The sequence below is a fragment of the Oncorhynchus masou genome, chromosome 1 (assembly GCF_036934945.1).
Source record: "Oncorhynchus masou masou isolate Uvic2021 chromosome 1, UVic_Omas_1.1, whole genome shotgun sequence".
NCBI lineage: Eukaryota > Metazoa > Chordata > Actinopteri > Salmoniformes > Salmonidae > Oncorhynchus > Oncorhynchus masou.
This window is the reverse complement of record NC_088212.1, coordinates 31129805-31201893: the sequence shown is the minus strand read 5'-3', so window position 1 is coordinate 31201893 and position 72089 is coordinate 31129805. Positions and strand designations below refer to the sequence as shown.

At 42.7% G+C, this 72089-nt stretch overlaps 3 protein-coding genes, 1 long non-coding RNA gene and 1 pseudogene across 5 annotated transcripts in view; 2 read left to right on the top strand and 3 right to left on the bottom strand.

Annotated features, from left to right (window-relative positions):
• Positions 1-12069: 12069 nt before the first annotated feature.
• On the bottom strand, positions 12070-16075 carry gtf2h3 (general transcription factor IIH, polypeptide 3). Its single transcript, XM_064968266.1, has 13 exons — positions 16001-16075; positions 15581-15660; positions 15371-15477; positions 15101-15246; positions 14925-14987; positions 13818-13847; positions 13659-13687; positions 13494-13568; positions 13354-13407; positions 13202-13270; positions 12977-13112; positions 12859-12895; positions 12070-12737 (listed from the first exon to the last, which is right to left on the bottom strand). The coding sequence occupies exons 1-13, from the start codon at positions 16014-16016 to the stop codon at positions 12668-12670; spliced, it is 912 nt and encodes a 303-aa protein (XP_064824338.1). The 5' UTR covers positions 16017-16075; the 3' UTR covers positions 12070-12667.
• Positions 16076-16161: 86 nt separating this feature from the next.
• LOC135541838 (translation initiation factor eIF2B subunit alpha-like) lies at positions 16162-20284 on the top strand (annotated as a pseudogene).
• On the bottom strand, positions 20232-24874 carry LOC135541825 (transmembrane emp24 domain-containing protein 2-like). 2 transcript variants are annotated; one of them, XM_064968248.1, is made up of 5 exons: positions 24600-24874; positions 22719-22911; positions 21646-21753; positions 21299-21449; positions 20232-21177 (listed from the first exon to the last, which is right to left on the bottom strand). In XM_064968248.1, exons 1-4 carry the CDS (start codon positions 24777-24779, stop codon positions 21325-21327), a joined length of 606 nt encoding a protein of 201 aa, XP_064824320.1. In that variant the 5' UTR covers positions 24780-24874; the 3' UTR covers positions 20232-21177; positions 21299-21324. The 2 variants fall into 2 exon arrangements, with proteins under 2 accessions (XP_064824320.1, XP_064824310.1); XM_064968238.1 differs by having other exon boundaries at positions 20232-21449.
• A 2791-nt stretch (positions 24875-27665) lies between these two features.
• LOC135541813 (vacuolar protein sorting-associated protein 33A) lies at positions 27666-38648 on the bottom strand. Its single transcript, XM_064968218.1, has 13 exons — positions 38501-38648; positions 38187-38252; positions 37873-38000; positions 37548-37734; positions 37291-37407; positions 36995-37169; positions 36635-36831; positions 31704-31830; positions 31409-31476; positions 30027-30164; positions 29769-29906; positions 29298-29466; positions 27666-28304 (listed from the first exon to the last, which is right to left on the bottom strand). The coding sequence occupies exons 1-13, from the start codon at positions 38600-38602 to the stop codon at positions 28111-28113; spliced, it is 1806 nt and encodes a 601-aa protein (XP_064824290.1). The 5' UTR covers positions 38603-38648; the 3' UTR covers positions 27666-28110.
• An 11760-nt stretch (positions 38649-50408) lies between these two features.
• The window catches only part of LOC135541821 (uncharacterized), a 25779-nt gene continuing 4098 nt past the window's right edge, over positions 50409-72089 (top strand). The window contains exons 1-2 of the long non-coding RNA XR_010455998.1: positions 50409-50484; positions 61616-61781. This is a non-coding gene — a long non-coding RNA (uncharacterized LOC135541821). The remainder of the gene's footprint in view (positions 50485-61615; positions 61782-72089) is intronic.

Below are 72089 nucleotides of genomic sequence, written 5' to 3'. Positions count from 1 at the left end.
TTTAAATGACTAGGTTTTCATTGCAAGACAGAAGCCAAAGCTAAAATGGCTATAATATCAATATGCATTTGGAAGAAAATCATTTTTTTGTAAGGTTAAGCAATGCAACTTGGCTTTACAGCTCAACCTGATACTCAAGACAACCGGAAGAACTCTACAAAAATAAAATAATGTCCACTTTCCTTATATATTTTTTTTATATAATTAGATGTTCTGCTGTACATCCACTAATTTCTTCATCATCTTTGGAAACTTTATTTGAAACATGTAAACAGTGTACTCCACAACAGTGATTACATGGAATACAATCAGCTTTTATCCTTTACAAGAGCAGGTATATGCAAGGGATTATAACTGTACCTTTAACATAGTCTAAGTCTTATATTGGAAAGTAACACGTAAACCATAATCACAAACCATTGAATAAATGATTTTGCTTTGACCTCTTATTTACAGGGTTTATCAATGAAAGGTTTCACATTTTATTCACAATCTTCATTACTATTTTATCACATTGTTTGCATAGGCACTTAGAATACTAAGTGAAGATAAACCTAAGAAATAGGATAGCAAACAGATAAAAAGAAAATAGTACCACAATAACATAACAATAACGAGGGTATATAGAAGGAGAACCGATAGTCACTGTATGGCGGTACGAAGAAGTTGGTGCTGATATGTACATGTAGGTTTGGTGAGGTGATTGATTGAAGTACTATGTACATGTATTATTGCAGTAAAAGGTGTCTGACGTTTCTCATGACCATAACACTCCTTCAGGTTGCTGTAAATACTACAATAGGCTTGGATTTTTTTTTTTACATAGTATCTCATATAAATACTTTGATTATTCTATGTATGATAACTAGTTTAAAATATATCGCTAATTCTGTACCTTACCATAATTTTCACCCTAATTATTAATATACAGGACGTGACTCTTATTCTGAAGGATTCCAGAAATCCGTGACCCGGAAGTACTTGTTTCACAGAGGAGGTTTGATTTGCTTGGTTTTGGTGTTTTCAATCTATCCGGGAACTCGGGAAAAAACGAGGTCAATCCATGACGTCAGTGATCTGAAGGTTGGCAAATTGGCGCTCTTGAAAGATTAGTTTCTGACTTGGAATTCCGAGTTGAATGATCAATGTTTCGCAGTCATAGCTCGTTTTTGTTGTTGTCTTGAACGCACTGAAGTCAGAGATTTCCGAGTTATTTTGAATGCGGCATGTTGGTTTCCGCTAGTTACCACAGCCACAAAGTCAAAATTGGCAATATCGAAAAACATTAATTTGTTAGATCAGTCACAATTTACCTATCATATATCACGGTTTTGATGCTTTCGAAAAAGACCTCCGATAGAGCTATAAAGAACGGACGTGTTTTTACCATGTTATTTTTTACCTTTATTTAACTAGGCAAGTCAGATAAGAACAAATCATTTATTTACAATGACGGCCTAGGAACAGAGCCCCTTGTTCAGGGCTCTGAACGACCCTGTCAGCTTCGGGATTTCGGCTACTGGCCCAACGCTCTAAACACTAGGCTACCTGCAGCCCCTTATACAATGGTATAGTCTGAATCATGTAAATGTAACATGGTTTTAGCCTTGAAGTATGTTGGTACTATGGTACTGCCATGCACCTAAATAATACCATGGTATAGATGTGGATCATGAAAATACAATGGTTTTAACCTGCATTATACATTCTACCAGGATAACGCACAATTATGATAAATGGTACCCACAATTATAATATGGTATCATCTTTATTACTTGTGCGTTAACATAGTACAATGGCAGTATAATGCATTAAATAAACAAACCTCCCAAGGTCAAAAGAGGTTGGATGGTATTATATTGATGGATTTATATACCAGTATGGGTAAGATTCTGATGAAGTCAGAGGCATGCTACTATTGTTGGTCCAAGTTTGTCTGTAACATCTAAGAAAAAGGGAACTAGTTGCTGTGAAAAATTGGTAATACTGTCTGTGTTAATAGTACAGTTTTTTGCTCATGTTCGGGTTCCCTGTGTTTCCAAACTGAAATGTTGGACAATGTGAGATATATGGTCGCGTAATCTTTGGGATTTTGTGATCGGTCATTTACAGTATTTACAGTCATGGGGTGTTGTGCTTGTCCGCCCACAGAGGGAGCCGCTCGCTCTCGTGGTTGCTTCACGCACTCTCACTGAGTGGCTCTCGCGTTCAGTGTTGCCATGTTCGCAGTTTTCTTGCAAAATTGGAAAACGATGTCGCCGGTTTAAATGTATTGGTTGCGGGTATTTGGGCTATTTCTAAGTTGCACCGCGGCCGCCATGGAATTTCTCTTAAAAAAATATACACTGCTCAAAAAAATAAAGGGAACACTTAAACAACACAATGTAACTCCAAGTCAATCACACTTCTGTGAAACCAAACTGTCCACTTATTAAGCAACACTGATTGACAATACATTTTTCATGCTGTTGTGCAAATGGAATAGACAACAGGTGGAAATTATAGGCAATTAGCAAGACACCCCCAATAAAGGAGTGGTTCTGCAGGTGGTAACCACAGACCACTTCTCAGTTCCTATGCTTCCTGGCTGATGTTTTGGTCATTTTTGAATGCTGGTGGTGCTTTCACTCTAGTGGTAGCATGAGACGGAGTCTACAACCCACACAAGTGGCTCAGGTAGTGCAGCTCATCCAGGATGGCACAACAATGCGAGCTGTGGCAAGAAGGTTTGCTGTGTCTGTCAGCGTAGTGTCCAGAGCATGGAGGCGCTACCAGGAGACAGGCCAGTACATCAGGAGATGTGGAGGAGGCCGTAGGGGGGCAACAACCCAGCAGCAACCCAGCAGCAAGGAGGAGCAGGAGGAGCACTGCCAGAGCCCTGCAAAATGACCTCCAGCAGGCCACAAATGTGCATGTGTCTGCTCAAACGGTCAGAAACAGACTCCATGAGGGTGGTATGAGGGACTGACGTCCACAGGTGGGGGTTGCGCTTACAGCCCAACACCGTGCAGGACGTTTGGCATTTGCCAGAGAACACCAAGATGGGCAAATTCGCCACTGGCGCCCTGTGCTCTTCACAGATGAAAGCAGGTTCACACTGAGCACGTGACAGACGTGACAGAGTCTGGAGACGCCGTGGAGAACGTTCTGCTGCCTTCAACATCCTCCAGCATGACCAGTTTGGCGGTGGGTCAGTCATGGTGTGGGGTGGCATTTCTTTGGGGGGCCGCACAGCCTTCCATGTGCTCACCAGAGGTAGCCTGGCTGCCATTAGGTACCGAGATGAGATCCTCAGACCCCTTGTGAGACCATATGCTGGTGCGGTTGGCCCTGGGTTCCTCCTAATGCAAGACAATGCTAGACCTCGTATGGCTGGAGTGTGTCAGCAGTTCCTGCAAGAGGAAGGCATTGATGCTATATTGAGCACATCTGGGACATCATGTCTCGCTCTATCCACCAACGCCACGTTGCACCACAGACTGTCCAGGAGTTTGCACATGCTTTAGTCCAGGTCTGGGAGGAGATCCCTCAGGAGACCATCCGCCACCTCATCAGGAGCATGCCCAGGCGTTGTAGGGAGGTCATACAGGCACGTGGAGGCCACACACACTACTAAACCTCATTTTGACTTGTTTTAAGGACATTACATCAAAGTTGGATCAGCTTGAAGTGTGGTTTTCCACTTTAATTTGGAGTTTCACTCCAAATCCAGAACCTCCATGCGTTGATAAATTTGATTTCCATTGATAATTTTTGTGTGCTTTTGTTGTCAGCACATTCAACTATGTAAAGCAAAAAGTATTTAATGAGAATATTTCATTCATTCAGATCTAGGATGTGTTATTTTAGTGTTGTCATGTCTTGTTATGTCTGTTCCTGTCCTTTCTCTTCACTCTGTCTCTCTCTGCTGGTCTTTTTAGGTTACCTTCTCTGTCTCTCATTCTTCAGCTGTTCTACATCTCCCCTAACTAGCTCATTCACTCCTTCCCACCTGTTCTCTCTTCCCCCTCTGATTAGGTCTCTATTTCTCTCTCTGTTCCTGCTACTTTCAGTGTCTGATTCTTGTTTGTGTTTTTGATGCCAGAAGCAAGCTGTCGTCCCGTTTGCTTCCACCTTGTCCTATCCTGTCGGAGTCTGCCTGGCAGGTGCATCCTGCATTATACTACGTTCTTTTGTTCCATTGACTACGTTGGAAGAGGATTTATGCCATTCCTGTTTTTCATTAAAGAACTCTGTTTTCTGTTAAAACCGCTTTTGGGTCTTCACTCAAGTACATAACAGAAGAATCAGAACAAGAATGGACCCAGCGGCTCCGGACCCTTTTCACTCCGCCGTCGAGATCCAGGGAGCGATGCTAGGCAGACACGAGGAGGAATTGTCTGCTGCTCGACATGCCGTTGAGACCCTGGCCGTCCAAGTCTCCGACCTCACAAGACAGGTTCACCAACTCCACCTCGATCCACCGCCCACTTCCAGGGTTTCCGAGTCTCCGGAGCCCAGGATCAACAACCCGCCGTGTTACTCTGGGGAGCCCACTGAGTGCCGCTCATTCCTCACTCAGTGTGATGTGGTGTTCTCTCTCCAGCCCAACACTTACTCCAGGAGCGCAGCCCGCATCGCCTACGTCATTTCTCTCCTTACCGGACGGGCGCGTGAGTGGGGCACGGCAATCTGGGAGGCGAGGGCTGAGTGTATTAACCAGTATCAGGACTTTAAGGAGGAGATGATACGGGTTTTTGACCGTTCTGTTTTTGGCGAGGAGGCTTCCAGGGCCCTGTCTTCCCTATGTCAGGGGAATAGATCCATAACGGATTATTCTATTGAGTTTCGCACTCTCGCTGCCTCTAGTGACTGGAACGAGCCGCCTTTGCTCGCTCGTTTTCTGGAGGGTCTCCTCGTCGAGGTTAAGGATGAGATCCTCTCCCGGGAGGTTCCTTCCTGTCTGGACTCCTTAATAGCTCTCGCTATTCGCATAGAGCGACGGTTTGATCTTCGTCGCCGAGCTCGTGGAAAGGAGCTCGCGTTCTCCGTTGCTCCCCTCTCCACATCACTGCCACCTGCCGCATCACTGCCACCCTCCTCCGCCGGCTCGGATGCTGAGCCTATGCAGCTGGGGGTATCCGCATCTCGGCCAAGGAGAAGGAACGGAGAATCACCAATCGCCTCTGTCTCTACTGCGGCTCCGCTGGTCATTTTGTCACCTCATGTCCAGTAAAAGCCAGAGCTCATCAGTAAAAGGAGGGCTACTGGTGAGCGCAACTACTCAGGCCTCTCCTTCTGGATCACGCACTACCTTTCCGGTCCATCTCCGCTGGCCCGGTTCATCTGCTTCCTGCAGTGCCTTGATAGACTCTGGGGCGGAGGGCTGTTTTATGGACGAGACCTGGGCTCGGGAACATGACATTCCTCTCAGACAGTTAGGGAGCCCACGGCCTTGTTCGCTTTAGATGGTAGTTCTCTCCCCAAGATTCAGCGTGAGACGCTGCCTTTAACCCTCACTGTCTCTGGTAATCATAGCGAAACCATTTCTTTTTTTTAATTTTTCGTTCACCTTTTACACCTGTTGTTTTGGGTCATCCCTGGCTAGTGCGCCATAACCCTTCTATTAATTGGTCTAGTAATACTATCCTATCCTGGAATGTTTCTTGTCATGTGACCTGTTTAATGTCTGCTATCCCTCCTGTTTCCTCTGTCTCTACTTCACAGGAGGAGCCTGGCGATTTGACAGGGGTGCCGGAGGAGTATCACGATCTGCGCACGGTGTTCAGTCGTTCCAAGGCCACTTCTCTCCCTCCACACCGGTCGTATGACTGTAGTATTGATCTCCTTCCGGGAACTACTCCCCCGGGGTAGATTATACTCTCTGTCGGCTCCCGAACGTAAGGCTCTCGAGGATTATTTGTCGGTTTCGCTCAACGCCGGTACCATAGTCTCCTCCTCCTCTCCCGCCGGAGCGGGGGTTTTTTTGTTCAGAAGAAGGACGGGTCCCTGCGCCCATGCGTGGATTATCGAGGGCTGAATGACATAACAGTTAAGAATCGTTATCCGCTTCCTCTTATGTCTTCAGCCTTCGAGATCCTGCAGGGAGCCAGGTTTTTCACCAAATTGGACCTTCGTAACGCCTACCATCTCGTGCGCATCAGGGAGGGGACGAGTGGAAGACGGCATTTAACACTCCGTTAGGGCACTTTGAATACCGGGTTCTTCCTTTCGGCCTCGTTAACGCTCCAGCTGTCTTTCAGGCACTAGTTAACGACGTCCTGAGAGACATGCTGAACATTTTTGTTTTCGTTTACATGGACGATATCCTGATTTTTTTCTCCGTCTCTCTCGATTCATGTTCAGCACGTGCGACGCGTCCTCCAGCGCCTTTTGGAGAACTGTCTTTATGTGAAGGCTGAGAAGTGCATTTTTCATGCCGCCTCTGTCCCTTTTCTCGGTTCCGTTATTTCCGCTGAGGGCATTAAGATGGATCCCGCTAAGGTCCAGGCTGTCATTGATTGGCCCGTTCCTAAGTCACGCGTCGAGCTGCAGCGCTTTCTGGGCTTCGCTAATTTCTATCGTCGTTTCATCCGTAATTTCGGTCAGGTGGCAGCTCCCCTCACAGCCCTTACTTCTGTTAAGACGTGCTTTAAGTGGTCCGTTTCCGCCCAGGGAGCTTTTGATCTTCTTAAGAATCGTTTTACATCCGCTCCTATTCTTGTTACACCTGACATCTCTAGACAGTTTGTTGTTGAGGTTGACGCGTCAGAGGTGGGCGTGGGAGCCATTCTTTCTCAGCGCTCTCTCTCTGACGGCAAGGTCCATCCTTGCGCGTTTTTCTCTCATCGCTTATCGCCGTCAGAACGTAACTATGATGTTGGTAATCGCGAACTGCTCGCCATCCGCTTAGCCCTAGGCGAATGGCGACAGTGGTTGGAGGGGGCGACCGTTCCTTTTGTCGTTTGGACTGACCATAGGAACCTTGAGTACATCCGTTCAGCCAAACGACTTAATGCGCATCAGGCTCGTTGGGCTCTGTTTTTCGCTCGTTTCGAGTTTGTTATTTCTTATCGTCCGGGCTCTAAAGAACACCAAGCCTGATGCTTTATCTCGTCTCTTCAGTTCTTCTGAGGTCTCCACCGACCCCGAGGGGATTCTCCTGACGGGCGTGTTGTCGGGTTGTCTGTCTGGGGAATTGAGAGGCAGGTAAAGCAAGCACTCGCTCACACTCCGTCGCCGCGAGCTTGTCCTAGGAACCTTCTGTTCGTTCCCGTTCCTACTCGTCCGGCCGTTCTTCAGTGGGCCCACTCTGCCAAGTTAGCCGGCCACCCCGGCGTTCGGGGTACGCTCGCTTCCATTCGCCAGCGTTTCTGGTGGCCCACTCGGGAACGTGACGCGCGTCGATTTGTCGCCGCTTGTTCGGTCTGCGAGCAGACTAAATCTGGGAACTCTCCTCCTGCCGGCCGTCTCAGACCGCTTCCCATTCCCTCTTGACCGTGGTCTCACATCGCTTTAGATTTTATCACCGGACTGCCTTCATCAGCGGGGAAGACAGTTATTCTTACGGTTGTCGATAGATTCTCTAAGGCGGCTCATTTCATTCCTCTCGATAAGCTCCCTTCTGCTAAGGAGACGGCTCAGATCATTATCGAGAATGTTTTCCGAATTCATGGCCTTCCGTCTGACGTCGTTTCCGACAGAGGCCCGCAGTTCACGTCTCAATTTTGGAGGGAGTTTTGCCGTTTGATTGGGGCTTCCGTCAGTCTCTCGTCCGGCTTTCATCCCCAGTCTAACGGTCAAGCCGAACGGGCCAATCAGACTGTTGGTCGCATTTTACGCAGTCTTTCTTTTCGTAACCCTGCGTCTTGGTCAGAACAGCTCCCCTGGGCAGAGTACGCCCACAACTCGCTTCCCTCGTCTGCTACCGGTCTATCCCCTTTTCAGAGTAGCCTCGGGTACCAGCCTCCGCTGTTCTCATCTCAGCTCGCCGAGTCCTGCGTCCCCTCCGCTCAGGCTTTTGTCCAGCGTTGCGAGCGCACCTGGAAGGGGGTCAGGTCGGCACTTTGCCGTAACAGGGCGCAGACTGTGAGGGCCGCTAATAAGCGTAGGACCAAGAGTCCTAGATATTGTTGCGGTCAGAGAGTATGGCTCTCCACTCAGAACCTTCCCCTTAAGACAGCTTCTCGCAAGTTGGCCCCGCGGTTCATTGGTCCGTTCCGTATTTCTCAGGTCATTAATCCTGTCGCAGTGCGACTTCTTCTCCCGCGCTATCTTCGTCGCGTTCACCCGGTCTTCCATGTCTCCTGTGTTAAGCCCGTTCTTCGCGCCCCCGCTCGTCCCTCCCCCCCCATCCTTGTCGAGGGCGCACCCATCTACAGGGTTCGTAGGATTTTGGACATGCGCCCTCGGGGCCGTGGTCATCAGTACCTAGTGGATTGGGAGGGGTACGGTCCTGAGGAGAGGAGTTGGGTTCCCTCTCGGGACGTGCTGGACCGTTCGCTGATCGATGATTTCCTCCGTTGCCGCCAGGTTTCCTCCTCGAGTGCGCCAGGAGGCGCTCGGTGAGTGGGGGGGTACTGTCATGTCTTGTTATGTCTGTTCCTGTCCTTTCTCTTCACTCTGTCTCTCTCTGCTGGTCTTTTTAGGTTACCTTCTCTGTCTCTCATTCTTCAGCTGTTCTACATCTCCCCTAACTAGCTCATTCACTCCTTCCCACCTGTTCTCTCTTCCCCCTCTGATTAGGTCTCTATTTCTCTCTCTGTTCCTGCTACTTTCAGTGTCTGATTCTTGTTTGTGTTTTTGATGCCAGAAGCAAGCTGTCGTCCCGTTTGCTTCCACCTTGTCCTATCCTGTCGGAGTCTGCCTGGCAGGTGCATCCTGCATTATACTACGTTCTTTTGTTCCATTGACTACGTTGGAAGAGGATTTATGCCATTCCTGTTTTTCATTAAAGAACTCTGTTTTCTGTTAAAACCGCTTTTGGGTCTTCACTCAAGTACATAACAAGTGTTCCCTTTATTTTTTTGAGCAGTGTATGTATCACTGTGACCTGCTGCTGACTGTCAGGCAGTGAGGCAGGCAGTTGCTGAGTGGTGGGGAGAACTGGACGAGTGTGTGTGTGTTGAGCAAGAGGTGTGAGAGCAGCACGTTCTTTTTCGGACAACTTTTTTTTACCAGTTGTAGGTAGGCTATTTAGAGTGTCATTATGATTTCGAGATCCTCTGTCCTATTTTCATCATACTAACTCTCCTGTCTGATTTATCAATAGTTATGCTGATGATTACAAATGGCTCATTCATCCCCCCTCCACAGGTCGTTGCTGTAAATGAGAATGTGTTCTCAGTCAACGTACCTGGTAAAATAAGGGTATAATAAAAATAAACATGCACAAAGGGGATTTATTTACAATTATAGACATGGTTCGAACCCTGAAAGCTGTGGTATATTAGACCATATACCACACGTATGACAAAACATTTACTTTTTACTGTTCAAATTACATTGGTAACCAGTTTATAATAGCAATAAGGCACCCCAGGGGTTTATGGTATATGGCCACAATATAGCTCTATCCGGGCACTCCGGGTTGCGACGTGTCTAAGAACAGCCCGTGGTATATTGGCTATATACCCTACCCCCTTGTGCCTTATTGCTTAATCATAGCAGTCAAACGAGTTAAATCGACATCCATTGATGGAAAATGATCTGGTCAGTTTAATATGGATGAATTATATTTTCTCTTGCAACATATTTAAATGGGTTAATTATGTCATAGCTTGCAATAATTATTATTTAGAGGAAACCCGAATGTTGCTTCTAACATCGTTACAAGTTACTATGATATTCATTGGCTCGATAATGGAAAAGGGTATATTGTATAGTTCTGGCAACTCCTCTCTTGCTGTGAAAAACAATGTATTGGACAAGTTTTCAGACCTTTTGTGTGGGTTTTGAGTGGTGATGGGCTACACATTGAGCTTGACCTGGCAACCCTGCTCGCACTACACTGCCAAGTCAGTTGAATGAGAGAGTAAAGCCAACTGAAACCGGGGAGAAGCGGGTTGAGAATTACATTATGTTTTTCTGCGATATCTTTACAACTATTTTTTTTAGTATGTTGGCTATTTATAATTGTGTAAGAGTAGCCAAGTCAGTTGAATGAGTGAGAGCCAACTGAAAACTGGATTGAAGAGAGGAGCACCAGATAAACTATTTCAAATCTTCAAGGTTTCAGACTCCTTTAATTCTTCCCACCATAACGTTACCTTTTCCAGGCCCAATGTTTAAGAGGGTGCACGACACAACTAGACCATGTGTTTTGTGGTTTTTCACTTTGAGCTAAGAGGGTTTAAGAGGGTAATGGCCTACGCTTTGCCATCGCAGAGCAAGTAGTCAATACTGCATTATGTGAGTACCATAAATTACTACGTTTTTGGTCACTTTACCCGAAAAACGGTGGGGAGACAGACCATCACAATACATTGTAAACAACTAGTTGGCTTTCGTTTCACTACATGCTGCTAGTACAAAACCATGGTCTTTTTAAAATTGTACTACCATGGTTCATTGTTGTAAAAAAAAAAAAGGTCACTACAATAGCAAGAAAAAACACGAAATGGCCAAAAGTATGTGGACACATGCTTGTCGAACATCTCATTCCAAAATCTTGGGCATAAATATGGGGTTGGTCCCCCTTTGCTGCTATAATAGCCTCCACTCTTCTGGAAAGGCTTTCCACTCAATGTTGTAACATTGCTTGCTTCCATTCAGCCACAAGAGCATTAGTGAGGTTGGGAGCTGATGTTGGGCGATTAGGCCTGGCATGCAGTCGGCGTCCCAATTCATCCCGAAGGTGTTCGATGGAGTTGAAGTCAGGACTCTGTGCAGGCCAGTCAAGTTCTTCCACACCGATCTCGACAAACCATTTCTGTATGGACCTCGCTTTGTACATGGGGGCATTGTTATGCTGAAACAGGAAAGGGCAATCCCCAAACTGTTGGCACAAAGTTGGAAGCAAATAATCATCTAGAATATCATTGTAGGCTGTAGCTTTAAGATTTCCCTTCACTGGAAGTAATGGGCCGAGCCCGAACCATGAAAAACAGACCCAGACCATTATTCCTCCTCCACTAAACTTTACAGTTGGCCCTAAGCATCGGGGCAGGTAGGGTTCTCCTGGCATCCATTAAACCCAGATTTGTCCGTCGGACTGCCAGATGGTGAAGCGTGAATCATCACTCCAGATAACAAGTTTCCAGTGTTCAATGGCAGTGAACTTTATACCACTCCAGCCAATGCTTTGAGCATGGTGATCTTAGGCTTATGTGAGGCTATTTGGCCATGGAAGCCCATTTCATGAAGCTCTGGACTAACAGTTCTTGTGCTGATGTTGCTTCCAGAGGCAGTTTGTAACTCAGTAGAACGTGTTGACGATTTTTACTCACTTCAGTACTTGGTGTTCCCGCTCTGTGAGCTTGTGTGGCGTACCACTTCATGGCTGAGCCGTTGCTGCCCCTGGATGTTTCCACAATAACATCATTTACAGTTGACTGGCTCAGCTCTAGCAGAGCAGAAATCTGACTTGTTGGAAAGGTGGCATCCTATAATGGTGCCACGTTTAAAGTCACTGAGCTCTTCAGTAAGACCATCCATTCTACGATTGCATGGCTGTGTATTCAATTTTATACACCTGTCATTTACAGGTGTGGCTGAAATAATTTGAAGCGGTGTCCACATATTTTTGTGTATATATAAACACCAAGGTACTGGTGCAAATACCATATTTTCCTGCCATGGCAGTACAATGGGGAAAAAATGACCATGTCAGGAAATACCATGGTATTTTCCTGCCAAGGATAGTGACCGAAAAACCATTATAGTACCATGGTATTAAGGGGTAATAATCAGCTGCCTGCCTGATGACCACCGTGGTAACTAGTGACGACCATTGACACTAGGAAAAACATTTTATTTAATCTTTATGGAATTAGTTTTCACTTAACAAATGGTAAGAGGGTATTGTAAAAAAACCCAAAAACAATTCAGAATGTTGGTATGAGTGGATGCAAAAATGTATAAGAATTCATATTAAGGAATATTAGACCAGATTTATTGATTAACAAATTCGTATTTAAAAGTATCAAAAACATGCATGTAAAAATGGTGAAATGTGACATTAAAAAAACCCAAATTGTAGCCATTATCTTTTGTGATCATAAACCGAGAGCCATATGGTGGATTCATGACGGAAACTCGGAACCTCAGAGTAAAAATGTACCTAGGTTATTTGTGTAGAGCTTCCCGTTGGTTTATTCTGATACTGTCTGAGTGGGAAACTCGGGTATTATCGTATCCAAGTCAAACATGTCATGAATCAAGCATTAGCACTTCCTAAACCATTGGTGACCAACTCTGTTATAGTGATGTTGTGCAGGCTTTTGTTCCTTTGTTATTTTGATTAGTTCAATCAGGTGTGTTACTGCTTGCCTGAAACAAAAACCTGCACCCACACAAGCCCTCCTTGTATGAGTGGCCATCCCTGGCCTAAACCAATATTTCCTCTTGACATAACCTGCGGTTTACCAAGGAGGGTGATAATAGAGTAATACCTTACCAAAAGAAAACTGGTAATCTTTAAATAAAACTTTCCAATAACAAAGGTCCATGTACAGTGTTAATTTGCATGTCACGTTGATGGCTTGAGTTTCTTCTTCTTTGACTTCACCACCTGGGGCAATGGAATTTTGAAGGCAGTCCTACAAGGAAAAGGCATTTGAAGATGACTAAACACATTTGCACAGAAACAAAAATAATTACCACCTGTTCCTACTTCCCCTAATGTCTATTACAACAAGAGTAAAGGTCTGTAATACTCACTCGCACGTTGTGCAGATGGGACTGAAGTTGCAGAATACTTCAAGAGAATAGGGTTTGTTCATTAGAAATTAAATCATTATACAACTTTTATACAATGAGAAAACAAAATATAACTCACTTGACAAACACACTGAGCAGACATAACCAATCTCAATGAGGTTTCTGTGGCAAAAGCATGCTGCTCTGTAATCCACATGTACAGGAGGTGGCAGCACCAGTTGGGAGCGTTGGTCAGAGTCTGGCAGGAATACCCACTACAGGTAAAAGAGAAAGTAACCAATGTCACACAAAACATAAGACATAAAAGCTAATCAATCTTTATCTCTATCATTTTTATCCTCACCAGAAGATATTGTGCCAAGGCAATCTTCTGTGGTATCTTCAAGTACAATCCTCCAGTTATGTCACAGGCCTGTTAAGACAAATACAGTAGAAAATGGTGAACCTACTGAAAATGTTTGTGCACATCTATATGATAAAGCAATCAAAACTTGCCTGTTGGAGGAGACCTGAGTCCGAGTCCAACACACAGGCGTCTATTAGGATACTCTGTAACAAGACAAGACAAAATAGACAGATTTTCTTTATTAAACATATGCTAAAGAAAGCGAAAGCTGAGAAGAAAGTAATTTTACCTGCTTCTGGGCAGCAAAGATCACATTCATGAAGTTCATGTATTGCAAGGCACAGTCTTCTGCTGCTTTAACGACCTATTCCGCAAAAACACAAAACAAATATTCAAACCACACTCACCAAAAGCGTAAGCTGCCCTTGTGAAAGTGACTCCAGTGAGGTCTTACCAATATCCTTGACTTCATTTCTTGTCCGGCTGAAAAAAAGCAGGGAAACATATGACTGAAAACCATGACTGGTATAATGACCATAACAAAATTGTAAGATTAAATCTGATGGAATTTATTAACACTTTATTAACCTAGTAATTGAAATGCTCTGAATACCTTCCAGCTCCTTTGCGACTCTATGGATATCTGAATATTGAAAGTAAAAGAAACATACAAGCACCCAGCTCAAATTTGATGAGGGGAATTTTATTTATAATTTACAAATCGACAAAACACCAACAAAAACCAGCCATTTAAAAACAAATCAGTGGCTGCGCATCAAAGTTCTCTAGAACCCTCTTCCCGACAACTAAAGGTCTGAAGCTTCTGCGCATGTGCGTGATTCTCTACTTCACGCAGTTTCTGCTCTACTCATTCGGCTTCCCAGAGAACAGGAGACTCTGGCAAATGGTTCTTATTTAATAAAGTTGGATTAAAGCTGAATCAATGTCTGCAAGATCACATAATGACAGTATTCTGCACAACAGAACTGAATATAATAGCATAAACGTTACTGTAAGACAAAAAAAACAAAAACATTTATGATATTTTCCCCCTCATGATAGTGCGAATGGTTGTATTAAATACATTTTTTAAGTGTGAAACGTCAATCAGTTTCATGGGGATATATATTTAGATGTTCTTGAGTTATCAACAGTGTTGTTCTACAGTAGCCTACAGGGTTGTTTTGAATTATGTACGGTGACTAAATTTAGAACAGATGGTGTTAAAGTAGCATACCTGTGTTTTGTTTCAATCAAAGCACATATTTTGCCTAGTGGCGCACATTGTTGAGTTTTGACCGCACGAGAGAAAAATGGGACCAGCCGCACAATCATCCTAAAATCTCATAACTTATTTATTTTTATTTTCTTACAGTAACATTAAACTATGCTATTATATTTGGTTCTGTTATTGACTATTGTCATTATGTGATCTTGCAGACGTTGATTCAGCTATGACCTAACTTTATTAAATGAGCACCCTTCGCCAGAGCAGCCTATACTCTGGGCAGCTGAACGAGTAAAGCTGAGAATCCCGCATATGCGCAGAAACTGCTGACCTAAAGTTGTCGGGAAAGGGTTCCAGAGACTGATGTGCAGCCTTGCCCAAAATAATTTCAGGGAAATTGATTTCAGGGAATATCTGCTCTAAGATGGTGATTATGCTGCTGTTTTAATGTAAATGCATTGTAATGACGAAGCATTTTAAAGGAAAGGATACAGCAGAGAGCTTTAGCAAGTGATCCCGCCAATAGTGTGTCTGTCTGGTTTCCCTTCACTTCAGCTGAAAAACATAACAAAAGTGAGGATCTAATAAGAGTACACAAAGGGAGTTGACAAACACTGCTAACTTTGTTATTTTTTTGGCAATGTACAAGGAAATTATTCTGCACTTACTTCTTGACATGAGATTCTTGATCTCTTCTGCAATTAAGTCATTGGCAACTGACAATAACTCATACTTGCCATCCCCACTTGTTGATGCATTGTCATCCCCATGACCATCTCCAGATTTCCAGAGCTTACAAGGATACAGAAAATGACTGCAGCATGTGACAAGGAAGGAAGAGAGATATTTGTAATTAGATTGGAACATAAAATCACCGGACAGAAACCAGCATTTATAAGTATTCTGTGTCTCTACTGACAAGTGACAAGTTTGAATACCTTTCCTGACAATGGCTGGCAATTATGGCCAGCTTGTTGGTCCTAGTCATGACCAGGTGGGAGTTACCCATCACCATGACTGCATCCAGACACTTGGACAGGGTGAACTAAGAGAGGAGAAAGACAAATCATGCATATCTCCGTGTAATATATTATTTGAAATAGAGGCTAACTCTGTAGACAATTGCACAATTAATAATAGTTAAATACCTGAGGTTCTCGATTAGCTTGCTGACCCCACCATATGGGATTGACATCCACAACAATGACCAGAAGACTGACTTCATCCTCTGCAGACAAACACAGAAGTTAGCTTGACCGGTGGCTATGGTTGTTATGACAATAACTAACTTATGCCTTTTCTCATGCATTAATTTTATATCAGTGATTATTACTACGCCAACGTTACTAATTTCTAGTTAGCTAGTGATTAGCACAAACTAGCCAATGTTAGCTAGCTAGCCAGCTATTTCATTTCTTCATAAAACTCATTCAATGCCAACAAGCTTGCAAGCCAATGTTTTCACTATATATATATATATGTTACACTTCCAATGTTTTAACATATTCATTATTGTTTGAGATTATGATTTATTATGGTTAAATCTCTATTATGGCGAATTCACTTACCCGACGCCATCACCATAAGTTAACATTGCTAACTCCTCCAGCGTGCCCAAACTAAAGACCCGCCCATTTCTCCCTAAAACAACCAATAAGAAATGAGTTGTACATCATCAAATTGCGACATCTGATATTTATACCGCGTTTATAGCACCTGGGAACTCGGAAATCTCTGACTTCCGAGCGTTCACGACAACTTGGAACTCGGGGAAAAATGAGCTCGGACTGAGAAAAAGGTCCGTGCTATTCGTGGTCTTTGCGACGTCTCTATCCCATTGAAGCTTACATTTAACATGGCAAGGTTTCTCAAACTCGGTCCTCGAGTGCCCGTTTTGGTCTTTTCCCTAGCACTATACAGCTGATTTAAATAATAAACTAATCATCAAGCTTTGATAACTTGAATCAGCTATGTAGTATTTTTTTCCGGAATGCCCAGTTGCGTGAACGCAATGAAGTCGGAGATTTCAGAGTTCCCAGTTGTTTTGAACGCGGAATCCATCCAAAAAAACGAACAAACATTTACCTTAAACCCAGTATAACTGTGACAGAATTTGCTATTTAAACGTATTTTATTTGACGCAAATCAAGGATTGTCTTTTCTAAGTCCACAACGCAAGAAGGTACACTTGAATGAGCATGATTCGCGTCAGAGGACAAACGTGGCTGTTTAATGAGCGCGAGCAAGTACATGACTAGTAGCTCGCTAACGTTAGCTGGAGAACGAAGGACTAGGTAGCGTAGTTGTCAGCAAAAATCCACCTGGCACATACTAGGTTAGCTGGCTAGAAAGTTTATTCTACAAATATTCAGTTATCATCTTGCCCGCTTTCTGCTTTTGTTGAGGTGTGGACTTGTTTGACAGAATGGACAAAGATGGTGAGTTTAGGTGTCATTGAAGAACTTGATGAGTAGATATGCTTCTCATATGGTCCCACATAGCAATATATACATGGTCTTGCCTGTAGTTGATTTCAGATGGGGGTTGTTTCCATGTATACACAACACACTATTCACTTTTTAGTGAGAGTGTAATCAAGTAGATTGGCACTTCTATATGGTTCATATTTCCATATGACTGACCTTCCCATGGCCATCTCCTTTCAGAGCTGGTGGAGTACTTCAGGACACATGAGACAGGACCCTGAGGTACCCTCTGCTGTAGCAGCAATCCGCACTCTCCTGGAATTCCTCAAAAGAGACCAAAGTCAGATTTACTTAAAGACAAGACATTACTTTTCTACCCTCCTTCACTTGTTATACTGATGTGTAGTGAATCAAGAGGCAAATATTTTGTCTGATGGTTACTGAATTCAAGATATTTTCCTCATCACTGCTGAAGGGTTGGCACTCGATTTGTCAATTATTAGCAAATAGACAAGTTGTGGTATTGATTGGTTGGGTGCTTTATGTCCCTGAGCAGGTGAGACCATCCTGGGCCTGAGAGAGAATCTGACCCAGACCATTGGGTGTCTGGAGGAGGCGGACTCCTCTGTGGCTGTCTCGTCTGGTGGCGAACTGTTCCTCCGCTTCATTAGCCTCACATCACTGGAACACCCTGTGAGTAGAGGGCTATCACCTATCCCTCTTGCTGCAACACCTAGGCTACTCTTGTAGACTCCGAGCTCACTTTACCGTGATTTGACATATATTCAGTGGCGAGAGTACCTTGAGTTGTACAACGTACCATCATGATTTGAGATGTCATTCTCAGAAATGTTTTATTTGTCCCCCGAACAGGATCTCTCTCAATCCAAGAAAGCTATGGTAGAGAGGAGAGCTCTTTCTAAAGAAAATATCCATTTCCAGGAGTAAAGTAGCAAAACTGTGCCATACCTTTATCAAGGATGGAGCTGTTCTCACCCCCCCACCCCTTAAATGATTTAGATGCACTATTGTAAAGTGGCTGTTCCACTGGATGTCAGAAGGTGAATTCACCAATTTGTAAGTTGCTCTGGATAAGAGTGTCTGCTAAATGACTTAAATGTAAAATGTAAGTATTTCTATAGAATTGTGTTTTTCGAATGAAGTCTCAAACCCGTCTCCACTGCCTCTGACAAACACTGTTCTCTATTGCCATTCATAGAAAATACTGACACACTCCTCCTCCCGGGTGGTTCTTAGGGTACTGGCGAGTGCAGCAGCCGACAAGAAACGTTTCATTGTCTACGTCACTGATTCACAACCAGACTCTGCAGGGTGTGTGCTCAACCCAAACGCATGCATATGTTTAATACCAAACTAAGCAAACCCTAGAGAATAACTTGAAAGAATATTCACAAGTATACTTTTCTCTTTACAGACAAAAAATGGCATACAAATTACGCAACCTAAACATTCCAGTCAGTGGTTCTTGATGCTGCAGTGGGGTAAATATCAAAATAATTTCAGTTGAGTCATGAAATTATATAAATAAATCAGATTGAGATCTCAGCTCAATCATACTATTTTTTTGAAGGACCTTTAAAATTACTTTTTTTAATAATACCCACTTTTGATTTATACAGGTAGTCTATATGAAGGATATATGCAGTCAGTGAAATCCCATGTATCTTATTACAGTACTGAAAATAGTGTGTTTTGTTAAAGGTATATAATGGAAAAGGTGGATCTGGTGATTGTGGGTGCAGAGGGAGTGATGGAAAGTGGTGGGCATTATTAACAAGGTACTGTGTATATTCTGAATTGGATAACACACCAATTAGACAATCTTATGTTTGTCCTTGGATGATACCATTTACAACACATCATGGGTTACCCTGTGTTCTGCAACCCACTTGACAGATTGGCACCTATCAACTGGCTGTGTTCAAAGGCTCACAACAAGCCTTTCTACGTTGTGGCAGAAAGCTTCAAATTTGTCAGACTCTTCACTCTAAACCAGCAAGATGTCCCAGACCGATTTAAGGTAATTGCACTACAATATGGTCATTAACATTCATCTTTAATTTACAATCTGTAGAAACTGAGAATAGAAAGGTTCAGAACTTTTGTCAAACATTCCAGCACAGTTAAAGTATATGGCAATTATAAAATCAAAACTGGATGGTTTTCAGAGATAGATGGGAGGAGTGAGGGTCGCTGAAGGGTGGGACTAAACAAATACAAATTAAAAAAGATAACTAAATGTAAAATATAGTTTCCGTAAAGTGTAGTATGTAGATGGAACAAAAATATAAATGCAACCATTCCAATGATTTTGAGTTAGAAGGAAATCAATCAATTGAAATAGATTAGGCCCTAATCTATGGATTTCACATGAATGGGCAAGGGTGCAGCCATGGGTGGGCCTGGGGAGCCAGGCAGAATGAGTTTTTCCCCACAAAAGGGCTTTATTACAGAAAGAACTACTCGTGTTCTGTTCGTGTGGCTGGTCTCAGACCATCCAGCAGGTGAAGAAGCCAGTTGTGGAGGTCCTGGGTTGGCGTGGTTACGCATGGTCTGCGGGTTGTGAGGCTGGTTGGAAGTACTGCCAAATTCTGTAAAACGACAGAGGCGGCTTATAGTAGAGAAATTAACATTAAATTCTCTGGCATCAGCTCTGGTGGAAATTCCTGCAGGTCCGCATGACATTTTCAAGCTCCCTCAACTTGAGACTAGTGGCATTGTGACAACTGCACATTTGTCCTTTTGTCCTCAGGACAAGTTGCACCTGTGTAATGATCATGCTGTTTTAATCAGCTTTTTGACATGCCAGATCTGTCAGGTGGATGGATTTTCTTGCACAACATTTGAGAAATAAGCACTTTGTGCATTTGGAAAATTTCTGTGATCTTTTATTTCAGCTCATGAAACATGGGACCAACACTTTAACATATTGCATTTATTTTTGTTCAGTGTAGAAGCTATGTATAGTTGTCCATTTTACTCTAATTAGGGGAGGTAGGATCAGAGTAAAATAAAACATTTCAAATCTATGGAGGATTGGAAGTGATGCAGACAATTACATTGATAGAACCCACAATCTACAATATTAAGGCTGTTCCACCCCTAAAAACAATTAAAGGTCATTGGGCTGTAGTTATTTTATGTGATAACTTGTGGTCTCACTTTGCTCTCTCTCAGTATACAGCAAATACTCTGAAGGCAGTGGAAGATCTAGCACAAGAACACCCCATGATTGACTACACACTGCCATTGCTGATTACACTTCTATTCACAGACCTGGGGCATTACACTTGTTCCGCAGTCAGTGACGAACTTAAGCTGTACTTGTAAACCACCACTAGAATAGAATAAACACCATCAAATGGATTCATTTAATTCAGATATTAACAAGTCACCTTTCAATATGCATATCACTAACAACAAACCCATAGTGGGTCAAGACATAATACAATGATTTTATTATTCGTTTAAGGAGAAACTCACAAAAAACAGGTGTTTTACTTTGTATGAACATTTTCCCCCTACTTGCTTTACTGGAGTTTGAAAAGGTTCTGCTGACCCATGGGAGAGTATATGAAACTACTGTACTGATTTTAATTTGTAATTAACTAATCTCAAGAGGACAAGGAAACACTTATGAACTGGATTTGGGTCATAAATTCATCCACATTTTAATTTGACTCTGAAAGTCTGAGCTCTGTATCTGTTGTGACCAATGTCACCCTTTGCTAACCCAGAATAAACATTGAACATAACTACCAATACAAAGTAGAATAAAATCTGTACAAAATTGTCCTCATTTGATAAAGTACAATACTAGAACAATAAATGCTCAAGCAACTACTTCAAACTGGCAACAATAGCTCAGATCTCACACCAAGGCTTTTCTTATTCTGCATCTTACCCCAAAATGTAACAGTCTTAAATACATACAGTACGATTATATGCCATTACTTTTTCCATTAAATATGCATTGTGCATACTGTGACTGATTGGCACGGTAGGTGTTAAAACAAAAGTTATTTGTACAAGAAAATATACTCCCTAAAAAACATCTAGAGCAAGCTGAACAGTTGTCTAACAATTATCATTCCAAGCCCAGTGTTGTATTTAATGTGTGCACAACTTACTACAAAACCTCCTCCTGGCATAGTTTTAGGGCAGTGGGTTTGAATGCATAAATACTCTTCTTGATCAAAAATGTATAATACCCTCTTCAGTGCTATTGATATCAAAGTCTGAGGAGTCAATGCAAAGACAGTTCTCCTCGATTGGAAAAACATACATTGTACCATGGCCTGAAGTGCGAGAAGAGAAAAACAGACATGAGATTGGATAAGGAAAAGGCTTTTCAGAGGTTGTTTGATTTCCAACTTTGTAGTATGGTGCGGCTAATGGTTCAAGTGAATGATGACTCACTTTGGAGTTGGAAAAAAAGCCATGTTTTACACAACTCTCCGCACCTCGAAAAATCTCTTCAGGTAGTAGATCTGTCCCAGGGTCATGGCTACCAACACAAGCGCTTCAAAGAAGGACCAAAGCACCACTCGGCTGTTTGTGTTGTCATTAACTAGACGTGAGGGGGACGGAGAGAAACAGGACAATACTTCAAACAACTACTGCCACTGAACAATGCATTCACTAAACTGTCAAAATTGGGTGTTCTTTACATAAATGCTGTTTGGTTTTGTTCATACGTTATTCATTTTCTATTGAAATGGCACATTGCTATGTTGTTGAAGAAAGAAGTAACACAGTGGTCTTACTTGCTCTGTGTATTCTCTCTCGGACCTCCATGTATTCCTGTTCGTGTTTTACTGCCGTCATGGCAACTGCTAGTTCATTAATCATCTCCTCCAGCTTGTTCTGGTGGGCTGTGAACAATAACAGTACACCAAATATTACACAGTTAAGGAAACCAAGAAACACATGCACAAGTAAAACTCAAATCCAAGGTTTATTGTAGATGCTGGTTAAAGGGATGTAAGGACTTTCAAGCAATAAACTTGTGCAGGAAATGTTTGTACATCACACAATAAACACCGTCAGTAAACTGTGACATCCATGTCTCTGCCAATATCTTGTGCAAAATTGTCCTTTTAACTAATCTTGACAACCTTTACTTTGTCAGGTACATTTAAAAAATGTAAGTGGGTTTTCTACATAACTGCAGTAGCAAAATACTTGGATAAAACTAAAGGCACAGTATGAGCTGGTAGTGCTGTGCAAACTGCTGCATTGACTGGACACACGTGTACATGGATTGGATACCAGATTTCTTATCGAAACTGACCAACTAATCATTTTGAAAGACTGAGGGGAAGAAGAAAAAATGTTGACCCAATTTGTTCACTTACTGCCCATAAGGCAGAGGCTGAGGAGGGCATACATTTCCAAAATCCATTCACCAGTCTCAAGTCATTGCTAGGCAACAGGTGAGGGTCCATAAAGCAAAAGACAAAACAGCACAACCCAGGCAATTAATAAAACTGCACTATTTAAATTCCCTGTGTTTATTAAGTAATTAAGTATCTTGGGTAAGCAACACTACAGAGAATGAGGTCATTCTCTCCAAGAGCATTGAAGAATGACCATCTCTGACCTCATGCAATAGTGTTAACCTACCGTCCCAGGTGTCTCCACCACCTGATGGAGGGAAGGGGCAGGCAGAATGAGAAAAGGAGGAATATGATAGAACAGAAGGAATAAAGGAAAACAGCAGGAGAAAATGAAAGTAGCACAGTGTTCCCCAGAACGTAAAAACATTGACGGTGAGATGATATTCCTAACATCAGTCAGTGTAGCCATTGCTGCCTCGTCAACCTTAACCCCAGCCTACCTTCCGTCTCCATGCCGTCTCCCTTGGGGGCCTCTCCGATGTCAATGGTAAACATGACAATCTTGGGCGTCATGGTGGACATCTTATTGCTAAAGCAGAACTTGTATGTGCCATCCATATGGGCAGCCACAGAGTACTTTCCACTGGATTCTCTGTCTCCTTTATAAATCTGCTTCCCATCTGGACCCGTGATCTGCAAATGAAAAGTACCTGCTTGGTAGTTTATAATCTCCTGTTAAAGGGATAGTTCAGCCGAATTACAAGATGACCAATTGGTTTCCTTACCTTGTAAGCAGTCTATGGCCAAGGTATGACAGCAATCCATGCTTTGGTTTTATTTCCCTTGCGCTGTTTCCAAATTCTAACATTTTAGCATTTGTGGCACAAATCCCATTTAAATCATGGTACCGATATTAGCATTTTTTTGTGCATCATGTCAAAACATCCGAAAGTATCTAAAATTGATTCTGAAGCTCAACAAAGTCACTTATAGATAATTTGAACATGAACATCGTGCACCCAAAATGCTAATCCGGCACAATATACTTGAATGGGGCTTCCGAGTGGCGTGGCGGTCTGGGACACTGCAGTACCAGGTTCTAATCCAGGCTGCATCACATCCGGCCGTGATTGGGAGACCCATAGGGTGGCGCACAATCGGCCCCGCATAGTCCGGGTTTAGCCGGGGTAGACCGTCATCGTAAATAAGAATTTGTTCTTAACTGACTTGCCTAGTTAAATAAATGTTACATTCAAAAATGTATAAGTGGGATGATAGTAGGGCAAGGAAACCAATATATAATTTGGGTGAACTATCCCATTACTGTTAAGAATACAGGTAACTTAGTTATGCTTTGACTGGACACCAGAATTAAATGGCTACATGGTCAATCCAACATCTGCATTGGCCATGCAGCATTTATGGCGATATGTCCTCTGCAGAAGTCAGGACATTCATACTTCTTGCGCTTCGTGGAGCAGAGCAGAATCGTTGTGAAGGAAGTTCTCGAAGTGAGTTTGTGTTTAAACAGGACCTCTCCAGCACCCCCATCAACCCTCAATCAATCATGTCAATGCGGAGCTGGGATATGGAGCCCTCCGCATCGTTACAAAATTTGGGAGGCGCATGCCATGCACATGGCTCAAATTGGGCCTCTGCATGCCGCTGGAGGCTTCGCAATTACGTCACACCCTCCACACTTGGAGCCCCCGACCACATTTTAGGATCAAGCACAAATTGGCTCTTAGACAGAATGCTGCCAAAATCCACCAACATAAATATATGAATTATAAATAGTCTTAACATGAAATCATGCCTTGGCTCATGTTATTTAAATTATAAGAACTATGTAAAACAGGATAGTAGCTACTTAGAAAGCTACTAACTATTATTATATGGCACAATTTCAGTGACGTTTGCAAGGTGATGCTGCTACCTAGGCAGGTTAACGTTAGTTGGCCAGCTCGCAAAAAAAAGTTAGCGATCAAAGATACTTAGCCACTAACATCCAGAGAGTTTTCTAATATCTCCGACATAGCTAGCTACATTTCCAAGCTATCTATTTATACCCACCCAATTTAGCTAACAATACAATTGTCAGTATTCTGTATCGCAAGGTGTAGACTTCGCTACAAGTACATTATATGCCAAGACAAGAATAACTGTTAGCATTATTTTTAGCCACACGTACTAACTCATATTGCTAGCTAGTAAACTAGTAGGACGAGTTTAATGGCTTGCTAGCTAGCTAGGCTAACGTTAGCTAACTCAATTGCTCATATTTAGCAAGGCCCACATATTCCAAACCTAGCTAATTGACCGATTTCGCGCAAACATATTTAGAAATATGTTGGGCACCTTCCACAACTTAATGGGTTTACCTCCACATCGATGTCAAGGAAACCGCCTTCGGCCACCTCAAACATGAGGCCCATTTTGGTACCAGAGTTTACTCGTTCAAATAAACATTCTTCTGCATGAGCGTCTATGCTTACAAAATAACCTGACGCTGTTGCGGACAACATAGCTAAAATTACCATAAACTCAGAGAGGGTAAACATAACTGCTGTTGTTTTTCGCAACTATCTATGTGAAAAAGACGCTAAAGCGTACTAGTAGAGCAAGCCACTGATTTGTGGAGGAGGAGTTAACACTACTGGTGACTAGTGGAACGCGGACCCGTTCTTCACACCTCAGTGAACGCATTTTACTTGAAGATGGTGCCACATAAAGACGGGAAAACGGGCCGCGTCGACGTTTAAAAAACTATTGGATTTCCACTCCGCACTAATACACTACACACTCAAATTGATCCGGGCCCTGGTGCAAGACCTGTTATAGGCCTACGTATCATAATCTAGTACACCGGCGGATTATAATTTTGCTGCAGATGAAGACTTCGCCTGCTGTAATTCCTTGTTCTTCGTTTGCGGCACACTACATTTTCATCACCATGGACAGCGCCACGATCAGCGCAAACTTTGAGTTAGCAACACTGTGAATTTTATTTGAAATGTTTAATTAATGAGTACATAATAATTAGAGTTTGCACACAGGGAAATCCATCCTCTTAGAAACATGGCTAAATAACAAGTTTACACCATGAACACATGACCAAAGCATTATGATGGGAACTTTCTTCCCTTTGCGACCCCCCCCCATAATAACAGATACATCCGTAATTATTATTAGGCTGTAGACCTACAGTCTGGCTATTTTGAACAACAATAGGCCTTCACAAGTGCTTTTATAACATTCATACTTTAATAGAGCAACTCATCAAGTCCCCCTTTTTATTTTGCAACCATGAAGTATGTTGTCCAGCCTGCTAAGAGCAAAGCGCCTAAAAGCACTGTGTAACTGAAGAGAACAACTTTCAGAAGTTCTTTAAAGGTCCGAAGGAAGCAGACAAACATTGGCTCCATCTCGTACAGGTATTCGATCACCCAATGAGTGATGTAGTTTGCAGGATCTGTCTGCTCTGCAATCCCAGGCCCTGAAAAGATTTCAAGGATTTTAATTTGGTCCCCCATTGGGTATACAGTAGAACCAATATCAGCAACTCATATGCATGGCTAAAAACTGCAAGAGTCAAACCATTACCTTATGCATAATATATTTGTAAATTGCTCCAAATGCTTTTGGTCTCACTCATCACAAATTATCATACATTCACTTAAGACACATACAAGCCACAAGAAGTAGTCTGTATATCTTATTGGTAATTTCAACTACTGAAATATACCCCTTGATATTTGAAGAATACAGTAATGGCTTATAGCTTGTCAAAAAAACAATAATTATTTGTAACGATACAAAATATTTTAGAGAACCAATAAGGAGAAGATATGCTGTTTGTAAACACTGGAGTGGATGGTTCACCCACTCAGTAATTAAGCAACTTTATCGATTGAAATGATCTTCAAATGTATTTATTTTTAAATTCTCTCAGGGAATGTAATTCCTTTATAGATATCCTGTCTATCGTCCACATGCACATTTTACAGTGCATAAAAAGCACAAATTCCCTGCACTTGTAGACGATACAACTTCGATTATATAGGCCTATGAAAGTCAAAATAATGTAAGTCTAAGGGCTCTCTCTATTCAATCTGTATCACTGAAGCGTTACATTGCGCAATATACATTTTAAAGTAATTTCCGACAGATACAGCGTTTACCTTGAATGCAGCCTCCGCTGACGCTCGAACATTGACTACATTTCAATCACGCTGTAACGCTGAACTTCCCCAATATGGATCGAATAGAGCTCTAAAACAAAATATAGCAATAGCCTAAACACATTTATTCAGAAGGAACTATTTAACGGATGGTGCACCAAAAACAGCAAAGCCCCACTTCTTTCTCAGCTAGTCATTTTTGTTGTTGCTTTGATAACTATATCATCTGTATTATTATACAATTGTTTACTAAACTATACAGTTTATGCTTTTTTCAAGTATCTGAAAGTTTATAACTGGACATGGATACAACCAATTAACTCATTGATCATATCGTTACAACGTTGTCAGTATTTATAAACGGCCTAAAAATGGTTAGGCTACTTACCCAATCGGAAGACCATTGGTAGCCTATTTTTAACTTCTTGGAAATCGCATCTGTTGCAGATGCTCCCAGTGCCCGGGTTTCGGTGTGTTCAATTGTGTATTATCATGAATTTGACAAACCGAAAAAAAATGCCATACCACATATATCTTCATATGATATTTCACACTCAGTTCCTGACTCTTCGCTATAGGTTGAAGATAATATATTAATAATATATATATATAATATATTATTTTCGATCTGGACTGTGAGTTCACAAAAATCTCAGACTGCTGTCAGCCTGTCCATACCCGTCCCCCACCGACTACAATACCCCGCTGAGTATAGCGCAGGGCACTGACAAAACATCGACCGAGCTAAGAGATCAAACCCAACTCCCCCGTACTTATCCTCTACCCGGAACACGGAGCAAATGGCCTCCAAATTCAATCAGCGTCCTGCGCTGTCAAATCATGGACCTTTATGTGGTAAGATATCCAGACAGCAGAGGGCGATTATCGGCTGATCGGGAGGCCTGTTATTGGGCTAATTTAATTGTTCCTTGAGAGAGCTGGACTGCTGAAGGCTGACTGGGCTCATAACCTTTCCACTCCTTTCCTCCCTGCCTGCATCATTCTGTCCCATCTTAATTTTCTTCTACAGCATAAACAACTCATAAAGTAACAATACATGTAGCCTAATTAATCGTTACCAAGGATTTTAGATCCTACATGTTGAAGGTGGAGCAAGGAGGGGCTCCATAGTGTAATGGAGGTGCAGCCAAAGTCTGCTGTACATCAGACATTTGGTCACATTGTAGAGTGGAAGGATAAATGTTTAAATGGTCAGTGTTTTAGAGACCTGAGGTTAACTCAGGTAATAAAAGCAGTAATACGCTGTCAATTACACATTTTATTTACAGGATTTTTTACACATACTGGAAAGGAGAGAGAAAAGCCCTATACTGTACAACACAAGTTATAGGTTGAAATCACTAATAAACAATAATAATAATACAAACAACTACATTTCAGCCTCTGTATAAATACAGTATTATTTTTTTACAAAGATCTTAGAACCTTTCATATGATCATGCCCCAAGTAAGAGGACATCTTCTTGGCTCCATACAGTGACCACAACAGGTGACAATGGAGAACTACATTTAACAAGCTGTGAGAGTTGCAGAGGAAAGACATTGACAATTGAGGAGCTGACTTCTGCTGAGCTCAATCAGACACACTGGCAGAGAGCTGGAATATGGACATTATAAAACAAGCGGCAAGGTCTTTTGTTCCGAATATTTGTTGGGTCCAACAGTGCATCTGTTCCCCCTGAGGGGGCAGTCAGCAGGCCTGAGCCTCAGGACGGTCCATTAGGGATTTGATCCAGCTCGTACCATTGATGAGCTTGGTGGTGGCAATGATGTATTCTGTGCCACCATCCTCCATCTGAGACAGGAAGCGCAGGGCAGCGATTTCCGCGTACGTCACCCCTCCCAGAAAGAACACCAGTGTGGTCCTGTTCTCCCCCTGCTGGCCTGTGGGTGGGGAAAGCACAGTCAAACAGAGTGGAGATCAAAGGGTGCACCATTCTCAGATGGTGTCTCAGGGGGAGTTGGGATATGGAAAAAAATACATTTCCATTTCACACATACGTATAATACACACTTGTACATGTATGAAACAGGACAGATATAAGCACCCACCAAATTATCATTACCATTACTTAGCAGAATATGTTTGTTTTGACCCAGATCCTTGGGCTCACGAGTGGCGCAGAGGTCTAAGGCACTGCATCTACATTCCTTGGTTCTAATCCAGGTTGTATCATATCCGGCCGTGATTGGGCGGCGCACAATTGTCCTAGCGTTGTCCGGGTTTGGCCGGGGTAGGCAGTCATTGTAAATAAGAATTTGTTCTTAATTGACTTGCCTAGTTAAATAAAAGCCAACATTAAAAAAATGTCCCCACCTACACACTATTCTCTCAAATCACAAACAAACTCCGCCCTCATTCTGCTACAACAGGCTTGTTTATTGTCAGTCTTCCATTATCACCTTTCTAGAACAAAGACATAGCAGACATGTAAGATCAAGTCAACTGTCCAATACCCAAACTCAGTTCTAATAACATTGCATGGTGTGAAAGGCATCTCACCAAATGATTTATCTTCATGTCAATAAGATGTCCAAACTGACCCTGGAGTCAGTAACCCACAGTTATAATGCTTAAGATGAGAGGGATATTCCACACCCTGGACACCAGTGCTTTTCCCCCTCCTCTTTCATAAACAAATACATGTACACAAACAATTACCCAGACAGACACACACTTAATGGTAAGGTCCAGTTTGGTTCACTGTGTACAATAAATCAACTGCTGCTCTAAGACATCTGACAGGACAAGGAAAAAGCCCATTCTTATCTACAGCCAGCAGATCACCACACCGGTGATCATTCACCCTGCCTGTCAATAGCTCAGCTTGTTGAGCAAGAGAGCAACTGGCTGCCTTGGTCTCTTGCAGTCCTTACGTTTCTTATGGAGACCAGCAGGCAGCTGTTGTCGCTCCTCAAAGTGTGGACCAGGGAGCATCTTCAGAACCTCCTCGATGCTGCGCCAGCCGGGCCTGGCCAACACCTGGGTCAGACGGATGCTAAGAGGAGCATAGCCACTGTACACATAGGAGATGTCGTTGGGGTTCTGGATGAAGATGACACACACAAGCTGGGTATCAGTACAGACAATACTACATCCAAATCCGATTCTCACAGTCAGAGGAAAAACTACGCATGTGACTTTTGGGAACGTTGTTTTACAAAGACATTTTTTTCTCAACTTTCTTAATGACAAAAAACACTCAACTCCATTATTGTGCAATTACGAAGCAATGACTATATTACTAACGTGTCACTAGAATAATTAGTGTTTTTACACCGGTGTTAGTGTTAATCCCCATCCCCTCTTCCAGACTGCATTATGTCTCTCTTATGGGATTCATTCACCTGTTCATTGGCATCCTCCATCCAGAGTTTGAGTGTCTTCCTGATGGTGGGGTAGTTATTCCTGGTGCTTGTCTGGGGCTTCAGAAGACCCGTCTTCTCCAGGTTGTTGAGGGTAAGCATGTGTTCATATCCATAAGTCTGGAGAAAAACAGCACAGGTCAATCATGTTGCCACAGTAGCATTCATCACATCTTCAAAATGACCATCACTCGTTTAAAACCACTGACTTATTGTAATGTAATCAGAAAAAAAATGCACCTGCAGAATCTCCCTCTTGTAGTAGTCCAACAACTTCTGCTTGAGGCCATTGTTGCAGACCGACTGCATACAGACCAGCCGCAGGATTTTGATTAGGGGATCCTTCTGGGCGATGCAGTCCTCTATGTATGTGTTAACCTGTGGAATGGGAAATAGGGGATGTTGATTAGGGGATCCTTCTGGGCGATGCAGTCCTCTATGTATGTGTTAACCTGTGGAATGGGAAATAGGGGATGTTGATTAGGGGATCCTTCTGGGCGATGCAGTCCTCTATGTATGTGTTAACCTGTGGAATGGGAAATAGGGGATGTTGATTAGGGGATCCTTCTGGGCGATGCAGTCCTCTATGTATGTGTTAACCTGTGGAATGGGAAATAGGGGATGTTGATTAGGGGATCCTTCTGGGCGATGCAGTCCTCTATGTATGTGTTAACCTGTGGAATGGGAAATAGGGGATGTTGATTAGGGGATCCTTCTGGGCGATGCAGTCCTCTATGTATGTGTTAACCTGTGGAATGGGAAATAGGGGATGTTGATTAGGGGATCCTTCTGGGCGATGCAGTCCTCTATGTATGTGTTAACCTGTGGAATGGGAAATAGGGGATGTTGATTAGGGGATCCTTCTGGGCGATGCAGTCCTCTATGTATGTGTTAACCTGTGGAATGGGAAATAGGGGATGTTGATTAGCAAGACTAGAAATTAGTGCGCACGCACGCACACTGACACACACACACAGCCCAAAAATATATTTATTTAGTGAAGGCAGCTTTCAGGGTCAACCCTAGCTTTTTGGGGGCCCTAGGCAAGAATTGATATCATGTTCATATGATATCTGAGTGAGAGTGACTAACAAAATCAGGGCCACTGGGCACATGCCCTGCATGCCTGGTCAGTAATCATTCGGCCACGAATACTACAAGGTGTAAATAGCCTCTCAAACAAACTCCGCCCTCATTCTGATACAACAGGCTTGTTTATTGTCAGTCTTCCATTATCACCTTTCTAGAACAAAGACATGGCAGACATGTAAGATCAAGTCAACTGTCTAATACCCAAACTCAGTTCTAATAACATTGCATGGTGTGAAAGGCATCTCACCAAATTATTTATCTTCATGTCAATAAGATGTCCAAACTGACCCTGGAGTCAGTAACCCACACTGATAGTCACATTGAGACATTAGAAGAGAAGAACTGGTGATGCACTACTACATTTCAACATTCCACCTTGTGTATTCTACTATTCTAACTCTCAACAGTAAGTTGAGACCCTGACTGAGTTCCTAAAAAAATTGATATTTTGTTTGTGCCACCCCAGCAGCAGCTTACAATATTAGAGCTAACCACATGTCCATCAAGCACTGAAAACATTGTGTACCTACCTTGTCTGTATCGACTCCAGTCATAAACTCCTGCTCCACTGTCAGGTTATCAAAGAAGGCCTCAGACGCTGTATCAGAGAGAGAGAATATCCATTTACCTCTGTTACAGAGTATCAAAAGCCGTCTTACTCTAAACTGTATGCCACACATACATGACATACTGATATACTCTACCACATTCAATTCTATCAAGATTGGATTATACTGTAGGTATATATTGTATCAGGAAGAAAGACAGAATGGAGGGATGTTAGTTGGACATGAAAGGAGAAGGAGTAAAGGTTGTTTTTCTCACTGGTGATGTCCTTGATGAGCTCAGCTATGGAGGTGTGATTGGCCAGCGAGCTCCGTGCTGCCTGCATGTGGGGCAGCTGGGACACAAACTGCTTTATCTCGCCCACTGTTTTGGCACTGTGCCGCTCCTGCAAAACAAATTCAATTAAATAACATTAAAACACTGGGGAAAAGTTGACAGGTCAGTCGTAGACAGTTTAAAAATCACACATTACCATGAGTCAGATACTGGATGCTGGAGGTTTGAAACAAGGAAAATGTGTGATAGATTTTAACAAGGACTGTGTAGCGTAACATACAGATGATGTGAAATGTGAGAACCGTTTGAGATGACTACAATCACGTAGGAAATTACAACAACAAAAAAATCTACCTCTCAACTACACAATAAACAGACATTAAGCTCAAAGCAAAGATGTTGGGATGATTTCAGATGAAACATATCATATAGACTGCTGCCATGTAGGCATAACAGTCGTAAGAAAAGGGCTTGTTGGCTGGAGAACAGCTGATGGTTTCACTGATTCAATCATCAAACTAGAGAACATAAACTTGGATTAGGAACAGGTTTGGGCAGGACAGAAATGTAAGAATCCATCAACATCCACCGGTGTAGGACGTCAGCCTAATTATCACATGCAAAGCATCCAGTGACAGTTATGATGCCAAAAAGTCTCTTGCTGACAGAAATGTAGGCCTGTTGGGAGATGACCTAAACACAGTAGAAAACGTCTTTTTTTGTTGCTCTTATCTGACATTCTTGTGTCATAAAAATTTTGTTTTACGGTCTTAGTCGATAATACTGTCAGCTGGCTTTACTTTTTACCACTGGAAATCCACCTTCTGAAAAGTCTACCTGGCACATCGAAGGTGATTAATAAGAACACAAATTGATTTGATTAGAGAAATCGGTAGCCAATGTAATTACATTTACATTAGAGTAGTTTAGCAGATGCTCTTATCCAAAGCGACTTAAATGAGCTTTAGAAAAGAGTTGTCATTTTCAGCCTGTACCTGATGAGCTCAACAGTACTGAATGGGCTTGGGCTGGACCAGAATTTCTCCGAATTGAGTCGGGTCTGAATCATGTAACAAACAAAAAAAAAGACCTTGCGTATCTGTTCGACTACTAATGCACCTTGGACTCCACTACTACGTTCTCTAAATCTCTCTTCTCAGCAGCGAGCAGGCACAGGCACCAACAATGTGTATGCTGTGTTAATTGATTGAGATATACTGAAGTAAGTTACGTTAAGACAGCTAAAAAAATGACACGCTCTCACAGCTCGATAGTGGATATTTTACACCAGGCTACTATAGCCTAATAGGACTAATAATAATAATACTTAGTAGGCTATTACAATGATATTCATAATAATTGTAATACTAATAATAACAATAAGAAGATGATCAAGAAGAGGAACAACAAGGAGGGTCGGAGCAGGTGCCAAACAGGTGTCAGTTGAATTAAATTTGTTTCCGTTTGGAACAGTGTAAACAACACTAAAAACACATTTTAAGAAATCCCAGAGTCTGTTCTAACAAAAACTAGTTTTAAAGCCTTTATTATGTATTGCAAAAATTCTAAAAACCGATGCATGTGAGATGCGATTGCATTAGTCGACATGTTGTGGAGCTCAAGGAATCAATTTTTACTCAGACAGGAAACAGCAGCTAGATCTGTCTAATTTCTGAAGCTATATGGATGTTTTATAAAGCCTGTCACATTTAACAGTTGTTGATCATAAAGGTGAATTTTCCTGTATCCTCGCTTTTCTTTCATTTTTTTGTGACCAACATTTTAATCATTTTCATTTTTCAGAGGGGGGTTACAGGTACAAAAACAATCAAATAAATGCCTACAAAGATAACCCAAACTCATTCCCGCCACACCCGGACACCATGCCTCCCACTCCACCTAATAACACTAATGATACAACTTTCAATAGTAACTGTATCCACTTCTTAAGTGGGTGAGAGTGAGGTGGTTGCCATCTTAAAGGAAACAATTTTGTTCACAGCAATGCTGCCTGCCAGCAGTAATCTTCTCTGATTGATCGAGAGATTCAACAATATATCATAGACGGATGCAAATGGCTGCCCTCCAAATCCCAAGGCATCATTGTGAAATATTGGAGTACGAGAATGCCATTTTGATTCCCAGTTACAGTTAAAGTCGGAAGTTTACATACACCTTAGCCAAATACATTTAAACTCAGTTTTTCACAATTCCTGACATTTAATCCTAGTAAAAAATTATTGTCTTAGGTCAGTTCACTGGATCACCACTTCATTTTAAGAATGTGAAATGTCAGAATAATAGTAGAGAGAATGATTTATGTAAGCTTTTTTCTTTCATCACATTCCCAGTGGTCAGAAGTTTACATACACTCAATTAGTATTTGGTAGCATTTCCACAAGCTTCCACAAGCTTGCTTTTTCAGTTCTGCCCACACATTTTCTATAGGATTGAGGTCAGGGCTTTGTGATGGTCACTCCAATACCTTGACTTTGTTATCCATAAGCCATTTTGACACAACTTTGGAAGTATGCTTGGGGTCAATGTCCATTTGGAAGACCCATTTGCGACCAAGCTTTAACTTCCTGACTGATGTCTTGAGATGTTGCATCAATATATCAAAATTATTTTTGCGCCTCATGAAGCCATCTATTTTGTGAAGTGCACCAGTCCCTCCTGCAGCAAAGCACCCCCACAACATGATGTTGCCACCCCCGTGGTTCACAATTGGGATGGTGTTCTTTGGCTTGTAAGCCTCCCCCTTTTTCCTCCAAATATAACGATGGTCATTATGGCCAAACAGTTCTATTTTTGGTTCATCAGACCAGAGGACATTTCTTCAAAAAGTACAATCTTTGTCCCAATGTGCATTTGCAAACTGAAGTCTGGCTTTTTTTTATGGTGGTTTTGGAGCAGCCTTGCTGAGCAGCCTTTCAGGTTATGGTGATCTAGGACTCGTTTTACTGTGGATATAGATACTTTTGTACCTGTTTCCTCCAGCATCTTCACAAGGTCCTTTGCTTTTATTCTGGGATTGATTTACACTTTTCGCACCAAAGTACATTCATCTCTTGGAGACAGAACGCGTCTCATTCCTGAGCTGTATGATGGCTGCGTGGTCCCATGGTGTTTGTACTTGCGTACTATTGTTTGTACAGATGAACGTGGTAACTTCAGGCATTTGGAAATTGCTCCCAAGGATGAACCAGACTTGTGGAGGTCTACAAGAGTTCTTGGCTGATTTCTTTTGATTTTCCCATGATGTCAAGCAAGAAGGCACAGAGTTTGAAGGTAGGCCTTGAAATACATCCACAGGTACACCTCCAATTGACTCAAATTATGTCAGTTAGCCTATCAGAAGCTTCTAAAGCCATGACATAATTTTCTGGAATTTTCCAAGCTGTTTAAAGGCACAGTCAACTTAGTGTATGTAAACTTCTGACCCACTGGAATTGTGATACAGTGAACAATAAGTGAAATATTCTGTCTGTAAACAATTGTTGGAAAAATTACTTGTGTCATGCACAAAGTAGATGTCCTAACAGACTTTCCAAATCTATAGTATGTTAACAAGAAATTTGTGGAGTGGTTGAAAAATACATTTTAATGACTGCAACCTAAGTGTATGTAAACTTCTGACTTCAACTGTACATTGTTTTATCAATTTTGCACCAAATAGAAATTGTGTGAGCAATAATAGGACCAAAGCGTAGTTTACATTGTTTAAGGTATATATTAGAGAAGACCACCTCTTCCAGACACCATATTTCTCTATATATATTCAGCCCGGGGGCAGAAGAATCTTGTCTAAACCAATTTAGGACGGGGCAAAAAGCTAGTGGCTGGAAATACAATTTAAAGTTTGGTATGGAATCTTCCTACGTCTTTCCCTCTTGTAAATTTGTTAATTTTATCCGGGATCGCTTACCTTGCCATATACATTTTATATATGTATATAAAACCACACTTTGAATTTGATCCCAATAGCCAAAAGAGGGAGCGCCATGGGAAGCATTGAACTACAGAAATTCAGCCATTGCAATATATTCATTTTGACAATAGATAGTCTACTGGTTAAAGCAACTGGAATATTATTCCATCTACTGAGGTCGGATTTAATTGATTTGAGTGCTCTGTTAAAGTTTCTACCAATGGTTTCATTTAAAGAAGGAGATATTTCCAAATATTTAAAATGGAAAACGATTGGATTCTATAAGTAGAGATGGAGTCCTCCATCGGGGTCTTGAGAGGCAGTAGGGCTGATTTGGTTCAATTTATTTTACAACTTGAGATGGAGCTGAATTTATCTATGACCTTCAATGCGATTGAGATACATTGTCTAGATATCGTAAAATATCTTCTGTGTATAATGATATGAAGTGATCAGTAGATTTTAGAGATTGACGAATTGCCTGGGCCAGAGGTTCCATGGATAATAAGAATAGCAGTGGTGGAATTCAATCGCCTTGTCTGCTGCTTCTAGTGATTCTGAACGGAGAAGATTAGATATTGCCTGTTATAACTATGGCTGAGGGATTGGCATATAGTATTTTAATCATATTAATGAAATTGGAGCCAATTCCCATATGTTCCAAGAAAGAAACCCCTCGCCTTTCTAAGACAAGGACTCGTCTCTTCACTCCGCTGCCGCTCGCCTCCGCTGCATTGTTCTCAACATCAGTTTAAATCAACATATTTTCAAAAACCGATGGCTTTTTTTGGGGTTCATAAAATGTCTGTGATGTTGGACGGGGCCTGGGCTCGGGCTTCAGCTCACCGGGCTTGGCTCAAATTGTTAAGTTGATGACAACTCTAGCTTATGTGGTCTGACATTAGGACTAATCTGAGTGTTCTCAACAGTCGGTCTGCCCTGTCTGTGTGTGTCTGTGAGTGTGTGTTGGGATGAGGCCAACCTCAAATGCAGCGGAGATGATCTTGGCCTTCTTGCTCAGTGCAGCCCCTACGCCATTGAAGTTTTTGTCCCGTATCTCAGCATACAGCTCCTCTGCTGAGTTGAGCTGCATCTTCTTGGGCTCCGTGGGCAGGTCTTTACCCGCCTCACCCTGCTTCTTTTGGGCAGAAAACTTCTCAGGAGGCAACTTCACATAACCTGTTTGCAGACGCATGTACACAGAATAGACAAACATGCAGACAAAGGTCACAAAACCACATACACAAATTGACAGAAACCTCTTAAGATGTCTGTATTTGAATCTATACGTCATTGAATGTCTGTATTTAGCGTATTATTGATTTTTCAGGCCCATTCTCACCGTTGGTAATTCCATAGACTTCGTCAATGAGGCCCTCGTATGTGAGCTGTGTGGCCAAAGGGGTGAGCAGGTCTACATTGCGGTCCAGCAGCAGCAGTGAGTCAAACACAGGTAGGATCTGAGTCTGGCTGCCAGCAAACTCCCTTTTCATCCTAAGCATCATGTTAGCTACATGCTTCACAGGAAAAATACACTAGTTTAATTTCCAACACAATGCATTTATCCAAGAGTTGACTGTTTGTTTTAAAACAAAATGTGGACATTTAAACTCCAAATGAACCCTTTCCAATACTCACCCGTGCACACTCCCCTTTCCCAAATATCTGGGGGATGGTCCCATACAGAGCCTGGAGAGTCATAAGGCCCTTGGCAGTGTGGTACAGACTTGTCTGGTCACTTTCCAGATAGCACTCCTAAAGGAGCCAGGTGGGGCACATGAATGGTTAATTACACCGTACAATACAAAATATAGCTTTGTACCTGAGCCTTACTGGGCATATGCATACACTGGGACGTGTGTAGTGTCTATGTGCATGTCCCTGTCCTAACCTACCCTGAATGCCCCCTCAGACTCCATGGAGAGCAGGTCTCCATCATAGGGGATGAGGTCTAGGATGTACTCGTCTATGTTGATAAACGAGCCCAGGACCCCCTGCTCTTTCAGCCGCTGCTCACAGAGCATGCTCCGCCGTGGCACAAACAAAATGTGGAAATCACGTGGGGAATGCATCTTATCCTCACTGCAGAAACACACATTGAACACAAGAGATACGCTATATGAGGGTAAGCAAACCACATTCACATCCACCCATATGCAATACTGGCTGCATCATTACTCCAAAATCAATACAAGTGTTTAGTGCCAGTGAGATACTGACCTGATTACATTTTCTGCTATAATATCCATCAGCTCAAGCCTGGGACGGACAAAGAAGATTATATTTTTCACGTCAGCAGCAGGGAGATGCCCCCCTTTGAGTGTGAACATCTTCTCCACCTCATGTTCCTGGAGGATATAAAGACACAGATCTGTCAACAACCCGTTTGGCATTTTGCTCTTGCTGTAATGTGAGCCTTCTAAAGCCTATGCAAACACAAGCATTCATTGTTGCTTTTCTGTCAGACCCCCTTATAAAATGTGTTACTGTAGGTCTACAGTACACACAGAAGTACACATTTTAGTAGGTCTTACCTTCAACAATGAATATTGTGCTATCAATCCAAAGGGCCCAGTCAGGTATTCATCCCACACAATAGCCTATGGACAGTAAACAACCATTTTTGACACATAAACACTATTTGAGGTCCAAAGTTGACACTTGAATCCACTGCATCTAACAGCTAACTAACGTTACTAACTATGTGGATTACTATGTACCACAACAACCCCATCATTGTTTATGTGGATGATAGTTTAGCATGCTAGCTAGTGTTGAACAGAAACATTCAGATGAAAACAAGGTAAATGAGTTTGTAATTTCTAAACTTTTAATCCAGACGTTTTACCTTGCTTCCTCCACATTTGTCCAAAAACTCACGGAGCTCCTTCCGCGCTGCTTCCCTCAAAATGTTTAAATTTACTCTTCCATATGATAAGTGCGCAGACATTTTTGCACCGACTGTGTAGGGAGTGTCAGGTGACTTCTAGTGGTGAAGTGTGTGTGTGTGCACCATGTGACCTACAAGAGGTCGTCTCTGAGCTGTAATAAATATTCTGTCCAATAGATGGCCTTATATATACACAATGAATCCTCAGTTATACCGCAACTGTAAAATCAGATGCGGTGAAAGGCATTTAGAGACGGGCAAACCATTTAACATGCACAAATCAATTTAAGACCAAAAATCGAGGATAAAGTGTGGCAATAGTATAACGATGTGCCTCTAGCGACAAAATGTTGTTGATGACCATGGCCAGTTGATTTAGCGTATAAAACACAGACATGCAACTAATGTGGCCTTTTGATGGAGGGAAAACAAAAACTTCATATGTTACCTCGATCTGCAGGCTGATTGAACATTTATGAAAATAAGGTTGACGTCTTGGCTATTAGACCGTTTAACTGAAAGTGTTTACTTTCATTGGGCCAGTGGCCAATCAATTAAATAGTAAGTTGACATTTAGAAACACCAAACGAAGACTAATTTAAAGTATAACCAGGTAAGAGTCCACTACTTGAGCATCAATGATAGCCTACATGGATGCAGGGGTCTCCTTCCCAGGGTACCAAGGGCTTACCACTGAGGAGAGGAGCCCACGCAGGGCGTATAGTGTGAAGATTGGTCCTGGCGACTGTGTTATAGGAATTGAGAAGCACCCCTTGACAACAAAAATGGCTTGTGACAGGCGTTGCATGCGCAATGAACGGTTTGCGGTTGATTCCAGTACAGTATAAAATTAGTCCGCATCATTCCCTGACATCTTCCTTCAATAGAGGGCTGAAATCTCAGGTAGGCTTGCTACGGTTTTCTAAAGGTCTGCATCTATTGTAAGCAATAGGCTACATTTCACGTATTGCAGTTCAGGGGGCATCAATTAAAGATTTTTTTTGTAAAATGCAGTTACATGAATAAAATAACATTATGTATACATATGAGGACTGGCTGGTTCTGAATCACAGATTCTCCATCACTTATGATGAAAAATGTATAGAGCGCTGGGCTTCAGTTTATTTGAATAATCTCATTGAAAATGTATTTGAAAGAGAAAAGTATCGAATTGTATCACATAGACCTATGGTATGCAATATGATGCTATCTGTATAAAAATTACCCGATGGATCAGAGTTTTATCTAGATTTTTGAAAACGTTCCCGAAGACGAGGTTGAGTGAATAGATTGCGTTTTATTTCGTAGCTGTAACAAATGCTTTTACTGAGGGAAATTACTTAACCATCAATAGAATGCTATTCCATAGAGCCTACTAAACAGTAAGCTTTACTGACGTCATTTTATGCTTCGCATATGTCACTTCAATAAAACTGATATTACAGTCTGTCTGTTGTAAAATACATAGGCTAATGATTACTTGCCGTATTTACATTTCTTATCCACTTCATTCATGAATAATGTGGTCCATTAATAACCACTGATGGTGGTAAAGCTTCCTGTAGCCTCCATTCCTCCATCAATGTCTACACACCCCTGTGCAGTAAGTGCCTCTTTACAATGAGGCTGGTGGCAGACTACAATTCATTCTCTCAGGTCTGGATGCTTCCTTGTTGCAGTTGGGTTGTGGGAGAAGAGCCCTGGTATGTTATTTGGGAGATACTGTGATTGCAGTAAGCTTCCTCACATCTCATCCCTGGGCGTTGCTGCAGGATTTGAGAGAATCACATCAGTACTTGATGTGCCACCGCTCCAGACCTGACTAAAATCATGGAGATTGATTTTAAGGCTCATGCTTTCCTGATGGTTGCACCATTGTTAGTCAGCTGATGTTTGGTATGTGATGTTTCAACCTCCTCCCCAGAGCATATTGAGAACGGGGTTGGGTGGCCAGAGTTATCTGAATCACAACTGTATTGAGGTTAAAACCAATCTAGGGGAAACACTGACTATACTGAGAAACCTTGAAATGATGTAGTACTCCCAATACCACCATCCCCAACTCTTGCCAAAGTCTTGAAGCACGGGGATTAAATGGAGGAGGGGAGATAAGACTGAATGGACTGCTTGTGATATCTGCAATTTCCTCCTCATATATGAGCAACCACACATAGCAATTGGTTGACACCCTTGTGCTCTGCCACCCTCTGCTTCTCTCACTACTACACTCTATGTGCATAAGCTGCTGCAGAGAAAGAGAATGGAATGTGGAGAGAGGAGTAAAAATGTCTGTGAAGAAAGAGGGGGATTAAGGAGGGGTGATTAGCTTCACACCATATATATGTATATATAGACAAACCTAGTGTGCTTAAACTAATAACACACAAATTATTATTTTGTTCTCTATATTGAATACATCATTTAAACATTCAGTGTAGGTTGGAAAAAGTATGTGAACCCCTAGGCTAATGACTTCTCCAAAAGCTAATTGGAGTCAGGAGTCAACTAACCTGGAGTCCAATCAATGAGACGAGATTGGAGGTTGGTTAGAGCTGCCTTGCCCTATAAAAAACACTCACAACATTTGAGTTTGCTATTCCCTAGAAGCATTGCCTGATGTGAACCGTGCCTCGAACCAAAGAGATCTCAGAAGACCTAAGATTAGGAATTGTTGACTTGCATAAAGCTGGAAAGGGTTACAAAATTATCTCTAAAAGCCTTGATGTTAATCAGTCCATGGTAAGACAAATTGTCTATAAATGGAGGACGTTCAGCACTGTTGCTACTCTCCCTAGGAGTGGCCGTCCTGCAAAGATGACTGCAAGAGCACAGAGCAGAATGTTCAATGAGGCTAAGAAGAATCCTAGAGTGTCAGCTAAAGACTAACAAAAATCTCTGGAACATGCTAACATCTCTGTTGACGAGTCTACGATACGTAAAACACTAAACAAGAATGGTGGTCATGGGAGGACATCACGGAAGAAGCCACCACTGTCCAAAAAAAAAACATTGCTGCTTGTCTGAAGCTTGCAAAAAGGCTCATTGATGTTCCAGAGCGCTACTGGTAAAATATTCTGTGGACAGGTGAAACTACAGTTGAGTTGTTTGGAAGAAACACACAACACTATGTGTGGAGAAAAAAAGGCACAGCACACCAACATCAAACCTCATCCCAACTGTCAAGTATGGTGGAGGGAGCATCATGGTTTGGGGCTGCTTTGCTGCCTCAGGGCCTGGCCAGCTTGCTATCATCGACGGAAAAATGAATTTCCAAGTTTAACAAGACATTTGTCAGGAGAATGTTAGGCTATCTGTCCGCAAATTGAAGCTCAACAGAAGTTGGGTGATGTAACAGGACAATGACCCAAAACACAGAAGTAAATCAACAACAGAATGGCTTCAACAGAAGAAAATATGCCTTTGGAGTAGCCCAGTCAGAGTCCTGAACTCAACCCGATTGAGATGCTGTGGCATGACCTCAAGAGAGCAGTTCACACCAGACATCCCAAGAATATTGCTGAACTCATACAGTTTTGTAAAGAGGAATGGTCCAAAATTCCTCCCTACCGTTGTGCAGGTCTGATCCACAACTACCAAAGGAGGGTCAACCAGTTATTAAATCCAAGGGTTCACATACTTTTTCCACCCTGCACTGTGAATGTTTACACGGTGTGTTCAATAAAGACATGACAACATATAATTGCTTGTCTGTTATTAGTTTAAGCAGACTGTGTTTGTCTATTGTTGTGACCAAGATGAAGATCAGATCAAATTTTATGACCAATTTATGCAGAAATCCAGGTATTTCCAAAAGGTTCACATACTTTGTCTTGCCACTGTATATGTATATATACAGTTGAAGTCGGAAGTTTACATACACCTTAGCCAAATACATTTAAACTCAGTTTTTCACAATTCCTGACATTTAATCATAGAAAGAAATTCCCTGTCTTAGGTCAGTTAGGATCACCACTTTATTTTAAGAATGTGAAATGTCACAATAATAGTAGAGAATTATTTATTTCAGCTTTTATTTCTTTCATCACATTCCCAGTGGGTCAGAAGTTTACATACACTCAATTAGTATTCGGTAGCATTGTCTTTAAATTGTTTAACTTGGGTTAAATGTTTCTGGTAGCTTTCCACAAGCTTCCCACAATAAGTTGGGTGAATTTTGGCCCATTCATCCTGACAGAGCTGGTGTAACTGAGTCAGGTTTTTAGGCCTCCTTGCTCGCACACGCTTCTTCAGTTCTGCCCACACGTTTTCTATAGGATTGAGGTCAGGGCTTTGTGATGGCCACTCCAATACCGTGACTTTGTTGTCCTTAAGCCATTTCCATCCTCATGATGCCATCTATTTTGTGAAGTGCACCAGTCCCTCCTGCAGAAAAGCACCCCCACAACATGATGCAGCCACCCCTGTGCTTCACGGTTGGTATGGTGTTCTTTGGCTTGCAAGCCTCCACCTTTTTTCTCCAAACAAAACTATGATCATTATTGCCAAACAGTTCTATTTTTGTTTCATCAGACCAGAGGACATTTCTCCAAAAAGTACGATATTTGTCCCGATGTGCATTTGCAAACTGTAGTCTGGCTTTTTTATGGCGGTTTTGGAGCAGTGGCTTCTTCCTTGCTGAGCGGCCTTTCTGGTTATGTCGATATAGGACTCATTTTACTGTGGATATAGATACTTTTGTACCTGTTGTGGCAGGTACTACGTGTCTTCTTCCTGAGCGGTATGATGGCTGCATGGTCCCATGGTGTTTATACTTGCGTACTATTGTTTGTACAGATGAACGTGGTACCTTCAGGCGTTTGGAAATTGCTCCCAAGGATGAACCAGACTTGTGGAGGTCTACAATTTTTTTCTGAGGTCTTGGCTGATTTCTTTTGATTTTCCCATGATGTCCCATGATGTCAAGCAAAGAGGCACTGAGTTTGAAGGTAGGTGTAACGATTCTCGTGTTGTGAAGGAGAAGCGGACCAAAATGCAGCGTGGTATTCTTGAGACATGTTTAATAAAGAAAAAAACGAACAATACAAAAACAACAAAACGGAACGTGAAAATCTATACAGCCTATCTGGTGTCAATAAACACAGAGACAGGAACAATCACCCACAAACACACAGTGAAACCCAGGCTACCTAAATATGGTTCCCAATCAGAGACAATGACTAACACCTGCCTCTGATTGAGAACCATATCAGGCCAGACATAGAAATAGACAAACAAGACATCCAACATAGAATGCCCACTCAGATCACACCCTGACCAACCAAAACATAGAAACATACAAAGTAAACTATGGTCAGTGTCACAGTACCCCCCCCCCCCCCCCAAGGTGCGGACTCCGGCCGCAAAACCTGAACCTATCGGGGAGGGTCTGGGTGGGCATCTGTCCACGATGGCGGCTCTGGTGCTGGACGTGGCCCCCACTTCACCGTAGTCTTCCCCCACCTAGTCCGCTTCCGTGACCTCCTAGCCACGGCAACCCTACTTAATAACACGGGACAGAGGGGCAGCTCGGGACAGAGGGGCAGCTTGGGACAGAGGGGCAGCTCGGGACAGAAGGGCTCTTCAGACTCCGGCAGCAGCACCGTACAGGCGGGAGACTCCAGCAGTAGCACCGGACAGGCGGGAAACTCCGGCTGCAGCGCCGGACAGGAGGGAGACTCCGGCAGCACAGGAGAGGAGGAAGGCTCTGGCAGCACAGGAGAGGAGGAAGGCTCTGGCAGATCCTGGCTGACTGGCGGATCTGGAAGAGTCTGGCTGACTGGCAGATCTGGAAGAGTCTGGCTGACTGGCAGATCTGGAAGAGTCTGGCTGACTGGCAGATCTGGAAGAGTCTGGCTGACTGGCAGATCTGGAAGAGTCTGGTTGACTGGCAGATCTGGAAGAGTCTGGCTGACTGGCAGATCTGGAAGAGTCTGGCTGACTGGCGGATCTGGAAGAGTCTGGCTGACTGGCAGATCTGGAAGAGTCTGGCTGACTGGCAGATCTGGAAGGGTCTGGCTGTCTGGCAGATCTGGAAGAGTCTGGCAGACTGGCGGATCTGGAAGAGTCTGGCTGACTGGCGGATCTGGAAGAGTCTGGCTGACTGGCGGATCTGGAAGAGTCTGGCTGACTGGCGGATCCTGGCAGACTGATGGCTCTGGCTGCTCCATGCTGACTGGCGGCTCTGGCTGCTCCATGCTGACTGGCGGCTCTGGCTGCTCCATGCTGACTGGCGGCTCTGGCTGCTCCATGCTGACTGGCGGCTCTGGCTGCTCCATGCTGACTGGCAGCTCTGGCGGCTTCTTGCAGACTGACAGCTCTGGCGGCTTCTTGCAGACTGGCAGCTCTGGCTGCTCCATGCAGACTGGCAGCTCTGGCAGCTCCTTGCAGACTGGCAGCACCTTGCAGACTGGCAGCTCCTTGCAGACTGACAGCTCCTTGCAGACTGACAGCTCCTTGCAGACTGACAGCTCCTTGCAGACTGACAGCTCCTTGCAGACTGGTAGCTCTGGCTGCTCCATGCAGACTGGCATCTCCGGCTGCTCCATGCAGACTGACTGCTCTGGCTGTTCCATGAAGACTGACAGCTCTGGCTGCTCCATGCAGACTGGCAGCTCCATGCAGACTGACAGCTCCATGCAGACTGACAGCTCCATGCAGACTGACATCTCTTGCTGCTCCATGCAGACTGACAGCTCTGGCTGCTCCATGCAGGCTGGCAGCTCTGGCTGCTCCATGCAGGCTGGCAGCTCTGGCTGCGCTAAACAGGCAGGAGACTCCAGCAACGCTGTAGAGGCGGAAGGCTCTGGCAGCGCTAAACAGGCGGGAGACTCCAGCAGCGCAGGAGAGGAGGAAGGCTCTGGCTGCGCTGAACAGGCGGGAGACTCCGGCAGCGCAGGAGAGGAGAAAGGCTCGGGCAGCGCTGAACAGGCGGGAGACTCCAGCAGCGCAAGAGAGGGGGAAGGCTCCTGCAGCGCTGGAGAGGCAAGGCGCACTGTAGGCCTGATGCGTGGTGCTGGCACTGGTGGTATTGGGCCGAGGACACGCACAGGAAGCCTGGTGCGGGGAGCTGCCACTGGAGGGCTGGTGTGTGGAGGTGGTACTGGGTAGACCGGACCGTGCAGGCGCACTGGAGCTCTTGAGCACTGAGCCTGCCCAACCTTACCTGGTTGAATACTCCCGGTCGCTCTGCCAGTGCGGCAAGGTGGAATAGCCCGCACTGGGCTATGCAGGCGAACCGGGGACACCGTGCGCAAGGCTGGTGCCATGTAAGCCGGCCCAAGGAGATGCACTGGGGACCAGATGCGTAGAGCCGGCTTCATGGCATTTGGCTCGACGCTCAATCTCGCCCGGCCGATACGCGGAGCTGGAATATACCGCACCGGGCTATGCACCCGCACTGGAGACACCGTGCGCACCACAGCATAACACGGTGCCTGCCCGGTCTCTCTAGCCCCCCGGTAACCACAGGAAGTTGGCGTAGGTCTCCTACCTAGCGTCGCCATACTCCCTGTGAGCCCCCCCCAAGAAATTTTTGGGGCTGACTCTCAGGCTTCCATCCGCGTCGCCGTGCTTGCTTCTCCAACTCCATTCTTCTATAACCTTCCGCACACTGCTCCATCGAATCCCAGGCGGGCTCCGGCACTCTCCCTGGGTCGACCGCCCACCTGTCTATCTCCTCCAAAATTTGTGTGGTCCAGACCTCGCTGTTGCCTCTGTTCCTTCTCCTGCTGCTGCTTTTGCTGTTGCCCATTACCACGCCGCTTGGTCCTGTTGTGGTGGGTGATTCTGTAACGATTCTCGTGTTGTGAAGGACAAGCGGACCAAAATGTAGCGTGGTATTCTTGAGACATGTTTAATAAAGAAAAAAACTAACAATACAAAAACAACAAAACGGAACGTGAAAATCTATACAGCCTATCTGGTGTCAATAAACACAGAGACAGGAACAATCACCCACAAACACACAGTGAAACCCAGGCTACCTAAATATGGTTCCCAATCAGAGACAATGACTAACACCTGCCTCTGATTGAGAACCATATCAGGCCAGACATAGAAATAGACAAACAAGACATCCAACATAGAATGCCCACTCAGATCACACCCTGACCAACCAAAACATAGAAACATACAAAGTAAACTATGGTCAGGGTGTGATAGTAGGCCTTGAAATACATCCACAGGTACACCTCCACCTCCAACCTCGATGTCAATTAGCCTGTCAGAAGCTTCTAAAGCCATGACATAATTTTCTGGAATTTTCCAGGCTGTTTAAAGGCACAGTCAACTTAGTGTATGTAAACTTCTGACCCACTGGAATTATGATACGGTGAATTATAAGTGAAATAATCCGTCTGTAAACAATTGTTGGAAAAATTACTTGTCATGCACAAAGTAGATGTCCTAACCGATTTGCCAAAACTATAGTTTGTTAACAAGAAATTTGTGGAGTGATTGAGTTTTAATGACTGTGACCTAAGTGTATGTAAACTTCCGACTTCAACTGAATGTATATATACAGAGTGAAGAGGGGTGGTCATGGAAGAGGTAGAAAAACAAATATAGGAAAGAGCCAGATAAGTGCTCTGCAAGCGAACTGCATAATTTAAAGCTGGCAGATACAAGGCAGATGTACCAAAATCCACCCCCTAGGCACAGTTCAACATCTAGTTTTGATTTACATTTGGTTAAGTTGTCAACTAAAGCAACTTCCACGTGAAACCAACAAAACAATTCACCATATCTCATTGGTTTTAGGTAAAAGGTTGGGTTAAAAAAATGAAATTACTTTTTCCAAATCCAATCAGTTTGCCATGTTGATTCAATGTCATCACATTGACTTTTTTGGTTGAAATGACTTGAAAAAAACGTTGATGCAACCCGTTTTTGCCCAGTGGGCAGTATCTTTGGGCTTGTTTTCATGGTTTCCCTCTCAGACCATACACTCTTAGGGGACTTGTTCTTATTCAATTCTATTTCTAGCCCTGCTGGAAGGCTATCAGGCTGGAGGCATTATTTGGGTTGAAATGCAGGCTCAGGGTTTTCCCCATCACACATATACGGAACATAGAGCCAGTATATCATTAGTAATTAGTCATGTGTTTTGGACCCCTTGTGAGGACACACTATTTCCCTAAGCCCTAACCCTAAACCTAACCCTTACCCTAACCTTACTCCTAATCCTAACCTTAACCCCAAACCCTAACCCTAGCTCCTAACCCTAAACCTAATTCTAACCCTAAAACACATTTTAACCTCCTAGAAATAGCGTTTGACCTTGTGGGGACTAGCAATATGTCCCCAGTTGATAAAATGTTTGTTTGTTTACTCTTCTTCAAGTATAGTTAAACATGTCCACACACACACACACACACACACACACACACACACACACACACACACACACACACACACACACACACACACACACACACACACACACACACACACACACACACACACACACACACACACACACACACACACACACACACACACACTGTGTTTGATTGATCAAGCACATTGTTTTCTTCTGATCACCCTGTTACCATGGTCATAGATGGTAAAGGTAGTTCTGTTCCTCTTCTTCATGTTCTTTGGAATCCGTTTTGGAAAAAGTCAAAAGCCTAAACTCTATGACTGCTGTACACAGTTTGTTGATTTGATAGCTTTGTGAATGGTTATGTATGTGAGTGCGGCTTTGTGTCAAAAGGGAGTGAGATGTTTTGAAGCGTACTTCTCTGAGGATCATCAAGGCGTGGGATCAGGATCGATTGGCAGAGTGGGTTCCCCTGGACACTTGTTATCAGAGCTCTCCAAAAGCAGCCGTAGTGATGAAGAGAGGGGCCATTGATGAGACAATAACTCCACAGTCCACCCAAGAGAGAGGTTTAGAATCAGAACTGGCCATATCTTTAGCCTGGATTGGATGGGGGTTGAATATGTGTTAAGTGGCTCACACCCCAATAGAGAATCAGTCCAATAAATACAATTATCAGAAAATTAACAGAGGATAACAGGCCCTCTTGTGTTTCCCCTGGCTCCATCTCTCTACCCTTCAGCAGCATAGAAAGACCAACCTGAGCTGTGATGATGGAGAGGACCACTGCTGACCCCAATATACAGTATCACCAAATGGCAGGTCATTAAGAAAATTTGCTCATCAAAAGGCTTTCCTAAGGGAGTTTTTGTAGAGAGGGAGTGAGTGTAGAGTAGTTCTGCCTAAGCCTATTAACAAGTCAGTGACCAAGCGGCTTCCCATGCAAAAGTACGGCTGAACCTACCATTTATATCAAAGGGTGCATTATCCTGGGTTATTAAATATGCACTATGCAGAAATCGCACCGCCATCTCATGGTTACAAAAATTCTAATAGTTTGCCTAATTTCGGTTTATGTGACAAAACAAGCATGTATAAGCAGAGAATAATTGTATCATCTAAACCGCTGTGGAATATGTTTTACATAACCAAAAATATTGTATTTTTAGCTGTTTGAAGCTGGTGTACAAAAATCAAAAGTAAAAGAAGCAAAAACAAAATGTAAGAACAGGAAGCATAGAAATACCACACATAGGACAGATCTACCGCTTCTTAGACTTGCTTTCTGTGAGAAAGACAGATCTATAACACACATTTATATTATTGTTTGCATTTGGATTGTATTTAAACTTTGTTTCCCAGTTCTGTGCTCTGTGTTTGTAAGCACCCTGCCCTAGTGTTCTGTGTGCTCTTGTCGATAATTTTTGGTGAGTTTCTTTTGACCCTACATGCACATATTTTACCTCAATACTATCTTCTCTGCTGTCTATTCTAGTTGGTTATGACTGTTTCACATTGACTCTGACATCTATAACACACATTTATATATGAATTTGGTTGACTTGCCCATCTGTACCTACATGCACATATTACCTCGACTAATCGCTTGATTGTTATTTTATAGACTCTATTGTTATTTTACTGCTGCTCTTTAATTATTTGTTACTTTCATTTATTTAGCATTTTACTGTTGTATTCGGAGCATGTGACAAATACAATTTGATTTGATTTGCCACCACCTTATGAATAATATTCAACCTTAACATGTGGAATCACTTTTTGGAATTTATATTTTTCTAATTTTTCTATTTTTCTATACTGGTACCCCATGGGAATTAAAACCACAACCCTGGCATTGCAAGGACCATGCTCTACCAACTGAGCCACACGGGACCACAACACAACATTTCACCTCAAGAGGGATGTATCAGGGTCAGAATTGAGATGCTTAAACTGTCCCTCGACCCCTGCCCCTCCTATCTGAATAGCAGAATTCTAGATGGTATTTCGGTGTGGGTTATTTACATTTATTTAACCAGGTTAGTCTTGTTGAGATCAAAAATATATTTTTCAAGAAAGACCTGTGCGTGCGAGTGGGCTCTTTGTTAGCAAACGGACCGTTTGAAGACACTCAGGTAGATGGTACCTGCTAGTTTTCTTGCAGGCCAGAGGGAGTGTCAGATAGCCAGAAGCGGAAGTGTGCCAGCTCCTCACAGCTGACATCCAGCAGAACAGCCGGGGGTCCGGCAGAGGCATCACCATTATCCTCAGAGAGACAATAGAGACGAAATGGAATACGATTATATTTGCCTCCGCCACCTAAGTCACATACAATCATCACGTCTAGATCAATAGCCATATGTCAAGGTTTGTGTGCAACAATATAAAGCAGTAGATTTTGACAATGGAAAATGAGTGGCTTGATTTAATGCCCCATGCATGTCTTATTATGCATGTCTCCTGGAGAGGTCGAGAGAAAATGAGGAGAAAATGACTGACCTACAACTCTTGAGTTGAATTTCCACGTCCCTCTTTTCAACTCTGGGGTACGGCAAGGATGAGTCACCAGACTGTGAGCTGGGAGCAAATCAGGGATGAGGAGCCCATCCTGAAATATAATCAGGTGGGTGCTGCCTTTATGTTGAATGGTGTCTGCATAATGCTTGCATTTTCAGGTTGCCAAAGTCAAGAGTGCAATGGTTCTACGACTCAATGTAAGTAGGCCTACACATGCAACAGAGTATATTGGAATCAAATATATATATATTAATATTAGTTTCCATGATGGTAAGAGATCACCGATACAATTGAATCCTATTTATGTTTTATTTGTATGTGTGGGGGTGTGTACATACCACCTGTAAGTGTGTGTGTGCCAGCCCTTTCCAGTCCCATCTATGTGGATGAAATGGCTGTGTCTGCAGGGTAACGACAGCGCGAGGGCGGGAGGATCGTTCCTCTTTGTTACCTAACAGGGTTGGATCTGGATATATGCCTCCCTAGAGGAAGTGATGGTGGTTGTGAGAGGTAGGAATGGCCATTCCTCACAGATGGCCACACAGATGGTCCCTTCTTCCCTGTTCATATGACTGAAAACAGGGAAAATATTGTATGTGACATGTACTGTATGTCATAGACCTGGAAGACCCCCACCACCTGCTAAACCACAGCCACAGCTCTCACCAACAGGCTCCCAAAATAAGACAATTTCCTCTCCTCTACTATCCCTCCTTCCTTCCTGCTAAGCTCCCGGCTCGCACATAACGTTCTGAAAACCATGTTTCTTAGAACCTGGTGAGAGCGTGGATGTCCTATGGTTATTTTGCATACAACCTTCCCACAACTTTCTAGGAATGCTGTAGTATAGTTGCTTGGTATTTCATTACTTTAACAGAATGTTTCCTCAAAGTCCAAACATGTTTACATTTAATTGACATTTTGATAACGTTCTAAAATAGTTCAAGAAGCAACGTTCTTCTATGGGAATTTCAGTACTTCAGCGTAATGTTTCCTACAGATTTACTCATGGTTATATTTAAAGTCATGATCTCAAATTATTCCAAGAACATTAACAAACAACTTTCTTCTTTGGAAATGTCAGTACATCAGCATACTGTTTCCTACAGGTTTCCTCATGGTTCCGACAACGTTAAGAAAGCTTTCCATAAAAACCACAAGGAAATGTAAGTAACACTCAGAGAACGTTCAACAAATCTTTTTAAAGATGCACTATGCAGAAATCGTTCCGCAATTTCCTGGTTGTAAAAATTAGAATAATTCGCCTAATTTCAGTTTATGTTTCAGTTTAAAGCATATAGCGTAGAGAATCATTGTACCATCTAAACTGCTATGAAATATATTTTCCATAACCAAAAATATTGTATTTTCAGCTGTTTGAAGTTGGTGTACAAAACCAAAAGTAAAAGACACAAAAATCTAACTTCAAAATGAGAAGCAAAGAAATAGCGCACATAGAACCAAATCTACCTCTTCTTAGAACAAGAGCACCTCCTCCCAGATGCCCACTGGACTGAGGCTAGGTAACAAGGTCACCACTGATAAATCCATGATAATCGAAAATTTCAATGAGCATTTCTCAACGGCTGGCCATGCCTTCCTCCTGGCTACTCCAACCCCGGCCAACAGCTCCGCCCCACCCGCAACTACTTTCCCAAGCCTCCCCAGCTTCTCCTTCACCCATACCCAGACAGCAGATGTTCTGAAAGAGCTGCAAAACCTGGACCAGTACAAATCAGCTGGGTTAGACAATCTGAACCCTCTCTGTCTAAAACTATCTGCCGCCATTGTTGCAACCCTTATTACCAGCCTGTTCAACCTCTCTTTCGTATCGTCCGAGATCCCTAAAGATTGGAAAGCTGCCGCGGTCATCCCCCTCTTCAAAGGGGGTGACACCCTAGACCCAAACTGTTACAGACCGATATCCATCCTGCCCTGCCTATCTAAAGTCTTCGAAAGCCAAGTTAATAAACAGATCACTGACCATTTCAAATCCAACCGTACCTTCTCCCTGTGCAATCCGTCACGCTCAAGGTACTAAGCGATATCATAACCGCCATCGATAAAAGACAGTACTGTGCAGCCGTCTTCATCGACCTGGCCAAGGCTTTCGACTCTGTCAATCACCGTATTCTTATCAGCAGACTCACTAGCCTTGGTTTTTCTGACGACTGCCTCACCTGGTTCACCAACTACTTTGCAGACAGAGTTCAGTGTGTCAAATCAGAGGGCATGTTGTCCGGGACTTCTGGCGGTCTCTATGGGGGTGCCACAGGGTTCAATTCTCGGGCCGACTCTTTTCTATGTATATATCAATGATGTCGCTCTTGCTGCGGGCGATTCCCTGATCCACCTCTACGCAGACGACACCATTCTGTATACTTCTGGCCCTTCCTTGGACACTGTGCTAACTAACCTCCAAACGAGCTTCAATGCCATACAACACTCCTTCCGTGGCCTCCAACTGCTCTTAAACGCTAGTAAAACCGGTTTTCAACAGTTCGCTGCCCGCACCCGCCCGCCCGACGAGCATCACCACCCTGGACGGTTCCGACCTAGAATATGTGGACAACTATAAATACCTAGGTGTCTGGCTAGACTGTAAACTCCCCTTCCAGACTCATATTAAACATCTCCAATCCAAAATCAAATCTAGATTCTGCTTTCTATTTCGCAACAAATCCTCCCTCACTCATGCCGCCAAACTTACCCTAGTAAAACTGACTATCCTACCGATCCTCGACTTCGGCGATGTCATCTACAAAATAGCCTCCAACACTCTCCTCAGCAAACTGGATGCAGTCTATCACAGTGCCATCCGTTTTGTTACCAAATCACCTTATACCACCCACCACTGCGACCTGTATGCTCTCGTCGGCTGGCCCTCACTACATATTTGTCGCCAAACCCACTCGCTCCAGGTCATCTATAAGTCTATGCTAGGTTAAGCGCCGCCTTATCTCAGTTCACTAGTTACGATAACAACACCCACCCATAGCACACGTTCCAGCAGGCATATCTCACTGATCATCCCCAAAAACAACACCCCATTTGGCCGCCTTTCCTTCCAGTTCTCTGCGTGCCAATGACTGGAACTAATTGCAAAAATCGCTGAAGTTGGAGACTTTTATTTCCCTCACCAACTTTAAACATCAACTATCTGAGCAGCTAACCGATCACTGCAGCTGTACATAGTCCACCTGTAAAAAGCCCACCCAATCTACATACCTCATCCCCATACTGTTTTATTTTATTTACTTTTCTGCTCTTTTGCACACCAGTATCTCTACTTACACATCATCATCTGCTCATTTTTCACTCAGTGTTAATCTGTTAAATTGTAATTATTCACTCCTATGGCCTATTTATTGCCTACCTCCTCATGCCTTTTGCACACACTGTATATAGACTTTCCTTTCTCTACTGTGCCATTGACTTGTTTGTGTTATTGGCTTGTTTGTTTGCTCCATGTGTAACTCTGTGTTGTTGTCTGTGTCACACTGCTTTGCTTTATCTTGGCCAGGTCGCAGTTGCAAATGAGAACTTGTTCTCAACTAGCCTACCTGGTTAAATAAAGGTGAAAAAATAAATGTCCATTCAATGTAAATTACTGATCTATAACACACATTTCTATGTGAATTCTGTCGTGCATGCTGGCTCCATCCTGGTGGGGCAGTGGACTAATTCCATGGTTAGAGAACATGGTTAGTGAACAGAAGATCATAGATCAACGTTTTAAGGAAGGTATTCAACAACCTCAAAATAACCTATATTTTCTACTCTCAGAGTGTTAATAAAACCTCAAAGAAAACTTTCCAAGGAACCAGAGTAAAATGTTCTCAGAACCTCCCTACAACCTAAAAATAAACGGTCCCAGAACAGGGAAAATGTTCACTTCTCTTCTCAGAACATTTAAAAAACGTTCAGTTTTACCGGTCAGGAAATGTATGGCTTTGTTCCCACAACCAATGAGAAACCAATACTTTCCCACAACTTCCAAGGAACAAAATGTGCTTTTTTTAAACTCCTGTCCTGTCCCTCCAGAACCCACTCTATGTGTTCAGACACACAATTTTGGAGAGCTTGCAGATAAAGTATGAATAACTAAAGTGCACTATGGCCTGAAAAAGGAAATAGAGAACCCGCTACACAGGAGTGAGGAGCCTTGCGGGATGGATTGGGAGTTGTAAATTATTTGTAAAAATGCAGAGAGATGTTTTCATCCTGCAGTAGAGGGCTAATCCGCGCAGTGCTTTATAGTTCTGTCTAACTGTAGGCCTCAGGGTTGCTATCTCATAATCACACCCTCCTCTCCTGATGGAAAACGTGCCAGGCTAATGGAGAATGGGCTTTTCACTCAAACCAGTGGCCTCCCCAGCCCATTTCCCCTTAACACTCATGCTCTCTAATGCCAGCAGGACTGTTTGATCCCAATTGATGACAAAGATACAATTTTGTTAATGGAATGTGGGGATTCATTGGTTGTAATGATAAGGTTGATGAGATCTAATAATGGAAGGAGTGGAAGGATGAGGATGAATGAGCCTAAGTGTAAGTGAGTATGAGCATAAGAGAGTGATTCTGACCATGCACATCATTCATCAAACTACAGATGTCAGATCTTAACTTGATCACTCTTTTGTCACAGAGAACTTTACTGCTGCATCGGGAAATTAAAATTAGATCTTATGTGAGTTCCTGAAAAAAAGTGGCTATCTTTCTCTCCATGCGGGGGTAGTCGAGTCATTGGGATCAGTACTTGCAATCAAAATAATTTTTTCTTTTGCTCAAACGCTAGGACAAGGTCCTATTCCTGCAACATTCTAATGTACAAAAATGTATCAGAAATGCAGCCATACACATCAACAACCGTCGTTTTACAGCTTAATAACAATATAGATATTGGTCTCCACTAGGCTATGACATACATGTGTCAAGTGTATGGTAAGGTGAAAAGTAAGCAAAATTGTGGCCTGGGGTGGCATGGTGGTTAGGATCGCTGCCTTCAGCGTGGCCACGCACATGTATGTCTATCTTGTCGGCGTGGTTTTGATTCTGGCCTATGCCCTTCTGCCACAAATAACTCAATCACTAGATTGATTTGATTTATTTACAGATTCAAATATGGAGAGCCCAGGGATATTATACCCCTGAGATCGATAAGAAATGACCATGCTAGATACTTTTGGGTAACATAAACAGGATACAAATAAAATAATACCAACAGAATACACCAACATTAGTTTCCGTTCATACAAAGTCTCGGGTAAATTGCCACAGTAGATTTGCCTTGGTAAACGATTAAATACTTTATTTATATTATACAGAATGCTTGTCAAATAGATAATCGCCCTTAGTCTGTTCAAAAAGGGGTAAATTGTGGTGATTACAATACCAACCAGAGGGCGAATATATCTTAAAGACTTTGGTTGCAAGCAGGATTTAAAGACCCTGCATGGGCAATCTGTTGTCTGCATTGGCGTGCAGCATTTACAGTGATACGGCTCCCAGTCAGGGCATTCATACTTGCGCTTCGCGGAGCACCTCGGAGGTGTTGAGCAGATCTGTTGTGAAGGAGGTGAGTTTGTGTTTATACAGGACCTCCCGCCCCCACCTACCGTCAACCAATCATGTCAATGCAGAGCTTTACGGAGCTTTTCGGAGCCTGACGCATTGTTAAAACATTTGGGAGGCGCACTGCGATGCGGTACAGAGCATGTACAGAGCTCAATTTGGCCTCTGCATGCCTCCGGAGGCTCCGCAATTGCGTCACACCCTCCATATGGAGCCTCTGACCACATTTTCCGATCAAGCATAAACTGGCTTTAAGGGTAACGCCGAGATCCTATTTTAGGGAACAGTAGAGGTGACCATCAGATAGTGATAATCTAGTACCATCGATGGTTGCAATAGGCCCCTTCTTCTTTGATTATATTCCAATAGGCTACATTCTGTAGGCCACCCAATAGCCCATCCATTGTCACATAATGAAAGTGAAAAACAATAATAGGCTACTGCGTTTCTCTGGCAGAGTTCGGCCATCAGTTGAAAGACAGATGTAGGCCTACTGTAGAAGATAAACTTTCCTCCAGTGTGGATGCTCGTCCACATTTTGTAGTTAGGCTATGTATAATTTGTCAATATACACTACATGACCAAAAGTATGTGGATACCTGCTCGTCGAACATCGACATCCAAAATCATGGGCATTAATATGGAGTTGGTCCCCCCTTTGCTGCTATAATAGCCTCCACTCTTCTGGGAAGGGTTTCCACTAAATCATGGAACATTGCTGAGGGGACTTGTTTACATTCAGCCACAAGAGCATTAAGGGAGGTTGAGCACTGATGTTGGGTGATTAGGCCTGGCTCGCAGTCGGCGTTCCAATTCATCCCAAATGTGTTCGATGGAGTTGAGGTCAGGGCTCTGTGCAGGCCAGTCAAGTTCTTCCACAAAGTTCTCGACAAACCATTTCTGTATGGACCTCGCTTTGTGCACAGGGGCATTGTCATGCTGAAACAGGAAAGAGCCTTCCCTAAACTGTTGCCATAATGTTGGAAGCACAGAATCGTCAAGAATATCATTGTAGGCTGTAGCGTTAAGATTTCCCTTCACTGGAAATTAGGAGCATCGCCTGAACCATGAAAAACAGTCGCAGACCATTATTCCTCCTCTACCAAACATTATAGTTGGCACTCTGCATTGGGGCACGTAGCGTTCTCCAGGCATCTGTCCAACCCAGATTCGTCCGTCTGACTGCCAAATGGGGAAGCGTGTGATTCATCACTCCAGAAAAAGTCCAATGGCGATGAGCTTTACACCACTTTAGCCAACGCTTGGCATTGCACATGGTGATCTTAGGCCTGCATGCAGCTGCTTGGCCATGGAAATCCATTTCACGAAGCTTCCGATGAACAGTTCTTGTGCTGGCGTTGTTTCCAGAGGCAGTTTGGAACTTAGTGGTAAGTGTTGCAACCGAAGATAGACGGTTTTTCTATTCGCTACGCGCTTCAGCACTCGGCGGTCCCGTTCTGTGAGCTTGTGTGGTCGTTGTTTCTCCTAGACATTTCCACTTCACAATAACAGCACTTACAGTCAACCAGCGCAACTCTAGCAGGGCTAGTTGGAAAGATGGCATCCTATAATGGTGCCACATTTAAAGTCACTGAGCTCTTCAGTAAGGCCATTCTACTGCCAATGTTTGTCTATGGAGATTGCATGGCGGTGTGCTCGATTTTATACACCTGTCAGCAATGGGTGTGGCTGAAATAGCCAAATCCACTCATTTGAAAGGGTGTCTACATAGGGCTGTGGCAGAAATTACATTTTGTCAGCCGGTAATTGTTAGGCAAATAACTGCTGGTCTCACGGTAATTGATCCTTAATTAACATAAACACATTTAGCATCTTTTGGATTCCACGCATAGCCCACAAGCCACTGATGCTGACCTTTGGAACATCAACATTTTAAAAAGTCTAATAAATCCATGTAATATAGTCTACACCACCACAATTAACCCATTATTTATTTTAGATAGGTCTAAAGAAACATGATATGAAGAAAATGTAGTCCATTTCAGAAGAACAGAATAGCATAATCTAAATCCTTATGTTTGGCCCTGATCTGGCTATGCCATATGGCTGTGGCTACACTAGTTCATTTAGCAGACAAGATTTGCTTAGAATTCCCTGGCATTATTTGATATTTTTTATAGTATGAAGAATACAATTGAACATATCTGAATGAAATAGACAGGATATTTTCTCCATGTGGCTATTCTGTGTTGAGCGGTTAACAAAGAAACAGGTGGGGAGAACAAGTATTTGATACACTGCTGATTTTGCAGGTTTTTCTACTTACAAAGCATGTAGAGGTCTGTAATTTTTATCATAGGTACACTTCAACTGTGAGAGACGGGATCTAAAACAAAAATCCAGAAAATCACATTGTATGATTTTTAAGTAATTCATTTGCATTTTGTAAAAAGACATTTGAAAAAAGTAGCAAGGCTATATACAAACACCTGTTAGTCAGGCTTATTGAGGTAGTATATACAGTGGGGCAAAAAAAGTATTTAGTCAGCCACCAATTGTGCAAGTTCTCCCACTTAAAAAGATGAGAGAGGCCTGTAATTTTCATCATAGGTACACTTCAATTATGACAGACAAAATGAGGAAAAAAAATCCAGAAAATCACATTGTAGGATTTTTTTATGAATTTATTTGCAAATTATGGTGGAAAATAAGTATTTGGTCACCTACAAACAAGCAAGATTTCTGGCTCTCACAGACCTGTAACTTCTTCTTTAAGAGGCTCCTCTGTCCTCTACTCGTTACCTGTATTAATGGCACCTGTTTGAACTTGTTATCAGTATAAAAGACACCTGTCCACAACCTTAAACAGTCACACTCCAAACTCCACTATGGCCAAGACCAAAGAGCTGTCAAAGGACACCAGAAACAAAATTGTAGACCTGCACCAGGCTGGGAAGACTGAATCTGCAATAGGTAAGCAGCTTGGTTTGAAGAAATCAACTGTGGGAGCAATTATCAGGAAATGGAAGACATACAAGACCACTGATAATCTCCCTCGATCTGGGGCTCCACGCAAGATCTCACCCCGTGGGGTCAAAATGATCACAAGAACGGTGAGCAAAAATCCCAGAACCACACGGGGGGACCTAGTGAATGACCTGCAGAGAGCTGGGACCAAAGTAACAAAGCCTACCATCAGTAACACACTACGCCGCCAGGGGCTCAAAACCTGCAGTGCCAGACATGTCCCCCTGCTTAAGCCAGTACACGTCCAGGCCCGTCTGAAGTTTGCTAGAGAGCATTTGGATGATCCAGAAGAAGATTGGGAGAATGTCATATGGTCAGATGAAACCAAAATATAACTTTTTGGTAAAAACTCAACTCGTCATGTTTGGAGGACAAAGAATGCTGAGTTGCATCCAAAGAACACCATACCTACTGTGAAGCATGGGGGTGGAAACATCATGCTTTGGGGCTGTCTTTCTGCAAAGGGACCAGGACGACTGATCCGTGTAAAGGAAAGAATGAATGGGGCCATGTATCGTGAGATTTTGAGTGAAAACCTCCTTCCATCAGCAAGGGCATTGAAGATGAAACGTGGCTGGGTCTTTCAGCATGACAATGATCCCAAACACACCGCCCGGGCAACGAAGGAGTGGCTTTGTAAGAAGCATTTCAAGGTCCTGGAGTGGCCTAGCCAGTCTCCAGATCTCAACCCCATAGAAAATCTTTGGAGGGAGTTGAAAGTCCGTGTTGCTGGTGTCTTTCAGAATAATTTTAGAACTCTATTTGTTTTTTTTATAACTTTTTATTTTAGGTTCCCCCACCCTCCCCTTTATCATTCTTACACAAGTAATTCTGAAGGCTCAAGCTTATACTACGCCATCTACTGGTATAACATTGTTGAATGCAGACTTTTAACGTTGTTATTGAATGCAGACTTTTATTTTGGAAATTAACCGGAAGCTGCAAAGCAACTCTAATGTCTGGGCTAGAGTTTCTTGATTGACTAGCAAACTTCGACTAGCTATGTTTGGTTCATGTCCTTTGCAGATGCCACATTACTGACAAAGGTTGGTATTTATAAAAATATATGTTACCAAGTAAAGGGAGACATAAAATAAGAATTGAACGTGTAAAAGTTAATTCATAGTCGTAACATAGGGTTTGTACGTTTACAGATCTAATTTAACGTTTACGTTTCATTTTTCACACATGACTTTTCTTACGATCCTAGAAATATGCGTATGAATTTTCTTACGATCCTAACGATACGTACATTCAACCTTTTGGCAGGTATCTCGCTCCATACATTACTGCAGACACTGTCATCTGAACCATCCGATTGGCCAGCGGTAGACCTATAGTGCACTTGATCTGCTCTCTGGGCCTGCCGGGAAGCCAGAGTTTGTATCTTCAGACACAGGAAATGGTTTAAAAGGGCAACAGCGCAGGGCAGCTGAATTGGGTGCACCTACCGCAACAGCCCGAGACAAAAAAATTGAAATAAATTGGAACCACAGTTCAATTCCACAGTCAGGAACCACAGTCATAACCACAGTCAAATTCCATGTGACCATTTATTCACAGTAACTAGGCTTCTCCAAGCTCTAATGCTGCTGATGGTCATGACCGAACTTGTCACGCCTTGGTCATTGTATTTTGTGTTTTCGTTATATATTTGGTTAGGCCAGGGTGTGACTTGGGTTTATATATTGTATTTTCATATTGGGGTTTGTAGTATTTGGGATTACGGCTGAGTAGGGGTGTTGTATAGGTTTGGCTGCCTGAGGCGGTTCTCAATCAGAGTCAGGTGATTCTCGTTGTCTCTGATTGGGAACCGTATTTAGGTAGCCTGGGTTTCACTTTGTATTTCGTGGGTGATTGTTCCTGTCTCTGTGTTAGTGTTCACCAGACAGGCTGTATAGGTTTTTCACGTTCCGTTTGTTGTTTTTTTGTATTTTTTTTTGTATTTATAAGTTATTTCGTGTATCGTCATTTGTTCCATTAAAAACATGAGTAACCAACACGCTGCATTTTGGTCCGACTTTCTTTCGACAAACGAAGAACGCCGTTACAGAACTTGCTAACTGCCTTGTACTCAGCACTCTACAGTCCATCTAATCACTCTGACATCAATGGAAATGTAATCAAAAATCGAATCAAACACTTTGAGAGCCCATGAGGTCATGTTGCTCAACATTTCTATAGGCTATGCAATTCCGTGGGAAAACAGAGTGATGGCCTCTATTCAAAAGAGGAATATCCCATCAGCTTTCTATAAGCTAGGCCTACTGTATTTGTTTCTCAACTTTCTTAATATTAAGCACATTGCTTCTATTTACAACAGGAATATAGCCTTCCTGGCTGGCATGAAAATGAACCGTGGGAAAAGCATCCTCCATTTGCTATTAAAGTGCATGATAATTTTTCGAATCATAGTCACACACCTAATGTAGCCTAGCCCCATAGGCCTATATGTTTTGATAAGGTTTGTATCACAACTAAAGTGACCAAATAACCTTAAAATTAAGCACATGAATCCACTTTACTAGGGGTGTAGAGCTAACTTGCATACATAAGCAGCGCGTGAGTTTCAAGTTGGGGGGAGATAATTTATTTTATTAAAACAAAAAGTTAATTTATTTGTACTTTTATCCCTTTTTCTCCCCAATTTCGTGGTATCCAATTGGTATTTACAGTCTTGTCTCATCGCTGTAACTCCCGTACGGCTCGACAGAGGCAAAGGTCGAGAGCCGTGCATCCTCCAAAACACAGTTTCATCAGCTGTCTGGGTGGCTGGTCTCAGATGATCCTGCAGATGAAGAAGACCAATGTGGAGGTCCTGGGCTGGTGTAGTTAAACAAGGTATGCGGTTGTCAGGCCAGTTGGACGTACTGCCAAATTCTCTAAAACAACGTTGGAGGCGGCTTATGGTAGAGAAATTAACATTCAATTATCTGGCAACAGCTCTGGTGGACATTTTTACAGTCAGCATGCCATTTGCATGCTCCGTCAAAACTTGAGACATCTGTGGCATTGTGTTGTTTGACAAAACTGCATATTTTAGAGTGGCATTTTATTGTCCCCAGAACAAGGTGCACATGTGTAATGATCACGCTGTTTAATCTGCTTCTTGATATGCCACACCTGTCAGGTGGATGGATTATCTTGGCAAAGGAGAAATGCTCACTGAAAGGGATTTAAACAAATTTGTGCACAATATTTTTGAGAAATAAGCTTATTGTGAGTATGGAAAATTGTATTTATTTTATTTCAACTCATTAAACATGGGACCGACATTTTACATGTTGCATTTATATTTTTGTTCAGTATATATATACTGTATTTATACTCCGGACTCTGACATTGCTCATCCTAATATTTCTAGATTTCTTAATTCCGTACTTTTACTTTTAGATATGTGTGTATTATTATTGCACTGTTGGAACTAGGAATACAAGCATTTCTCTACATCCAAGGGATTCAGTTTTGACCAGTTTTGATAGTCTTTAGCTGCACCCTCATACTACTCCTCCTCTGTTCCGCGGGTGATGTGGAGGTAAACCCAGGCCCTGCATGTCCCCAGGCACCCTCATTTGTTGACTTCTGTGATCGAAAAAGCCTTGGTTTCATGCATGTCAACATCAGAAGCCTCCTCCCTAAGTTTGTTTTACTCACTGCTTTAGCACACTCTGCTAACCCCGATGTCCTTGCCGTGTCTGAATCCTGGCTTAGGAAGGCCACCAAAAATTCTGAGATTTCCATACCCAAGTATAACATTTTCCATCAAGATAGAACTGCCAAAGGGGGAGGAGTTGCAGTCTACTGCAGAGATAGCCTGCAAAGTAATGTCATACTTTCCAGGTCCATGCCCAAACAGTTCGAACTATTAATTTTAAAAATTACTCTCTCCAGAAATAAGTCTCTCACTGTTGCTGCATGCTACCGACACCCTCAGCTCCCAGCTGTGCCCTGGACACCATTTGTGAATTGATCGCCCCCCATCTAGCTTCAGAGTTTGTTCTGTTAGGTGACCTAAACTGGGATATGCTTAACACCCCGGCAGTCCTACAATCTAAGCTAGATGCCCTCAATCTCACACAAATCATCAAGGAACCCACCAGGTACAACCCTAAATCTGTAAACAAGGGCACCCTCATAGACGTCATCCTGACCAACTGGCCCTCCAAATACACCTCTGCTGTCTTCAACCAGGATCTCAGTGATCACTGCCTCATTGCCTGTATCCGCTACGGATCCGCAGTCAAATTACCACCCCTCATCACTGTCAAACGCTCCCAAAAACACTTCTGCGAGCAGGCCTTTCTAATCGACCTGGCCCAGGTATCCTGAAAGGATATTGACCTCATCCCGTCAGTTGAGGATGCCTGGTCATTCTTTAAAAGTAACATCCTCACCATTTTAGATAAGCATGCTCCGTTCAAAAAATGCAGAACTAAGAACAGATATAGCCCTGGGTTCACTCCAGACCTGACTGCCCTCGACCAGCACAAAAACATCCTGTGGCGGACTGCAATAGCATCAAATAGTCCCCGCGATATGCAACTGTTCAGGGAAGTCAGGAACCAATACACGCAGTCAGTCAGGAAAGCAAAGGCCAGCTTCTTCAGGCAGAAATTTGCATCCTGTAGCTTGAATTCCAAAAAGTTCTGGGACACTGTAAAGTCCATGGAGAACAAGAGCACCTCCTCCCAGCTGCCCACTGCACTGAGGCTAGGTAACACGGTCATCACGATAAATCCATGATTATCGAAAACTTCAACAAGCATTTCTCAACGGCTGGCCATGCCTTCCTCCTGGCTACCCAACCTTGGCCAACAGCTCCGCCCCCCCGCAGCTACTCGCCCAAGCCCCTCCAGGTTCTCCTTTACCCAAATCCAGATAGCAGATGTTGTGAAAGAGCTGCAAAACCTGGACCCGTACAAATCAGCTGGGCTTGACAATCTGGACCCTCTATTTCTGAAACTATCCGCCGCCATTGTCGCAACCCCTATTACCAGCCTGTTCAACCTCTCTTTCATATCATCTGAGATCCCCAAGGATTGGAAAGCTGCCGCAGTCATCCCCCTCTTCAAAGGGGGAGACACCCTGGACCCGAACTGTTACAGACCAATATCCATCCTGCCCTGCCTATCTAAGGTCTTCGAATGCCAAGTCACCAAACAGGTCACTGACCATCTCGAATCCCACCGTACCTTCTCCGCTGTGCAATCTGGTTTCGGAGCTGGTCACGGGTGCACCTCAGCCACGCTCAAGGTACTAAACGATATCATAACTGCCATCGATAAAAGACAGTACTGTGCAGCCGTCTTCATCGACCTGGCCAAGGCTTTTGACTCTGTCCATCACCATATTCTTATCGGCAGACTCAGTAGCCTCGGTTTTTCTAATGACTGCCTTGCCTGGTTCACCAACTACTTTGCAGACAGAGTTCAGTGTGTTGTTGTTGTTGTTGTTGTTGTTGTTCAGTGTGTTGTTGTTCAGCATGTTGTCCGGTCCTCTGGCAGTCTCTGTGGGGGTGCCACAGGGTTCAATTTGACTCTTTTCTCTGTATGATGTTGATGTTGCTCTTGCTGCGGACTATTCCCTGATCCACCTCGACGTTTATTACTTTTATGGGGTTTTTAAATGGTCTGTAAAGGGCAAAAACGTAGCGCAGAACTAAATTCATCCACAAACACAAATATAACTGCACAGTACAGTATATATTTATCTTAAATGAACCCATTTTCACGAATTTGTTGATATAATTCAAAAGAATAGGGGACTGACCCCGGAAGTATGATGTAATACCTCGTTACATTCACAATGTATTGCTCATGGAAAAAATATTTCCTCTCGCATATGAAGAGCACATGATCCATTCTACTCTATATGCCAGGAAAGTGATGCAGCATTACGTCATGTTTCCGCACTTGAAAATTATATAATCAAATTCTGCTACCATACGTATTGGCAATTCGTAACATTTACGAAATAGAGGGCGTAACATATCATAAGAAATTGATGATGGACATCCACAAATGAATGCATATCATACAAAAAATGTAACATATAAATGAAGGGGAACAAATGTATGTGTACTATGTTACGTCTACCTCTGAGTCCAGATTGACATAACATGCTTCTGTCTGAACCTTCCCAAACCTTGTGTCCTGCAAAACACACCCCAGGTGTGGTAGCTCTGGAATAGTTCAAATACATGCTGGGGGTTCCCGAGGAGCTGGGGCTTCCCGAGGAGAGGTTTGAGAGGTTTGATAACCCCTGTTCTAACCCACTGGTATGTAGACATTTGGTGCTAGTCACAGCTAGAAAGGTTAACCTTGCCCACTTGGGAAAAAATGGTTGAATCAATGTTGTTTCCAGGTTATTTCAACCAAAAAATATTTGTGATGACGTTGAATCAACGTGGAAAATGGATTTGGATTTGCAAAAATAATGTAAGGATTTTGTTGATTTCAAGTTTAATACGTTAGGTGACAACGCAACCAAATGCAAATCAAAACTAGATGTTGAACTGATGTCTGTGCCCAGTGGGTAGATACTTTGTTGAAGAGTGATAATAAAAAGGTTATTTCGGAGTACCTTTGATATACGAACACTTCTGTAAAGATTGCTTTTAAAAGCTTGGCTCCATCAGGCAATTGCCCTTTAGATGCTTAAGTGTTTCTTATCACTGAAACATCATATTGTAACGGTTTTCTTCAGGTGAAGTAGAGGCGGACCAAAATGCAGCGTGGTTGTTATTCATTGTACTTTAATAAAGAAACTGTACACTAATAAACTAACAAAACAACAAACGTGCGAAAACCTAAAACAGTCCTATCTGGTGCAAAACACAGACAGGAACAATCACCCACAAACACACAGTGAAACCCAGGCTACCTAAATATGGTTCCCAATCAGAGACAATGACTAACAACTACCTCTGATTGAGAACCATATCAGGCCAGACATAGAAATAGACAAACAAGACATCCAACATAGAATGCCCACTCAGATCACACCCTGACCAACCAAAACATAGAAACATACAAAGTAAACTATGGTCAGGGTGTGACACATATAATATGCTGAAAATGTTATTGTGCTGAACCGTTGGTTACTCTTACTTGGTTAGCTGTATTTCCATGAACAGAGCGTGTGGTTCACAGCAGTGGAGGCTCTTCAGAGGAGAAAGGGGATTTCTTTAAAAAATAAAAATGGTAAAACATTAAAGTTAACCTTTTTAGATGAAACTATACTAAATATATTCATGTCACCAAATAAAACACACTTTTTTGCAAAGAAGGCATTCAGTAGCCTCAACACTACTCTGTAAGGTAGCACCATGGTGTAGCCGGAGGACAGCTAGGTTCTGTCATTCTCTGGGTACCTTTTCTTCAATGCAAAACCTAGGTGGCCCATGGTTTTCACCCCCTTCCATAGACTTACACAGTAATTATGACAACTTCTTGGGGACATCCTTCAATCTATCAGAGATTTTGCAGCATGAACTGACATGTTGTTAACCCAATCAAAGGATCAGAGAATTAATCTAGTACTGAAAGCATAAGCTTCAGCTAGCTATCACTGCAGTGCATAACATGTGATGAGTTGTTCACTCAAAGAGAAAGAAAGACAATAGTTGAACAGTTTTGAATAAATTAATTTCTTCCAAAATGAAGGAGAAGCAAGAGAGAAATTTTGCCATTTTTTTCACTTTCAGTTTCACTTATTTAGCTAGCAAATGCAGCTAGCTAGTTTAGCCTACTCAAACTCCCTGCTCAAACATAGTTATGCTATGTTAGATAGCGGGCTATGACTATCCAACACAACACTGGAACTCTTCCAAGTCAAGATAAGCTTCTGGTTTTACAACTGTATTGCCACCTGGGCCCGCCAGTGTAAGTGCTAAACTGCTTACAGACTGTACACTGTAACGTCACTGCATGACTGTAGTGGGTTTACTAACGCTCTAGTTCTATTAGCTATCTTGACAATGATGTTACATTAGCTAATATGGTGACAACAATGTGGGCTGTGTGTAGCGGTTATGATATGGTTTAGCTTGGAAAGGTTTTTTCACCTGGTCACATACAGATGATGTGTTGTGCATTGAAGTCCATAAAGCGAAGGGAATAGGTGGGAGGAGGAGAGCGCATCTATCTGAGAGAAGGAATACACTGTGGCTGTTTTGAAAGTGAACTGTGTTTACGCGTGATCAGGGGTGTATTCATTCTGCCGATTCTGTTGAAAAACGTTTCTTAAACGGAAGCAAACAGAAAGAAATGGGGATAAACATGCTTGCATTTGTCCAATAGAAACTCTCGTTTGCAACTGTTGGATTAATGATTACACCCTTGATCAGATAGATGTAGGCAAGAGTGTGCAAGTTGGTATTGAATGTGTCACTGTCTAACCATATGTCACTGTCTGTTGCCTAAAAACTTTCGACCAGTGTGCATCTACGCTGTAAACTGGCTAGGTTTTAGGAACCTCATGATAGTTAAAGGGAAAATGTGAGTATCATGTAGTAAACCTATTGCTGTTACATTGCACTGGGTGAATGGAATATGAATGAGTCATCCAATATGCTGTAATAGAAATAAGGCCATGCGCATAAAAAAATGTTTGTCCTCCTTCATCTTAAACGGCACTGACCGCCACTGGTTCACAGAGTATGCGTGTATGGATTTCCAAAAAGTAATCAACTTAAAGGCATTTCGTCTTTTTTGCACCAAATGTTTTACCTAAATCAAGTGTCATTTTTTGTTGATTTCACATTGAATTCACGTTAGTTGACAAGTCAACCGAATGTAAATCAAAACTAAACGTTGAACTGACGTCTGTGCCCATTAGTTAGCCTCTCACTATTGCCAACAGACCCTTTGGCCAAAAGCCTTTTTTATACTGAAATTGCTGGCTTTGTCCTCGATCAGTCCAACTGAGCGTATTTCTGTAACCACCCGAATAAAACCTTCCAACCTTGGCCACTGTTACATGCAGTATGTTACGGCTCGGTTGGATTGTGGGAAAAGGGTTTAATAAGGTTTGGGCTTGGGGGACCTGTCAGCACTGCTACACATGAGTGGTCTTTACAGGATAGCATTCTGTACCAACCAATCAGGATGATTATAGTGGATTTTGTGAGATGTGAAGTTGGGGGAGTCGTTGATGGTAATATACAGTAAATGCCAGGGTGATTGTGGTGTTGCTGGTCCTCTGCTAACAGCATTTCCAGGTTTTACAGCTGAAAGGCCAGCTCAGCTCAGCATCAGGAGGGTGTGGTTGACAGACAGTGCATCCAGCCAGAAGCAGAGCAGAGGCACAAGCTTCTTCAGCAGCTGGTTCTGAGGTAGACTTACTGAAAACTCTGAGGGCATGGTCCTTTCTTAGCATAAAGTAACTTAAGGGCAGGAATGAAATATTTAATGTGGAAAAATTTGCTTTTGAGCCTCTCACACCATTATTTTTGACATGTTCATTTATGGTTGGTTGTGCACTGAGTGTACAAAACATTAGGAACATATGCTATTTCCATGGCATAGACTGACCAGGTGAATCCAGGTGAAAGCTACGATCCCTTATTGATATCACTTGTTAAATCCACTTCAATCAGTGTAGATGAAGGGGAGGAGACAGGTTAAATTATTATTTTTAAGCCTTGAGACAATTGAGACATAGATTGTATATGTGTGCCACTCAGAGGGTGAATGGGCAAGACAAAAGGTTTATGTGCCTTTTGAATAGGGCAAAGTAGTTGGTGCCAGGTGCACCGGCGTGAGTGTGTCATGAACTGCAATACTGCTGGGTTTTTCATGCTCAACAGTTTCCTGTGTGTATCAAGAATGGTTCACCACCCAAAGGACATCCAGCCAACTTGATACAACTGTGGGAAGCATTGGAGTCAACATCGGCTAGCATCCCTGTGGAACGCTTTTGACACCTTGTAGAGTCCATGCCCCGACGAATTGAGGCTGTTCTCAGGGCAAAAGGGGTTGTGACTCAATATTTGGAAGGTGTTCAAAATGTTTTGTTCACTCAGTGTAATTTTAGTCTTGTTGGAGAAAAAGCGCCTTGAATAGAATAGTGATTATAGCATTAACTTGACATCACTATCTGGGATTGGGTGTTGAAGCTCAACAGTACACATTTGTCACATCAGCCCTCAGCCAATGGCAAGCCATGAAGGTGGGTGGTGGCTGGTGGCTGCAGCAGCAGTGCCCTGAAGCCGGACCGAGGCTTTGAGTCAAGCTCCACCCCTAAATTTAAATTCTGGGAGTCACAATGGGAATGCTGCCCTGATAAATTAATAATTAAAGTGAAACCAATCTTGGAAGTTTACACTGATCTCAGAATCTCATTAACCCACTTAAGAAATGTATATCTCATCTCGGAGGAGAGGCCAGAGAGAGAGAGAGAGGGTGTCTTGGCAGAGTGGTGTGTCCATTGCAGTCAGAGCTTCAGGAAGGGTACTGTATGAGATGTCTCCAAAAGCCCCTCACGTCTCACCCTCCCCAGTTTTTAAATATCAAACAGGTTTTTATAGTCAGTGTCCAAGTCATACTACAATGAGAGCAAGTTAGTCATTCTGTACCTAGTAGTGTTTGAAATTAATTTTTTAACTAATACAAAAAACCTTTCAAGTAATTCAGTGTAGGAGCATCAAGGGAACCTGAAATGATCCCGCTCTCTGTCACCATATCTTTTATATTCTGGTTTTCTATGTTTATTTCTGTATTATTATTAAGAACAGGTACACCTGTAGGTGACCTGATGTAGTTTAACATCGAGACAGAAGTAATATTTAAAATGGGATTTTTTTTTAACAGAAACAGATATTGTCTCTCTCCAGCTAGCAGGAAGCAGATTGTGCAGTCAACGTTTCTACCTGTTCTTGATTATGGTGATACTGTTTATCAAAATGCAGCTGCCTTACTCTTCAACCCTTGGATGCTGTTTTTCATAGCGCCCTTTGTTTTATGACAGGAGACAGTTTTATTTATCATCACTGTATTTTTAACCAAAATTATGGCTGTACATCTTTGAAGTCATGTAGAGCACATCGTTATGCTCTTTTTGTTTACAAAGCCCTGCTCCACAAAGTTCCGAATTACTGTTAAAGATTTTAAATGGCACGTTATCAAACCTGTTCACAGGGTGACTCCTTTGGTGTCTAGAGAGATAGATAAATCAGATTTTAATTCCCTTGCACCATACGTGTAGAATTATCTACAATACACTTTAAAATGGTAGGAATTGGTTCCTCTAGGGCCTTTCAGATGGTTGTTAGGGGACATTTGTACTGAAGAATGTGTCTGTTATTTATGATTGTGTTTTGCTTTTCATGTATTGTTGTGTATAATAACATGTATTTTATTGTGTTTATCAATGTGTAGTTTAATGTGTTTATTGTATTTTAATGAGTATTGAGGAGCTATACAGGGCTCATCTGGAAAGAGAACTTGGTCTCAGCATTGACTCCCTGCCAAAATTAAGGTTTAATAAAATTCATCACTGAGATACCATTGGCAGAAACAGGGTTTGGCTATAACACTGTCTCCAGACATATCTTTAAATGTAAGTGAACACAGTCAAATTCGAATAAGTCTGGCAAAACGTACTGAAAAAGTAATGGACAGTAGGATGCTATAGCTAATAAAGAAAATGGTGGCTTACAGGTTGGCTTGGTAGGGACTTGTGCCTGGTATCTTGAATGACACAAACTAGTATTGACTATCCTGTTAGGCCTTTGAGTGAAGTCGCAGGTTTCAAAATTGGTCCTCTCCACCCCTGTAAGAAATGGTACAGTACGGATGCTGCTGAGGGGATGACTGATGGTAATGATGAAGGAGATGATGATGTGAATCAATGTTGGTGCTCTAGTTTCCCCCATCTCACCCTCCGTCTTCTATTATGCTTTCCTGGCACAGCTTCACACTGTTCTGCATGGTTGTTTCTCCATGATCCTATCCCCAGGCACCACTGTGCTGTGCCGTGCATATCGCTGGCTCTCAAACCTTCGTCTCTGTCACATTTAGAAAAATGCAGGGGAAATGCCAGCTGCTTCTAAAGGCACAATACACAATCTGAATGACTCATCACTTGAATAAGATGAATGAAAGACGAGCTGGTGTACTCTCCAACACTGAGTGAGAGTCATAGAAGAGATGACGCAGACTGAGTGTCAACCCTGCATCATACTCATTGAGACAGATTCGTTCAGACCCTCACCTCCTAGTGCTGTGAGAAGACTATTGAAGCCTGTCGAAGGGTCAATAACCAGGATGTAGTGTCCTTTCTCTGAATGAATGTTCTGAAAGTCTCTGCCAGCACTGACAGAAAAACTTCTTCAGTGGAGGCATCTTCTCTCGCACTCTCACCGCAGTGACGCTACAGTGTTTATCTTCAGCGTTACAAAACTTTGTCTGGGTGAGAGCTCTTCCTCCAGGGTCCGTGTGGTGTACGTCTGAGTATCTCTCCACCTCTGATCCCCTCCCCTTCCTCTCCTCTCTATCTGCCTTCCCAGGATAACCATCCTAAACAAAAGGGGATGATTAACTTTGTGCAGTGACGGAGAATCAGGGTTGTGAGACTCAGCATATGGGACGTATACAGTGTTATGCATTTTTGTTGTTTTCTTCAGGAGCTGGACAGGGGGATTTATGGAATGGAAGCCAGACCACTGGGCAAAAACAACATTGAATCAACATTGTTTCCACGTCATTTCATTAAAATAATTCTATGTGATGATGTTGTATCAACACTGGTGATGCTAGTGAACAAGCTGGTCAAGCTGGTCTGGCAAAACCCGCCCATTATTATCATATTTCCCAACATGCTCTATTGTAGTTTTTTTGTGTGTGTTTTTGCATGTACATTGATTGATTTTTAATCGTATGCTACACAAAGATGAATGACATACATTTTTCGAAACTATTCCAATTTTTAGTTGGATTTATTGCATCCGTTACTTTAATTTTTATTTCAACTTTATTTAACCAGGTAGGCTAGTCGAGAACAAGTTCTCATTTACAACTGCTACCTGGTAAGGATAAAGCAAAGCAGTTCGACACATACAACAACACAGAGTTACACATGGAATAAACAAACATACAGTCAATAATACAGTAGACAAAGTCTATATAAAGTGTGTGAAAATGAGGTAGG

Excerpts from the sequence above, each read along its gene's own strand:
- gtf2h3 (XM_064968266.1), bottom strand. Across the intron at positions 13,408-13,493 it reads TCTTTGCTGCCCAGAAGCAG|AGTATCCTAATAGACGCCTG; the intron begins GTAAAATTACTT and ends GTCTTGTTACAG. Across the intron at positions 13,271-13,353 it reads ACTCAGGTCTCCTCCAACAG|GCCTGTGACATAACTGGAGG; the intron begins GCAAGTTTTGAT and ends TTGTCTTAACAG.
- LOC135541813 (XM_064968218.1), bottom strand. The coding sequence starts at position 38,602 with ATGTCTGCGCACTTATCATATGGAAGAGTAAATTTAAACATTTTGAGG. Across the intron at positions 38,001-38,186 it reads CACAATATTCATTGTTGAAG|GAACATGAGGTGGAGAAGAT; the intron begins GTAAGACCTACT and ends TATATCCTCCAG. Across the intron at positions 30,165-31,408 it reads CTGGAGTCGATACAGACAAG|GTTAACACATACATAGAGGA; the intron begins GTAGGTACACAA and ends CCCATTCCACAG.
- LOC135541825 (XM_064968238.1), bottom strand. The coding sequence starts at position 24,779 with ATGTTTACCCTCTCTGAGTTTATGGTAATTTTAGCTATGTTGTCCGCA. Across the intron at positions 21,754-22,718 it reads AGACGGCATGGAGACGGAAG|CCCACCAGAACAAGCTGGAG; the intron begins GTAGGCTGGGGT and ends TATTGTTCACAG. Across the intron at positions 21,450-21,645 it reads AGAGAGAATACACAGAGCAA|TTAATGACAACACAAACAGC; the intron begins GTAAGACCACTG and ends CCTCACGTCTAG.